We start from the raw sequence: 72,089 nt of genomic DNA, 5'->3' as shown, positions 1-72,089 counted from the left end.
CTGGCCACGGGCCGGTCCGGGTGGTCTCGCTCGGACACATATCTCATCCAAAGTATTTTTTAAGATGCTAAAAATTTACTCCACTGCAACCGCTGAAACGATGCAATCTAGAATTACTTTTGTCATTCATTAGAGAAAATTGAATATATTTGTACTTTTTTTCGACCATCGTCGCAATATGTCGAAAACTTCCTCATCGGCAATTCTAAAAATAGTGGTAATATAATTCTCGAGTTCCTGACGAGAACTTTAAGATTTTTGTGGATGTTTTGTCTATTCTCCTAATAAAAATTGTGTTTTAGTAAGTTTAGAAGTGATAATACTAATGGTAGTGAATTGTGCTTCATGTGGAACAATTTATCAACCATTTTTGGTATTATATTAATTATAAATATCATATAAATGAGTTCTAATATTAAATAAAATCAATGAGATAGATGAAATCGTTTTCGTAGTATGGTATAAAGAATCGTACTATAATATTAACATTTTTGTAAACAATCTAATTTAACTTATAGGATCTAAAACAATATTACATAAAAAAAAAATCAATGATTTCTAAAAATTATTTTTCTCATTTTGCTTTCATGACATAAATACATTGAACTATGCATCATGACTAGATTTAATATGTTTAGTAAAAGTACATGCAATGTTACAACAATGTGTTGCAACTAAATAAGAAGTAGGATAATAAACACCAAATATTTGGTCACTATAATCTTTACACATTTAAAATTTCACAAATATCAGTGCATATGTTCTATTAATTTGAAAACAAATAAACATCACGAACTTGAACATGTTGAAGAAAAAATATACATAATAAATATTTATATTCGAAAGACGACAGTAATAATTTATATGTTGAATTTCAACAAATAGGCCTCATATCATTGATTTTGCAATATTTTTCCCATTGTTTCATAGCCTGGGGATGTGTCCATAGATAATAATTATGGTCCTAGTTGGATTAATATGTGTTTTTAAATTTTTTAGCCTATCTTGAACACACAAATTTAAAATATGACATATGCATCTAATATGAAAAGATTTATCATCTAGTGATGATTTACATATTTTAAAGGGGACTCTAATCTAGAAGCCACCCACAATTGGCTCAAGAGAAAAAACACAACCCTATTTACTGCCCTATTTCAGTTTTAAAAATAAATAAAAACGGTTGAAAGACCTGAATTAATGGTCAAACTACTCATGAACTGACACATGTCCGAAATTTGAAAAGTCACGAAATATATTTTGAATAACCGACTCACTCAGTTCTACAATGAATCAAAATTTTGCACTCTCAAATCTCCACAGAATATCACGTTTTTGTTTCAGAAAAATCAAGATTCTAATGACAGCCCAAACCCCTGCTATCTTGCTGAATGTCGTGGCCATCGATTTCGAATTGTTTATGTCAATCTTAGATGAATCGGTTCAAACTTTTTTGAAGTGGCTACTACCGATATTGAAGAGATGCAAATCCTTCTCTCTGCAAGTGGGCAACCGATTAAAGTTTCAAATGCTAAAAGAGAACTGAAGCCAGAATATCAGTTGCTGTCAGATATTGCTGCTAAGGACATCTTGGCCAAAGCTGATCCCTTTGTCGCCTTGACGTTGGAAAATATCAGGTGATGACCACCATAATGAAAGGAATCAAGGTCAACTAGTCATCAATCATGTTTAACATTTTGAAGAATATGATTAGGACAACCAACCAGTCGAAGGGGTTTATGCTTCAACCGAGCAATCTAATTGAGGATTTCGGGGTTCCTTTGGAATCAACTTCGTCAATTATCAGATTCAAAATCTACAATGCTCAGAACACTCAGTCAAAGAAGAGTGGAGTCGTGGAGGCAGCTGCCAAGATCAAGAAAACTGCTAAGTCCAAAGTAGTTGCTCCTCCAAAGCCAAAACGTAAACTGCTTTTGACAACCAGTGATTTTGAGAAGACTCCCTCTCCCCAACTGATAAAGGAGCCAAGGACTCAGAAGACCAAACCAACTGCTGCTCCAGGGGTTCTACCTAAGCTCAAACTAATTCCATCTGGAGCTGAGGCACCACTCTCTGCGATCCCAATACAATCAGTCCATCCAGCTGCTGAGTTCTGGTCCAAGAGCAAAGCAGACTATCCTCAAAAGATAAGAATTGAATCAGGAGAAACTCTCTGACTGACTGGAATCCCAACACCTTTCACTACAGTTGTCCACCAACCATACTTCCACGGGCACAAGCCGAAAGGAGTGCTTATAAGAGAAATGATGGACATAACTGGATCTGGACTTGATATTCTGCATGCCCTAATTGATCCCAAGGGCAAGACTAAGATAATCGAAGAGCCAAGGCCACAGAATTCCATTCATACTCAGATTGATCTTATCATGGAAGCAATCAATGACTATGCTGAGCTGAAAGTGGAACACTTTGATTAATGGGGGTACATTTTAGGACTAACCCTGGCCAAGAAACTGAAGAAAAAAATCAGTTCTTCGAAAATTCATTTCATTAGAATCTACAGTCACGGAGGCAGTCAAAGCCACTACAGTAGACAAAACATGGGAAAAAGAGCAAATTTCTTCGATTTGATGGGAATCAAGCGGCTAACTAAAGTGACATCAGAAATGAAAGAAAACTATAATCCAGTTGTACCAACATCATATGCCGACATGGTTGTTTTTCAGTAATTGGACTCTGATCTCATCACCATCCAAGTGAAAGTCAAACATTGGGAGATGGAACAAAAGCTCCACATTCCAATTGATGCATACAGTCCAACTGAGGATGTAATAGAGAAGAGACCGCACCCTCAACTGATCCTAAGGAGGTACAATCAGTTTTGGCACACCCTGTTGCAGAAACAGTTCAACAATTATGTTCTGAAGCAGCACAACGTTCCTCTTCCACAGATTCAATTATCATTGTACCAGCTTCTGAACCAGCAGCTCAAACCATCACATATATAGAAGAAGAGCTATCTCTAGCTAATATGGATGAGTTGTTGCTGTCAGTTGCTAAAGACATTTAGCAGGAATATAAGGAAGATCAAGCAGCAGAAGAAAATGTTGCTACACAACTAGCTGATGTAGTAATTGAACCAGCTACTGAAGCTGAGGTCCAATCAGAACAAGTTCAGTTGGGAACTGAACAACTTTTTACTGTTGAATATAGAACATCAGTCCAGGAACCATCAATTGTTTCAGAACTTATCTCCATTCATTTGGTAGTTCCTAAGATATTTTTTCTATCCGAAGCATCCCAAAAACTCATTACGACTACACCAAAGGCGACTGAGGCACAAGAACTTCGACTGATCATCAGGATTAGCCTCAGTTTTTCCTTGTCCAAGAAGAATACGTAACTGAAGTAGCTGAGGAGGTGGAACAAGAGACTGCTCATGGAAAATTAACCGTTGTAAATATCAGTGGGAAAGGAAAAGAAAAAGTTCCGGCTATTTCTGAAGAATTTTATCCCGAATTTCCAATGGCAACTAATATCATGCTTGATAGTGTTCTGTCCAGTCTGCAAGATCTTGGCTCCACAATTTCTTAAGTTAAATCTACACAACTGCTCCATTCTTTGAGTCTAAACACATTAAAAGATTATACGATGAAAGACTTGAAGAAATTGACCAATGACGTATCTGCTTTGTTGTCAAACAGTAGAAAAGATGAAAAGAGAAGTAGTTACGACTCCCAAACTGGTCACCTCCCAGGAACTGCTAAGCAACCGAATTGATTTTGTGCACACAAGCCTATCCAAGTAGATTGATTTCGTGCAAAATCAGTTGGCTGAAGTTTCCACTCAAATAAGTACAACATTCCTAGTATTTTCTAAAGTGGTGGTGTTGACAAAAAAGAAGAAGAGCAGAATGTTGAGGATCGAAGTTGAGTTTAGAGGGGGGGTGAATAAACTCTACTCGTTTTTCGTTCTGATGAGGTACTAAAATCCTGTTAAGGATAGTAGTTGATCTTGTGCGAATACTTTCACCTGATTACAATAAAACGTGCGGAAACAATCTGATGAAGTAGTTGAAAAACAATAAAACAGTAGGCAGCAGTTGTTTATGGAAGTTCGAAGATAAACTCTTCTACGTCTCCCCTTCTTCTGTTTCCAGAAGGTATAACTAAAAGACTTTGGATATTACAGTACAACTCTTGTACACACCTACTTCAGAAGGACTTACACCTCAGCCTACTGAAACTCTTAGTTTCTCAACTCACAAAAATGAGAAACACAAAGTTCTGAAAAGACTCTTTTCAGATTACAGACTCTTCTGACAAATTATAAATGATGTAAAGATCGTGAAGATGTAAGAATCAGTAGCACAAGATGATCTTCAAAAGATCAGATATAAGCTATGAAGCGTGTGCTACTTTTCTTTGTGTTGAACTTTTAAATTCTCAAGGAATTTTGATATTCGTCTGATAAGAGAGAAGCTTTGTTCCTTGAAGAATGATAATAAGCGAAGTGTCGTGTCGAACAAGAATTTGATCCAAGTATATATAATCGACTGAGTTCAACGTTCACAATCAGAGTATGTCTTCAGATAACTGATACAATCAGCTTTATTACCGAAAGAAGTTCCTGCAGAAAAGCTATAAAACAATCAGTCTTGTTTTATACTTAATTGGGTAAAGTACATTAAATGACTCTGTATAGTATTTAATGCTGTAATTAATACTAGTACTAGGAACTCTTTAACGGTAACAATTAATATAGCAACGTTAGAAAACGTTCTCTACTGGTTTTGTATTGTTATCCCTTTCTACTGGTTTAGTTATAGTAGATCAGCCGCTACTGATAAGTTATTCTACTGTTCTGGTATGCTGGTCTACTGGTCTTAGTTAACATCGCCACAATAAAATTCTTGTCTAACAATTTCCCCCTTTGTGGTGATGCCAAAACCTAAACAGTATAAAGTTGTTAAATAAAACAGATAATCATTTAAACAAACGGATAATGTCAATAAAGTAATAAGAAAGAAAAAAATCAATCGGTTCCAATATCCTGTAAATGATTTCTTCATTCTGAGGTTCTTGATCACTTCTGTTAGAAGGTTCAGCCTCATCTTCTGTTTGCCTAGCTCCTGCTTGATCTCCTCTATCTCCTCTATCTTCCCCCATTTTGGCATCAGCGCCAACCACATGGGCAAAGAGGTCATTCAGTCTGCCGGAAATATTTTGAATGCCATCGGTTAGCATCTCCAGATACGGGGTCTGAGAAGAGATGCGATTATCCAATGCATTGATAGATTGATTTTGAGAGTCAATCTTGGCATCCAAAAGTTCCACAGAAGTAGACAATTATCGAAAGAGATCATCATGATCAGTGACTCGAGTGAGTATATCATTTTGAGCAAGCATGATGGTGCCGTGAGTTCTCGAGATAGCTTGTCTGAAAACGACGGTTTCAGCATACATCTTGTCCATGGTCTCCTTAGTGTTATAGATATGTTTGCCCATTCGTTCTCTGAAAGATTGAGCACCACTGAATTCCGAAATGTTTTCACAAGATATAAGTTTCACTAAAGCAGAGATGTTGTTGAGTTCGGTTTGTAGAGACTCAATCTGATGTTCCAGGTTAAATGCATCTGATTCCGGGGAGGGAGTTCGTGCAAGAATGCGTTGTTTAATCTCAGAAAGACGAGAGTTCGTCTCAGTCAAAACAGGAAGAGAGACAGTCAACGCAGTAGAAACAAGATTAGCATCCATCAAGGCAGTAGAAGGAGCAGGGTCTGCTGTGCTTTCTGCTGGAATTGTAGAAACAGTAGGTTCATCAGCAACCAGGGGAAAAGCGATTTCTTCAGTAGGAACGGCCAAGTCAGAGGCCAAAGCTTCTTCCGTTGGTGCAATAACATCCTGTGAATCTGATGGTGCTTCAGTAGAAGGTGCAGAAGGCTGTTCCAGAAGAATGTTCATTTCTGCTTGATGAGCAGCAGAAAACATCTCTAAATTTGGCAGTAAAGAAGTAGCATCTGGTTCTGCTATTTGTTGCCCTGGGTTAGGAGAAACAGAAGGGGCAATGAAATAGCCAGTGCTGCTTCCAGAGTAGTGGAGACTGAAGGGACAATCGATTCAATGACTTCCTCAACCGAAGCCAGTTCATGCACGGACAATAGTGATGATGATGGAATGGGCCTAGTCGGAGATGCAGGAGTACTAAGAGCAGAAGCCTTTGGGGAGGCTGTAGTCCTTTCCTCAACTGTCTGATTCTGTTGAAATATTGGGACAAGGCCAACATGATAGACAATAGGCTCTCCAAAGCCTTGTTCTTGAGCAAGAAGTTGCTCACTCATTTGCTTTAATCTGTCAGAAAGAATCATAATAACATTTTGATCCTGAACAGCAGTAGGAACAGCAGGATCAAAATTTGATTGAAGAACTTTCAGAACCGATTCTAATTTCTGACATTTCAGCTGATCGAGGATAAAATTCCTTCTTCGCAAGGCCTCGATGACATTTTCTGTTTTTGCCAGCTGAAAAATCTTCTTTTCTGCATTCATCATCTTGCCATAATTCCCTTTTGTTTTGAAGTAAGCAAAAGAGTGGAATAGTCGGACAGTATGCCATTCATCAAAGAAACGCATGTCATCGTTTGCAGAGGTCTCAATCTCGGCTAGATGAAGATCAACGCCGGTGGTGACAGTGGTCTTGTGACCAAAAATAGGTGGTTCTTCAACCATTTTCCCTTTGCCTTTGACAGAAGATGAAATAGGCACGATGGTTCGAAAAGCAGAAGACCCGCTTGCTGGTTCTCGAATAACTATTCCAGATGTTGGCTTAAAAACAGTAGCAGTAGAAGGTGCTGAAATAGACGCAGTAGTGTGTGCAGTCGAAGAAGCAGTTGATCGATCAGAAGGAACCGCTTCTGGAAAGACCTGTCGAATAGGTACTTTCTCAATTTCAGACAGTGTTGCTGTCTTCTTAATCTTAAGAATTGTGCGCGGTTTCTTCTTGGATGGGGTTGGCACTGCTGGTTGAACAGTAGCAGCAGACTCTTCTGATGCTGTTTTGTCTGAATCCGTCGAAATAACCGCTCGTTTCTTTGAAATTTTCTTTTGAGGTTTTGAAGCCTCGGAAGCAGTTTCCCCAATTTCCTTTTTCAACGCAACAAACTCCGTCACGGTTGGCTTAGGCCTTAAAGCCAGTACATTTGCAGCATCAATCATGGTGACTGAAGTAGCATCTAGATCACTGGTAAAACCAGCATCCTTGAGCAAAGCGCTGATCTGAACAGCAAAACCAGAACTCCTCCTGACAACCACATCCTTCATAATTCTGAAAATAAAATGACTCCAGTCCACCTTAATCCCCTTAGTGATGGCAGTCATTACTTGAACCTTCTCCTTCGTCAACTTGTCGAAGGTGCCAGCTTTGATCAAAATAGCTTTAGCCACAATATCGGCCAGAATCTGGTATTCTATTTTGAGCAATTTCTTGTGACAAGAAGGAGACACTTCTTCTCCAGATGCTGAGAAAGAGCTGAGTGCAATAGACATATCTGTCTTGGAAATATCAAAGAGTTCAGATGTACCTGAAAGTGGAAGGAGGAAGGTTGCTCCTAAGTGTGCGGCATCAATAGAGATAGATGCATCTCCTTGAGTATGAACAATCCTTCCTTCATGCAATGTTGCTTTAGCGTAAAATTCCAGAAGAGCATTTTTGTAAATAACTGCTGGTGCTTCCAGGAATTTCCTAAGTCCCGATTTTTCAATATCCTGAAACATTTTCATGAGATTCGCATCCTTGATGTTGAGAACCGAAGCAAAGTTAACTTGATAAACGTTAAGAGTGTATGCTCCAGTCATATCTGTATGTAGATAAAATTGGATAAACTTTGCAGTAGTTAGAGATGATATGAGAGAAATCAGTAGCTGAATAGCGATAGATATGAAACAGTAAAGGTGAAAAGATGAAATTTGAAATAGATATACAGCCGTCAAATAAACATAAGGACACGTGTCAGTATGTTCTTGGTTGAGTGTTTGAAAAGTTTTGCAGAAACTGTCAGAAATACGAATGATTTGAAAATTTTGAAAAAGGGCGGGCTGTCCAGACGGTTACTAAAAAAATCAGAAGAGGATTTGTCATTTTATGATAACGTCTGCTGGAAGTTTCAGGGTGCTGAAATATTTAAGCACTTTGACAAAAACCAGCAGACTTGAAGTTTTATCGAAAAGACAAACATTCTCTCTGTTTTCTGAAAAGGTGTCAAACTCTTAGTCTGACTAAAATACTGTTCCTCCTCGGTAAATGCAATTAATAAGTGGTCATAATTGCGACAAGTGACTCTTGGCCATCTCTCAATCTGAGCCGTTGAAAATGAACAGTCGCAATCTTGCGATTCGCAAGAGTCTTTGTTCCCTCTATAAATACCTGCATATCTTGAGCGAAGTTAAACAGATGAACTTCAAAAAAAAAATGAAAACTCAAGTAAAAAGAGAGTTAGAGTTTGATTCAGGAGTCGAAGCAAAATTGTCCAGAGAGAAGTTTGAGGGTATCATTATTTTCGTAATGATCCTTGAAATACACTCCTGGAGTTGTAGTTTCCACAGTCAAGCAGATCTGTTGCTTCGATTGAGTTTGAAATGTAGCATCGATTTCTTCCAGAAGCATGCTAATGCAATAAGAGAGTGCTGGTGGATTGATGATGCTGAAATCCTCTATGATGCCCTGTAAGGCATCTAAAAAATACATTAGTGCTGACAAGACCCAAGCTTGCTAGATTCTTTCTAGGCCTTGAGCTTGCTGGATTCTCTTGTTCCTGTTGAAGTACTTTGCAAGCAAATAATAGAGAACTTCTATTACTGAAGACAAAAGCTAAATGTAACGCTACTGGCTAAATAGCATTGAAGATCTACTGTTTTTTTTTACTTTTGCATCGTGTAATGTACTGAAATGGTTTCTAATAAAGTTCCAGTTTACGTATCTGACTTTCCTTCTGCTTTTCTGCAAATATCTTACTGTTAGTTCAATACGATAAATAAGCGAGTAAGAATAAAAGTTAACTAAGTTAACAGAAAATAATCAAGTTAAATCTATCAAACCAAGAGAATTACGAAAGTAAGAAAACTTATTCTCTGGTAAGGGTTTCGTGAAGATATCTGCTGTTTGTTGATCAGTAGAAACATATTCCAGACGAATGTTCTTCTTCTGCACATGATCTCTAATGAAATGATGTCTGATGTCTATGTGCTTCGTTCTGGAATGAAGTACTGGATTTTGTGTGATTGCAATTGCACTGGTATTGTCACAGAATATAGGTGATTCGGAGGCTTGAATCCCATAGTCTCTTAACTGTTGTTGAATCCACATTATCTGAGAGCAGCAGCTTCCAGCAGCCAGATATTCTGCTTCTGCAGTAGATGTGGCTATGGAAGTCTGTTTCTAGCTAAACCAGGATATCAGCCTATCACCAAGAAATTGACAAAACCCACTTGTGCTTTTTCGGTCTAGTTTTCAACCTGCATAATCAGCATCTGAATATCCAATAAGATTTAACGATGAATCATTGGGATACCATTAGCCGACATTTTGAGTTTTTCAAGTACTTCAAAATACGTTTAGCAGCAATATAATGAGATTGTTTGGGGTTAGATTGAAATCTAGCACAAATGCAAACAACAAACATGATATCTGGTCTACTGGCAGTTAAATATAATAATGAACCAATAAGACCTCGATACTGAGTTACCTCTACTGGAATACCACTTTCATCTTTATCAAGCTTAATAGATGAGCTCATTGGAGTAGAAGCAGCAGAGCATGCTTCCATTCCAAACTTTTTCAGAAGCTCCTTGGTGTACTTGGCTTGATTTATAAAGATTCCAGTCTCTGATTGCTTAATCTGTAATCCTAGTACTCATACTCATTCAAATTTATCCTGCATCAATTTTCCAAACTTTGCACATAATTTGGGGTTAGTTGACCCAAAAATAATATCATCAACATAGATCTGTACTAAAAGAATGTGCTTATTCTTGACTAAAGTAAAAAAAGTTTTATCTACTGCTCCAATGGTAAAATCATGATCAATAAAAAATTGTGATAGAGTGTCATACCAAGCTCTAGGTGCCTGTTTTAGACCATATAATGCTTTGTGTAATTTAAATACATGATGCGGAGAGAAATGATCGAGAAAACCTGGAGGTTGTTCGACGTATACTTCTTCTTGTAAAAGACCATTTAGAAAAGCACTTTTCACATCCATTTGATATACTTTGAAATTCTTGAAAGCAGCAAAGGCTAAGAATATTCTGATTGCTTCGAGCCTTGCTACTGGTGCATAACTCTCATCAAAGTCTATACCTTCTTCTTGTCTGAAGCCTTGAGCTACCAATCTAGCTTTATTTCTCACCACTGTGCCTTCTTCATTGAGTTTGTTTCTGAATACCCACCGAGTTCCAATGACAGCTTGGTGAGATGGTCTAGGTACTAGAAACCAAACTTCATTACGTTTGAATTGATTCAGCTCTTCTTGCATGGCTTCAATCCAACTAGGATCCAGAAGAGCTTCTTCAATTTTCTTTGGTTCATCCTGAGATATAAAAGCAGCATGCATGTATTCATTAAGCATTTGCCTTCTGGTTCTCAAAGGTGCTGCTGGATTACCAATAACCAATGATGGAGGATGAGATTTTCTCCAGATAAACGGATTTGAATGGACATCTTCCTGATTTGAGATGTTAAGATTGTCTTCTACAGAACCAGTAGTAGGTTCTTGAACATCTTCTGCTGGTATTGGTAGATCTAGGTTCTGTACTTCTGGTTCCACTATTGGTGTGTCTGGTTCTGGATTTTGAAGATCATTGGTATTTGCTTCTACATCATCTTCACTGTCAATTTCCAAGTGAATCATGTCTAACATGTTACTTAAATCAGATATGTTAGAAATTTCAGCACTGCTGTCTTCATCGAAGACAACATGAATCGATTCTTCAACATTAAGAGTTCTATTGTTGAAGATTCTAAAAGCTCTGCTTACAGCAGAGTAACCAAGAAATATTCCAGCATCTGATTTAGAATCAAATGCAGTCAAATGATTTTTGTCATTATTTAGTACAAAACATTTGCAACCAAACACATGAAAATAAGATACATTGGGCTTCTTCCCTTTCCATATTTCATAAGGAGTCTGGTTGTGTCTTTTGTTGACCATAGATCTGTTTTGCGTGTAACAAGCAGTATTGATTGCTTCAGCCCAGAAGCGCTGATAAATGTCTGCATCTGCTAGCATTGTTCTAGCTGCTTATTTTAGAGTTCTATTTCTCCTCTCAGCTACTCCGTTTTGTTGAGGTTTTCTGGCAGCTGAATATTCATGATGAATCCCCTGCTCATTCAAATATAATTCAAGATACTTGTTAGTGAACTCAGTGCCCCGATCACTTCTAATTTTAATGATGGTAGTAGATTTTTCATTTTGAATCCTTTTCAGAAGCTTGATCAAGAAGCTACTGTTTTGATCTTTTCCTGCGAGAAATATTACCCAAGTGAATCTAGAGAAATCATCAATAAAAACAAGAGTATATTTCATTCCCCCTAAGCTCATGATGGGGATAGGACCAAATAGATCCATATGCAGTAGTTCCAGACATCTTGAAGTTGATTTGCTATCTTTAGTCTTGAAACTGGATCTTATCTGTTTCCCAAGCTGACAAGCAGAACAAACATGATTTTTAACAAAACTAATATCTGGTAATCCATCAACTATATTCTGCTTCTTGAGATAATTGATTGACTTGAAATTCAGATGATTCAATTTCTTGTGCCATAGCCAGTGTTTATTTCTAAGAGAAGCAACTAAGCATGTAGGAGTATTGACATGATTTTAGTTCCAAGAGACTCTGTAAGTATTGCCTTCTCTCTTTCCGGTTAACACAGTAGTTTCAGCAGAATCTCTAACTATACAAGAATGCTTCTGAAAAGCTACAGAATAACCATTATCACAAAGTTGACTAATGCTGATTAAATTGTAACAAAGTTTGTCAACTAGTAACACGTCATTAATAGTGATGCTACCATGGATAATCTTACCCTTACCCATGGTTCTACCTTTTGAGTTGTCTCCAAAAGTTATCTTTGGTCCAGTACAACTCACTATCTCCGAAAGTAGGTTTTTCTGTCCAGTCATATGTCTGGAACATCCACTGTCCAGATACCATGTAGAGTTACTGATTTCTTCTTCCTTCTGTTGTTCCTGCCAACACAAATTTTAGTATCTGGTACCCAAATCTATTTGGGTCCAAGCCTTATCAGTCCTTTGGGAACCTACATTTGTACAATTCTTGGTGACTTTGTACTTCGGGTATCCAAAGATGTGTGTGCAACAGAAGGTCTGTTATTTCTAACAGTATGCATACCAAAATGTTGTTCTTCCCTTCTGTTTCTGTTTTCCAGTCTGTATCTCTTCTGAACAGGTTTAGAGTTGTAGTACTGGTAGTTTTTAACCTTCATAGGATGTTGTCTTCCAGAGTTGAATTCTTTTATGAATCTAGAACTCTGGTCAACTTTTTCCTTAGGTTTAACCTAACCCAGACCATAGTGCATTCTTCTGTTCGTCAAATTTACATTCCTTTCAACTGAAGCAGTAGGTACTTCTGGTTCCTGTATCACGCTGGATTTCACAAAGTGAATGTATTTCCCTTTGCATGTTTCCAGTGTTGGCTTAATATTCGTTTCAGAAGTGCCTTCATTATTACAAAAACCGAGACCACTCCTATCTCCTGACTGTTTTTGTAATTCTTGCATCTTTTCCAATGAAACAGAAGACTTGTTCCAAGCATTCACCAGTAGCGACAACTTCTGGTTTTCAGAAAGCACCTTCTGGTAATCTGCTTTGGCTCTTTCATTCTCAGTTATTAATTTACTCATCTTAACTTGTAAATCATTGCAGCTGTCTACTTGCAAGCAAGTTAACTTACTGTTTAGATTCTTTAAGTTCTGATTTTCAATCTTAACTTTTTCAAATGATTGAGAAAGTCTGGAATATTCTTTTACCATTTCATGTAGTGCATCAATCAAATCAGTTCGTGTAAATTCATTAGAGTCAAAATCAAATACCTCTCCAGATGTCGAGGTTGAGTCATTGTCCGCCATTAGACATTTGACTTCTTCTGCATCACTATCACTGGAATGGCTTTCTGAGTCAGATGACTCAGAACTAGAGTCCGCCCACTTAGATTTGCTTTCTTCGGCAATCTTCGCTTTTCGATCTCTTCTGGACTTTTTGTCATTCCTCTTGTGATCCTTTCTCTTTTGGTCATCCTTCTTTGGTTTAGGACAATCAGCAATGAAGTGACCTATCTTTCCACAGTTAAAGCATCCCATATCACCGGATGGTGAATCTTTCTTGAAGTTGTGATTGGGACCCTGATAGGTTCGATGGTTCTTCTTCATGAACATGGAGAATTTCTTTACAAATAAGGACATTAGCATCACTACTGATTTGTTCAGCAGTCTTCTCCATTGTATTGTCAATGATCACAGCAGGTAATGCCTGAGGTACAACTGCAGCAGTAGTAGAAGAGGTAGAGGCAGAAGCAGTAGCAGCAAGAGCCTTGGTGGGTAGGCTTGAAGGCTCTTCTCCGCTTCTCACTTCCAATTCGAACTCGTAGGCTTTCAGATATGCAAATAAGTCGTGCAGTTCCAATTTGTTCAAGTCTTTGGATACTCTCATAGCCATTGTTTTAACATCCCATTCTCTGGGTAAAGCTCTCATCACCTTGAGGGCTATTTCTCTGTTGCTATGCTCTTTACCCAGAGCAGCTAGCTCATTGACCAGGCTACTGAATCTTTCATCAAACTCATTTAGAGTTTCACCAGCTCTCATTTTCAGGTTTTCAAACTTCTGCATTGCTACAAACAGTTTGTTTTCTTTCGTTTTCTCATTTCCTTCACATATCTGGATGAGTTTTTCTCAAATATCCTTTGCAGTAGAACACATTTTAATCTTGCTGAAAGTGTTCTTGTCGAGAGTTTTATACAATATATCCTTCGCCACATTGTCAAGATTGGTCTTTTTCTTATCTTCACTGGTCCATTCACTTCTTGATTTTTCGACCATCTGTGGTGCACCGTCAGTAACAGCAACAGCTGTGTTAGGCTTTAAGATTTTCAGTGGACCATCTATGATGACATACCACATGTCATCATCTTGTGCTGCAAGATGAGCTTGCATCCTTATCTTTCAGTCGTCAAAATCTTCTTTAGAGAACATAGGGATCTTGCTGAAGTGTGCCATTTGTTGTAGTTTTTCACAAACAAGAATAACCCGCTCTGATACCAATTGTTGAGGATCGAAGTTGATTTTAGAGGGGGGTGAATAAACTCTACTCGTTTTTCGTTCTGATGAGGTACTAAAATCCTGTTAAGGACAGTAGGTGATCTTGTGCGAATACTTTCACCTGATTACAATAAAACGTGCGGAAACAATCTGATGAAGTAGTTGAAAAACAATAAAACAGTAGGCAGCAGTTGTTTATGGAAGTTCGAAGATAAACTCTTCTACGTCTCCCCTTCTTCTGTTTCCAGAAGGTATAACTAAAAGACTTTGGATATTACAGTACAACTCTTGTACACACCCACTTCAGAAGGACTTATACCTCAGCCTACTGAAACTCTTAATTTCTCAACTTACAAAAATGCGAAACACAAAGTTCTGAAAAGACTCTTTTCAGATTACAGACTCTTCTGACAAAGTATAAATGATGTAAAGATCGTGAAGAGTGTAAGAATCAGTAGCACAAGATGATCTTCAAAAGATCAGATATAAGCTATGAAGCGTGTGCTACTTTTCTTTGTGTTGAACTTTTAAATGCTCAAGGAATTTTGATATTCGTCTGATAAGAGAAAAGCTTTGTTCCTTGAAGAATGATAATAAACGAAGTGTCGTGTCGAACAAGGATTTGATCCAAGTATATATAATCGTCTGAGTTCAACGTTCACAATCAGAGTATGTCTTCAGATAACTGATACAATCAGCTTTATTACCGAAAGAAGTTCCTGCAGAAAAGATATAAAACAATCAGTCTTGTTTTATACTTAATTGGGTAAAGTGCATTAAATGACTCCGTATAGTATTTAATGCTGCAATTAATACTAGTACTAGGAACTCTTTAACGGTAACAATTAATATAGCAACGTTAGAAAACGTTCTCTACTGGTTTTGAATTGTTATCCCTTTCTACTGGTTTAGTTATAGTAGATCAGCAGCTACTGATAAGTTATTCTATTGTTCTGGTCTGCTGGTCTACTGGTCTTAGTTAACATCGCCACAATAAAATTCTTCTCTAACACAGAAGAAATCAGAAAAGACAAAAAGTAGTGTGAAGCGCAGTGAACCAGAAAGTTCAACTGATAAAGGACCGGCTGACAAGAAAGCCAAAAGATAACATAGTCCAGCATTAGTTACAGTCTGAAGAGCGTAATACCTTGTAACTTTTTACTCTGAAATGTTTATACGAATCTGTGCTTATCTCTTTCAAAGTTAATAAAAAGTTCATTCTTAGTTATATACGAATCTGTACATTTCTTATTTTATCTAAATATATTCAGATAATCAATTTTTAGAAAATATAATCAGTTAAACAGTTCAGTATTCTAAGTTTTGTCAAACACCGAAAACGGTGAAATTTTTGGAAACTATGAGTTTCAGAGTTTGACAAACAAATCGGTAAAAGAACTAGAGAACCAATCTGAACTGACGCAAATAAGAGTTCGTAACTGTAATCGAAACTAAAGAAAACTTATCGGACTAAAATGGATTAAGAACTGCAGTAAATAGACTAAAGTTTTTATAAGTATAAATAAAATGAAAAACTGATGATTGGAATATCGTTAAATAGATTGAAGATCAGAACTGAAGACTTTGCAAAACAGAACTAAAATGACATAACTGAACTAGGAATGTTCCACTTAAAAGACGTCAGTTAGAACTGATGTAGTCCAACTCAACTGATCAGTCGACCAGTCTTACTTCTAATTAGTTAGTCACGTCATCAGCTGCAATTTGAATATCAATAGAAAAACTGACTGTCCATACCGAAACAGAACAAATGAAGCAGAACAGTCTGATACATCGTACATCTGTCAGAAAAAGTCTACATGGACTAGAAAACGATTCAATGAACATTAATCATTTAATGCATTCAATGTGACCGTTGGAATCGAAAATTATATATAACTGATAAGTTCAATTGAAGAACTAGAGATCAATCCATGAGCAACTACATCAAGAAGAAATCAGTCAGTTGCGATTCATTCTCATAGTTTATTCAGTTTACAAATCGCAAAATTTTTAGTTCTCAATTCATTGATTTATTCATAGCATTCTGGATACTTATTAGAGTTATTCAGTTATCAACTGATAAGTACAAATAAAAACTAAAAGTTTCAGATTAGCATTGTGTAAGTCCAACTGAAGTGGGATATTACAGTTCTTTTTAATCAATCAAAGTCTTTTAGTGAATTATTATCCTTGAGATAGTAGGGGTGACGTGGGAGCAGTTGAAGTATCTGAACATCCATAAAACTCTTTGTGTCCATCATTTTATTCATTATGTTATCGGTATTTTAGCCAAAAATATTCAATCTATCATTAATTTTGTTTACGCACTACCACTATTAGTTAACTTATTGACATTGACACACAAGATCTCAGAACCAATTCCTTAAAGAACTAATTCGTAGTTGAAAAAATTTCAAAAATCGAAGTGTTTATTCAACACCATTTTCTAAACACATCATCTTCATTAACCGATCCTGACAGTCGAGAATCTGAAATGTCTTTCACGTATCACATATGAGGAAATACATACCAGATCATGTTCTCGATGCAGGACCACTCATGATCGAGGGAAACCTAAGTGAGGAACTGAAGCATGAATAAGTTTCTATCTAGATTGTGGATACCAAGAACCAAGTATTAAAGCGACGCAACATTATCTATGTTAAGATATAGTGGTCTAAAACATTGAAAGATAAGCCACTTGAGAACTGGAGTATAAAATGCGAGAGCAATACCCTTACCTATTCGAAGACCAAGTTAACTCAAGTTTTGAATACTAAACTTCTCATAAAGATGGAGGGATGTAAAACCCTTGAATTCCAAACTCTGTATTTTCCTAATTAACAAGATTTGTGCTGGACAATTATCAAGATTTGTAGGAAATTATGTTCAAGAAATATGTTATGCATGATATGTTATGTAAAACCCTTGAATTTCAAACTCTGTATTTTCCTAATTCCAAACTCTCAATGTTATGCTTACACATTATATATATATTTGAGCCACCGGTCAAAATCATGGTCCTTTCATTCATATATACTCCTTTTCCTTTTAAAAAGCTCATAGAGCCTGGCTCCATCACTCGTGGTGTTGCTCCTTGTCAATTCCCCATTTTCTTTCTATTTTTTCGGAGAAAAGAAAAACCAATTCAAGCTATGATTATTTTATTGATGAATATTCAAATGGCTTTTTACTTCTTTTTTAAAAAAATTCTAATTTCAATTAGATCACTTTTTTTCCCCTAAAAAAAATATTCCAATGATACAACTTTTTATATATCATACAAAAGATTTACAATGGTTGTTTGGAGAATATGGTTGGACCATAATCAATTTATCTTCGAAGGAAGATCATCCAATCCTAAATCTTTAGTTTCTCGGGTGGGAATCCATTGATATCAGTATACTTCCTGTCAATCTTTCCTACCCAAGCCGAATTTCCTACTATTCCATTCCAAGTTTTGGAGCATTCCACCTATTGGAACAATCAAGATTTTATGGTGCCATGATATTGGTATTATTGGATCTGTAGCACATGGCGATCTGGGAATTGTAATACTTGCTCGAATTTTATGTATCCATGGTTTATTCTCATCATATTTAGCGGAACTCTTGGTGGTCCGTGAAGACAGTATGATGGCTTTGCCAAATCGGTGGCAATATGTCATTTTTCATCTTAATCATTCCATGGAATTTAGGGACTGTTGCCCTATCTTTTAAAGCTCTTTCGTAAACTATGACTTGGGTAGCGTTATCATATGAGGCAAAAACTTGTGTGAGACGGTCTCACGGGTCGTATTTTGTGAGATGGATCTCTTATTTGGGTCATCCATGAAAAAATATTACTTTTTATTCTAAGAGTATTACTTTTTATTGTGAATATCGGTAAGGTCGACTCCTCTCACAAATAAAAATTCGTAATACCGTCTCACAAGATACTCATCGTATGAAGGAATGATGTTTTATCCTAAAAAATCTTTCCCAAAATTTTACTATTTAATATAAAAATATATTAAAATGAATAATATATTTGATAATTTATAAAAATGTATGTCTATATTTTTTCATATAAAATGACTGTTCATTCTGTTTTTTTTTTATATATATAAAAAATTCCTTTCTTGTCGACTTTATTTGAAATTATTAAAGATAACGTAGAGGATATATACATTATATATTGTGCCAAAAGGTATAAATTAAAGTTGAAGGATTGATTGGGTTAGATATTATTAATTAATAGTATTCTTGTTTTCAAGCTAATTAGCTCATTGTTTTTTTTTTATTGAAGTTATGCAAGTCTAATATTTTAATAAAAAAAACTTAATCTTTATTCACAAATCAGAGAAACACTGCTGTTTGTTCATCTAAAGTATCTAAAGACTTTAATTAAACATAAAAAATAATTACGTGCCTATACGATACATCATACATGCATGTCTATATGCAGAGCCGTACCTATGATTCACAGGGCATGAAACGATAGGTTAAAAAAAATCCTTGTTATGATAAATAACCGTAAAGCTCAGTTTGTAAATTAAAAATAACAAAACAATAGATATAATGAAAATATAATTTACGAGTTATATATTTATCTCTTTGTGATTTTTTTTTTCGTGCGCTACAACATCAACATGACTATAACGTAATGCAGTGTCATATGAACAATTATATTGGAAAAAGATTGAAATTGACAAAAATTGTAAGATATATTGCTAAAATTGAAATTTATCAATATAAACTATCAAATAACAAAATGATAAATATAATGAATCAATATTGTAAAAATATATGATTTGTTTTAAATAATAAATATAATATTTTATTCAAGAAAATATAAAATAAAGACATGTAAAATAGATAATTATCACAATTTTTTGTATTTTATTTTTTGAGCTGGGTTCAACTACATAAAATCAAGAAAAGAGGCCAAATAATCGACAAGTTTAATATAAAAGTTTAACATATGAATTGACACAAGATAAAATAATAAATATATTAGACAAACATTACTATTTTATGCATACAAAATTTTTAAAAAATTAATTAATGAGTCATGTAGCTTTATTGTTTGGGCTCTACATAATTTGATTAAATCCCAATGAACACAATCATCATTTTTAATCATATTTTCAATAGGTTAATGTCTAATTTTTTTTTTAAATGTCTAATGTAAATATTATTTAAGTGCATGCCTCAATAACATGAGACCGATATTTTTTTGGGCCCCTGTGAGGGCTGGGCGCTGAGGTGATGGCCTCTCTCGCCTCACAGGAGGTACGGCTCTGTATATATGTATAATGGTACAAAAGAACTACTCTATGAAACTACCCACTAGACAAAATATATTTGCTAGTAGACCTGGCCAAGGGTCTGTTCAGACTTGGACTCGAACTCGAACTCGAAATGACCCATAATAAACAGACCGGTTAATCAAGTCAATGGATTCGACTCAAAACTGTGACCAAAACTGATTTAAGGCGGCTCGATTAGGGTTTACATGTAGAAAACCCATCGACCCACATGGTTGGACGGTTTCGACCAAGTGTGTTGGACATTTTTTCTTTTTTCTCTTTAATTTTAAATCAACTATCAATTTTTATTTTAATAATATTAGTGACCAATTATTCAGTGTTTATTATCCTACTTCTTATTTAGTTTTGACACATTGCAACAATGTATGTATTTTAGTGATTATATTAAATCTAGTAATGATGTTTTAGTTCAATATATTTATGTAATAAATACAAAATGAGAAAAATATTTTTTAGAAATTCCTGAAATATTTTTATGTGATTTTGTTTTAGATTTAAGACTTAAATTAGATGATTTTTTAAAAATATAACATTATATTATGATTTTTTAGATACTACTATGGAAACGATTTCGGGTTTTTTTAAAAATATTATAATTTTAAAACTTATTTATTAAAATATAGTAGTTTTCAAAACTTTACGAAAATATAGTAATCTGGAGAATGAACCCGCGGATTCAGAATCCGGAACAGAGTGACACGGATTCTCAGTCGGCGACAGTTTATCCAAAACCGTCGCTAATGCTATTAGCGACGGTATTTCAAAACCGTCGCTACTTGCGACGGTTTGAACAAAAACCGTCGCTATGGCAAGGATTCCTTTACACAATCCCATGCCTATAAATCTCACCGAGTATTTGACGAATTCATCTCATCCTTCGGCTCAACTTTTCAGTTTCGACACTCTTCTTGAGCAGTTTTTTTTCTTCGGTCCGTGTCTTTTTTTTTTTAGTAAAAATTCAGTGATTCTCTTTCTGTCGCATATCAATTTATCCAGCTCAAAATATATTATGTGAAATAAATTATAACTTTTTGATTGTGATTGAATAAAATTTTTTGATTCATCAATTTTATTTTTATTGAATTAATATTGTTTTATAATTTTTGTTTTTGTAATAAAGCTTAACTTTGACAGGTTATTTCATACAAGTAAATCCTAAGAGGTAACATTATTTTTTTTAAATTTAATATATTATTGTTATGGAATTAAATTTATATGTGAAATAACGTTATTTTATTTTTTGAGAAATTAAAATATATTTTGAGCTGGATAAATTGATATGCGACAGAAAGAGAATCACTGAATTTTTATTTAAAAAAAAAGACATGGACCGAAGAAAAAAACTGCTCAAGTATTTGAAATTCTATTTGGTGTTTGGTTTAAAATTTAAAAATGGTATTTACAAATCCATTTCTTATTTGGAGAAAAAAGGATTCGAATTTGGAATTTTAAAATTTTACTAAACTTCCTTTAGAAATTATATAAACATAAATAACTAAAAAAAGTTTAGAAATTAATAATTCTTCTCTATTATTTGTATTTGTAAATTCAAAAATTAATTATTATTTATTAATCATAGTGCACATAAAATAATAATTAAAAATCATAAAACAACTTCAAACTTTAACATGAAATTAATTATTAAACGTAAAAAGAGGTTTTGGTAATTACTATAATTTTTATTATATTAATCAGTAAATAACACAAGAAACTTATAAAATTTAAACGAAATCTTTCAACTTCTAAAAAAAAGTTAAAAAGAAAAAAAAAGTCTAACCATTTAGAAACTTTTGGTGGAAAATGATGTGTTGGATAAAAAAGTAATTTTATGTTTTTAAAATCCAAATCCCACCAAATCTTATCAAATTTGATGGGATTTGGATATACTTGTGGAAATCCCATGAAATCCTAAGCAAGTCCGAATCTTTTTTTTAACATCTTGCCAAACAGTAAAAATAGGATTTTGAAATCCAAATCTCATGAAATCCTCCCAAATCCCGGTCGCCAAACACACCGTTATAGGCATGGAATTGTGTAAAGGAAGGGAATCCTTGCCATAGCGACGGTTGTTTTTCAAACCGTCGCAATTAGCAACGGTTTTTGGAATACCGTCGCTATTTGGAATTGTGTAAAGGAAGGGAATCCTTGTCATAGCGACGGTTGTTGTTCAAATCGTCGCAATTAGCAACGGTTTTTGGAATACCGTCGCTAATAGCGACGGTTTTGGATAAACCGTCGCCGACTGAGAATCCGTGTCAATCTGTCCCGGATTCTGAATCCGCGGGTTCATTCTCCAGATTACCATATTTTCGTAAAGTTTTGAAAACTGCTATATTTTAATAAATAAGTTTTAAAATTATAATATTTTTAAAAAAAACCCAAACGATTTCATCTATCTCATTGATTTTTTAAATATAATAACTAATCTATATGATATTTATAATGAATATAACACCAAATATGGTGCACAAATTATTCCACGTAAAGTACATTTCACTATCACTAGGATATTACTTCTAAACTTACTAAAACATAACTTTTATTAAGGGAACAAATGAAATATTTATGAGGATCCACAAGTTCTAGTCAGGAACTTGATAATTATTGTATCACTACTTTTGATTTTAGTGATGCAGATGAGGGAAATTTCAACAAATTGTGATGGTGGTCGCAAAAAAAAAAAATCCAATATTGTCTATGATGACAAAATAAATTCTAGTTTTACGTAGCTTCAACCATTGTAGTGGAAATACACTTATTATATAAGTGCAAGTTTTTTTTTTAATTTAAATAATATTTTTCTTTTTAAAAAATATTTGACCCGAACCAATACAGCCGATCCCATAATATGGGTCCTATCCAGAACCGGACCCGGACCGACCAGTAGTCATGTCTATTTGCTAGACCATTTAAAACAAACATAATTTTAAATAATATTGTATTTTTATTTCGGAAAAAAAATGTATTTTTATCATGTACATAAATATATTATATTTTGATATTTTATTTTGTCAAATTTTTAGTCTTATCTTGCTATCTTTGTTATTTTGACAATTTTATTTATTTTTTCGACGTGATAATCACGCGACACTAATGTGAATGATATACTTAAGTGGTGGCTCGATACACCTAATAATTATTTTTCATTTATATATTTTAACATTTTATAGGTCATGAGCATTTACATCTTTAAGAAAACAAAATTTTTATTAGACGATTTCATAAGTTAATTTTGTAACATGTCTCCAACTCAACCTGATTCTTGAAAAATTATTGATTTTTAAGTATGAATCTGATTCTATTATTGATAAAACTCGATTCATGAGACTGTATCATAATGATATATATATATATATATTAGATTAGATTAGAAATTTAAAAATTTATTGTTTAGAAGATAATTAAATTTAATAAAGAAGAAACGTGCTATTGGTCTCTTCCTTTCTTTTTTTCTACCACTCCACTCCGTCTCCCTCACATGCACATCTTCACACATGTGCTGTTATAATCATCAATCAGAATCCATTGAGAATCATAACGTCCACCTGCGCCGTTCGAGCTATCGCAGCAGCCCATTTTGCCAGTCTTCCACTTCGTTTTCGATGGCTACTTCGTTGAATAGGTAGTTGATTTTCCTTTCGAGCTGTACGGTTGCATTCGGTGTAATTCCGATCCTACATGTGGAATTGGAAGTAAAAGGAGAGGATAAACGGAGCAAGTCCTGGGCAAGTGTGAATGATTGGATGGATTGGGGTGGTTTGTGTTTTAGGTTTTGTTTGGGAAATTTGGAGCTGGGTTTCTGAATTCTGATATCTGAGAACAACGATAGGATGAGCAACTCTGATGTCAGCAGAGTCGGTGGGCCAGTGGAGAGAGACATCGAGCAGGTGAGATTTCTTTAATTTAATGAGTGTGGAGTTGGTACGTTTGAGCTACTGTCAGTTGAATCGTGTAATCTTTTGTTCAGCAGATCTACTGTGCCTTTTGTTCTGTTTTTTTTTGCTGATTTGACTTGTTGGTGATCAATCGTATTTATGACTTCCTTTTTTGTTGAAATTTTTAATTGCGCCGGTGTTGCATTTGTGATGTTTGCCGCAAGGAGTCTGAAATTTTTTATCTTATGATGTGGATTTGTGAATGTATTTGGAGAAGTTCCACGGTGACATGCCTGGTATTTGGAAGTTTTGCAAATGTGTTTGCCCATTGAACATTTTTTTGCTTCAGAAGTTAATTTCATGCATATAAGATCTTTGTGAATGAATCACGAGATAAGATATGGGAAAGAGATTTGAGACGTGTATTGCAGAAATGGGAATTTAAGAAACATTACAACAGTTTGACTATGTCTCTAAATTCATTCTTCTGCATTCCTGTGTACATACAATGAGTAGTCTGCGGCTTCAACATTCCATCTCTCATTCTATTTTCGATTATTATTCTGGCATTGTTATCAGTTGTATCAAACCAAACTGTGATTTAAGATGTTGCTTCAACTTAAAAAACAATCTATCTTGTAACAAGTGTAACAGCTTAATTCTTTTAAATCTAGCATTTTAAGTTGTAATGATTTATTTCTGTGAATATTTCTGTTTATTTGTGAACATTTATGCAAAATTCTCATTTTCTTTACCAATTTTAGGCAGATTTTCTTTTAGATTGTTAACATCAGTAATTCAGTATTGGTACTTCGCTATCTTTCTTTTTGTAGGTTGTGGCAATACTTGATCATTATGTTCTTATGCAAAGTATGCTGACCGTGCTTAACATTTATTTTTAGATCTAGACAAGTATCTATAAAATAAGAAGGCTATTGGCTGATCCTTTTACAGGCCATTACCGCACTTAAGAAAGGTGCATACTTACTCAAGTATGGAAGAAGAGGAAAGCCCAAGTTTTGTCCATTCCGGCTGGCTAATGTAAGGTTCAGTGAAGTTTCTTGATGTGGTGCATTTGTGGTTCCATATGTTACAATTTTGTTTATAAATTGAGCCTGGGATGAAGTCTCATCCACTCCTAAGTCTCCGACGCATAAATTTTATGTAAAACTTCTTGTTTGTAATTACCATGCTTGTTGTGATCTGAGTTCCAAAACTGGTTTTCACTATAATTAATGCATGCAATAGGCTTGTATAACATGAATACTCACTCTCCTAATCAAATGATAGTTTAATATTAATTTACCAACGTTTCATGATTGTCTGGAATTCAAAGTTTATTTCCATGATGTCATAATTATGAAGGTTGTTTTCTGTTTCCAAATTATTGCCCACTTTGTATATATTCTGAGTCCTCAAATAAATTTATGAGAATCATTTTGTCTATGTAGTTACGGGCTAATCTAGATAGCATGGAATGAGGCTTGATTATGTCTAGTTGAATGATAGTCTGGGCAGCAGTCTGTCTCCTTGGCTCCAATTATCTTTTGTGAAGTGTTCTTTTGGTTTCGCTGCTAGAAGATGCTACGCTAATATACGTTTTACCTATCTCTGGGAAAGCTTATTGTTGCATTTTGATGCAATTCATGAACCTGAAGGAATTTTTTTTAAAATACAAAGGTTTTTCCATTCACTGGTTGATTCCCATTTTTCAAGTCATAATATATCAGTTTGTGTTTCTTCACTCGATGCAAATGCCTGACAAGAAGCTGAAAGATCTCTTGACTGACTTGATTTCAGGATGAATCTGTTCTGATATGGTTCTCAGGTAAAGAGGAGAAACACCTTAAACTTGGCCATGTGTCCAGAATTATATCTGGTCAGAGAACTGTGAGTTTCCATATCTTCGTTGACGTTTATCATTGTTATGCTATACAGTGATAAATCTCCAAATTTTGGTTTAAGTGTGGATTGGATGAAAGGTCGAGAGCTAGGTCATGATTGGTGGATATTACCAATTACAGCTTGTATACAAGCTTTAAACATGTCATTGCATGATTTATAATGTCAAGAAAGATATCAGAAGTTACTATCTTTCCAAAAAAAATAAAAGATTTTTTAGAATAGTTGCACCAGAATTTTTTAGAGGTTATAACTTTTCATTGAATTGCTCGAGTTATTAAGCTAGAACAATCATTGCTTTTATCCTCTCTGTGATGGGCTGTTGTTAATAACGTGTCCTGGTTAAAAGGTCTCAAACATGATTTGATGGATTTGATGTTTAACTGAGGTGCCATATTACTGAATGGAGGTTTTTTTTTTTTTTTTTTTGTAAATAGGAACTTATCTCACAAGACTATTATATGTTTGCTTCAATTTCTGACATTTTTCTGGTGAGTTTTGAATTCTCATTTTGGTACCCTGATTATTTATTGCTTTAACTTTATATTCCAGCCAATTTTTCAAAGGCACCCACGACCTGAAAAGGAGTATCAGTCCTTTTCTCTTATATACAACGACAGATCGCTAGATTTGGTAAGAGTCCCATTTCTTTCCTCAAAGTTCTTTTTGAGTCAATTGTCTGCTGTCTTTTGATTCTTGTCAAATGGCATTCCATTATAAATTATGGTGTTTTATGCTCTTAATTTGGTAGATATGCAAGGACAAGGAAGAAGCAGAGGCATGGTTTAGTGGACTCAAGGCATTGATTTCACGTGGTCATCAGCGTAAGTGGAAATCTGAATCAAGGAATGATGGAGTTTCATCAGGAGCTAATAGCCCCAGAACATACACACGAAGAAGTTCTCCGCTACATTCTCCATTTGGAAGTGGCGATAGCTTGCAGAAGGTGGAGTGAATTTTTATTTAATCTGCTTCACAATAATGGCATATCTTTCTTCTTTTAGATGTTGAAAAGACATCTACTCAAGATAGCTTTTTTCCATTGGAAATGTTGAAATAATTCACTAGTCAATTCAGCAGGATGGACCTGATCAACTTCGCCTGCATAGTCCATGTGAAAGCCCTCCTAAATATGGTGGTCCGGATAAGACATTTTCAGATGTGATTTTATATGCTGGGCCTCCCAAGGGTTTCTTCCCCCCAGAATCTGCCAGTGCTTCTCTCCATTCACAGTCAACTGGTAACTCAGAAGGTTTACATGGTCACGTGAAAGGAATCGGGGTTGATGCCTTCAGAGTAAGTCTTTCTAGTGCTGTAAGTTCATCAAGTCAGGGTTCTGGTCATGATGATGGTGATACCTTGGGGGATGTTTTCTTTTGGGGGGAAGGCGCTGGTGATGGTGTTATCGGTGGTGGACCACACAGAGTGGGAAGTTGTCTTAGTGCTAAAATGGACTCTATGTTGCCCAAGGCATTGGAATCTGCTGTCGTATTGGATGTTCAGAATGTTGCTTGTGGTGGACGACATGCTGTCCTAGTGACTAAACAAGGAGAAATATTCTCTTGGGGGGAGGAATTGGGTGGTAGACTTGGTCATGGTGTAGATTCAGATGTCTTGCATCCAAAGCTAATTGATACCCTGAGCAACACAAACATTGAACTTGTTGCATGTGGGGAAAATCATTCTTGTGCTGTCACACTTTCTGGTGATTTGTACACTTGGGGTGATGGTCGTTTTGGAATTCTGGGGCATGGGAATGAAGTGAGTCATTGGTTACCTAAAAGGGTTAATGGACCACTGGAGGGAATACATGTTTCTTTTGTCTCATGTGGGCCATGGCATACTGCCGTTGTGACCTCTGCTGGGCAGTTGTTTACTTTTGGCGATGGAACTTTTGGGGTTCTTGGTCACGGAAATCGTCTAAGTGTTTCAAAGCCTAGAGAAGTGGAATCCTTAAAAGGTCTCCGTACTGTACGAGCAGCTTGCGGTGTTTGGCATACTTCTGCAGTTGTTGAAGTTATGGTTGAGAACTCAAACTCAAGTAGTTGTTCTTCAGGCAAACTTTTTACATGGGGAGATGGGGACAAAGGTCGACTTGGACATGGAATCAAGGAAGCAAGACTTGTTCCAACCTGTGTTACTGCTCTAGTTGAACCGAACTTTTGCCAGGTTGCTTGTGGACACAGCTTGACAGTTGCTCTTACAACCTCTGGCCATGTATACACCATGGGAAGTCCTGTTTATGGGCAGCTTGGCCGCCCTCAAGCTGATGGGAAGCTCCCAGCACGTGTTGAAGGAAAACTTTTGAAGAGTCATGTGGAGGAGATAGCTTGTGGTGCCTATCATGTGGCCGTGTTGACTTCGAGAACTGAAGTTTATTCATGGGGGAAGGGAGCAAATGGGAGATTGGGCCATGGGGATACTGATGACAAAAATTCTCCAACCTTGGTGGACTCTCTGAAAGACAAACAGGTAAAAAGTATTTCTTGTGGAACTAATTTCACCACAGCCATCTGCCTACACAAATGGGTCTCAGGGATTGATCAGTCCATGTGCTCTGGATGCCGTTTACCATTTAATTTCAAAAGAAAACGCCATAATTGTTACAATTGTGGACTCGTGTTTTGTCATTCATGCAGCAGCAAAAAGTCGCAGAGGGCTTCTATGGCACCAAATCCTAACAAAGCATGCCGAGTTTGTGATAATTGTTTCAACAAATTGAAAAAAGCTCTTGAAACTGACTCATCGACTCACTCATCAGTTAGTAGGAGAGCGAATATGAATCAGGGGATGAATGATATTGCAGAAAAAAATGAGAAGTTGGACACAATATCCCGTCCCTATCTATCTAGATTCTCTTCAATAGAATCCTTGAAACAAGAGGAGAGCCGCTCTTCCAAAAGAAACAAAAAACCAGAATTCAGTAGCAGCCGTGTATCACCTATCCCAAATGGAAGCTCCCAGTGGGGGGCACTTAATATCTCCAAGTCTTTCAACCCAGTATTTGGCTCATCAAAGAAGTTTTTCTCAGTTTCTGTTCCTGGATCAAGAATTGTTTCTCGAGCAACATCGCCAATTTCAAGAAGGCTAAGCCCCCCTCGTTCTACCACACCAACTCCCACTTTAGGAGGACTTGCGTCTCCTAAGATTGTGTTGAATGACACAAAAAGGATGAATGATAGCCTTGGTGAAGAAGTTCTTAAATTAAGATCGCAGGTACTACAAGTTTCTTCTTATAATTCACTTGGGCGGTTTTATACATTTTTTTGTGCTCTTATGCTATTTTGATGCTTGCCGATGCATTGGAAGAGTGGAAATGCTTTTGAAATTATAAGAAATGGTCTTACAAGGCCTGCCATACTGGATGTGATGATGCTGAAGGGAGAACTAATCCGCATAGATGGGTATTTACACAATATATGACATTTCTTTTTCTTGGGGTAGTGAATATGGGAGATGGGGAGCAATAATATTTATATATTGTAAGTAGTTTAGTAAGTTGAACTTAATTTCTTTCAATTATCCACTCCGCATGTGTGGAAATAAGAGGAATGGTTACAGTTTGTGTTGTTGCATTCCATCCGTAATGGAGACTGATGAAAAAAGCTTCATCCACATTTTAGTGAGGATGTGATCTGACGTGGCATTACAACTATTTAAGTTTTATGTTCATGGAGATAATGATCTATATAATTCATGGTGCATACGAGAATCCAACCTAACTCCTTTTGGTGCTGCAAATAAAATAGTGAAGCATAAGATGTGGTTATTGTGTTCCAGGAAAATAGACTAGGGGTATACCGTATGCCATACATTTTCTGGTCACCCTGATTTTTCATTGATTTTCTCCTTCCATGTTTGAACGGTGGAAGGTTGTTTCAGGAATTCTCATGTCAAAATAGACTACCGAAGTTGGTATCTTTGTTTTGTACAGGATAAGTCTTTACAATGATTTGCATGACAATCCATCTGTGATTATTGGATGCATTCCTGACACGCTATGTATTACCAGATTAGATGATACTGAAGTTTTAAATATTGACCCCCTTTCTCTTCAGGTGGCAAGTCTTTCCAGCAAGGCTCAATTTCAGGAGGTAGAGCTTGAAAGAACAACTAAACAGCTGAAGGAGGCAATAGCAATTGCAGGAGAAGAGGCTGTCAAATGCAAAGCCGCAAAAGAAGTGATAAAATCACTAACTGCGCAAGTAAGATGCACACTTTCTGGTCATCAATTGATGGTTTGTAAGTTGTGGATTCGTTTGAATGTATTGATGAACTAAAGACATTCACCATCGTAAATATCTTTAGTAATGCAGACGCTATACCATTACAGTGAAGTTATGTTCAAACCAGATTGCTCTCTTTTGATTTTAGGTTCCAAATCATGCCATCAATATATGGAGTGTCTGCTTCATGGTTATCTGCAATAGTAGACACCCATAGATGATGTTGCTAATACTTGTAATATTATCGAGGAGTTAGAGATTCTTGTCGAACTGCTTCTCGTTGATTGCAACTACATTTATTCTTGCTGTGGGCAGTGTCCCTTTGAAAAATGTCCTTGCAAAAACTGTCGGGTGCCTCATATGTTGTTCCATTTGGTGTATAAAGTTAAGCAAACTGATAAGTCCGCTTTCTAAAAGCGATTTTGAGTAATGATCAACATTAGAGCAATATTGACACCTGACGGAGCTTTCCCATAGTCATTCACCCAGACTGACTCTTTAAACTTAACTTTGTCTATAACTATTGGGTTAGAACTTGTAGAATGAGGGCCATACAAATTATATTCAGCATCAAAATACCTGTGTCTAGAAAATTACCCGTCAAGGAATTCATTGCTAATCTAGAACTTAGATAATAAATGCAAAATTGCTGGAAGATGGCGGACATAAGAATTTCTAAATTTTCTATGCAGTTCTTGATCATATTGGAAGAATGGTGCAAGACACCTATCTGTGTTGAATACTTTTTTGGTTGCTTTACTTGCTAACGATCTATTTTATCATCTGTAGCTGAAAGAAATGGCTGAAAGGCTTCCTCTTGGCTCTGCTAGAAACACCAAATCTCCGACTTTCGCTTCTCTTAGCTCTCCTTTAACAGTTGATGTTTCAAATGTGTACGTTGATCAGTTCAATTGTCAAATAAACGGCCAGGCACAGGAGTCTAATGAGTCAAACAACCTGCTTTCTAATTGGTCCAGCACTGCCAGTAATTGCAGTTTGGGTACCATCAGACAAAATCATACAGAAGCAATGACAAGAAATGGAAACAAAGCAAAAGAAAGTGATACTCATAATGAGAATGAATGGGTTGAGCAAGACGAGCCAGGTGTATATATAACTCTTACCTCTCTACCTGGAGGGCGTAAAGATCTGAAGCGAGTCCGTTTCAGGTATGTCGCGTAGTGCTTTGCCCTCTTTCTTTTTTTCCCTTTCTTGAATATGGTTAGATGTAAACAAAGATGGAACATCTGTATTTGCATATTCTCTCAACTTAGCATGCATTTCTCCGGAGGACCCTAGCTTTAGGCCCAAAGCTTACAGCAAATACTGGTTGGTTTATATGAATTCCTAAATAAAATCAATAATCATATATTAGTTTACGTATATTAGTAACTAATGACACTATTATATAAATTTCTATTTAGTTTACATTAGTTCCTATCTGAAATACTGAGAAATCCCATATCTAGTTGCTAATCTACATCCATTACCACCAGCAAAAATCAAGTTTTGGCTGCAGAAATTATTATACTGCTACAATTAGTAAGTAAGTGAAAGTGAACATGTTTAGATGTGGTTGAATGCAGTCGGAAGCGATTTAGCGAGAAGCAAGCAGAACAATGGTGGGCTGAGAACCGGGCTAGAGTATATGGACTGTATAATGTACGGGTGGTTGACAAATCAAGCATCGGCGTTGGAAGTGAAGACTTGGCACATTGACTGACATGCAGACCTCTAGTATGTACATCTAAATTTTTTCTTTCATTTTCACCAAATACACGTCTTCTTCAGTCACAGGAACTGTCCCATCTGATCAAATATATGTTCAGCATTCGTCTTCCAGGGTAGGAAGCCAGGATTGCTATAAGAATACTAAGTAGAGGTTTTATCGTGGGATTTTCTGATCTTTCATTCACTCCCCCGCCCACAACCACCATTTTTTAACCCCTGTTGCCGTCGTTAGTAGGATTAACGTTGTATTTTTTCTGTAAATGCCCCTTGTGTGTTGGGGGCATGAGTTGAGGATAAGAAATGTAAATTCTTGCTAATATACTGGCGCTCTGATAAAGTGAGCAGCTTCCATGTAAATTTCATAACCAAATGCGTATTGAGTTTTCTGCTTTTCATTTTTAATTTTCCCACTGCTTGATCAGTAGTTTATTTGGTTAATTTTGTGTGCAGAATTACCTTTTTATGGGTGCCCATGTGAAAACCATAAACAACACAAAGACCCGTGAAAAGTAAAATGATTATATTCAACCCCGTGTTCTTAAAATTTAAGCAAAAAACTTCTCTTTTTTGTTTGCATATACATATGCTTGGTGAACAAATATTTCGTTCTTTTTACGGGTTTTATCAAAAAAAAAAATAATGTAAAACGTCTGGGAGCTTATGAATGGAAAAAAAAACATAATTTCTCAATGACATGCTACTTAAAAAAAATAATGTATTTGTTTCATGAGATATTATCATTAGGGTAGTAGGAACATTCATTGATTTAATATATATTATATAATAACGAAGATACTGATGATAATAATAAAATAATAATAATTTGTATTAATAATCATAATAATATTGATATAATATTACAATAAATAATTAATTTTTTAAGAAAGTAACTACAACTAATAATAATAATAATATCAATAAACAATAAAAATAAAATAAAGGGTCATTGAATAGGTTGACTCTGTGGAATCCCAAAATTGCTAAAACCTCTCATTAAAAAAAATGACCTATTAGCTCTATATGTTTTCGAATTTTTGAGTGCACACACATACGTGTTTTTAGAAATATATGTGCTCAAAATTTGAAAAAACCTAAAGTTAATATATCATTTTTTTATGAGGGGTTTCAATAATCTCAAGATTTTACAGGAGTAGTATATACAATTTACTCAAAAATAAATATAATTAGTAATAGAAATTATCAAATAAATCAATTATATAATTAGAAATATACTAAAATACAACTAAAAAATAAGTTAACATCTCTGTGTGTTATTTCCTAATTTTTTGGATTTATTAAGTTTCTCGAGCATCACACTTAAAATTTATTAGGAATAACCATAATGATACTTGTTTTTTTTTTTCCGTTATTTAACGATCCAATATTTTTAACAAATTTTACTTTTAGTTAATAATCACTTGAATCCAATTATAAAATCAACGAAGATAACTATTATTGTAATTTTTTATGAACGATTAATTGGAAACACATTTCTTCAATCTCCAATATTAAGTCTATGATTGAAGTCTTTGTTTCTCTTCTAAATTGCAATTAAAAAAACTAGAAGATCTTTGCGTGAGAAGAAAAGATAATCGGCAGCGGCGACATGGCCGAGGCATGATGGACACGGCGATGACATGACAACTGTAACGTCCAGAAAGTTAAAGGTCCACGTGAACCACATACATGCAATTATTAAACTCTTTTGTATTTTAATTAAATTTTTTGATTGATTAATTATGTGGTGCATATTGATATGTTTAAATTATATTTTTCTACATGGTTGCATTAAAATGTAATTTCTAAAGTGTCACGCCCCGGGACGGGGGTTGGTTGACACCGGCGTTGCTCTCAAATTTACATTCGAAAACAACAAGCCTCAGAAGTACAGAATTTCAGAAAAACCAGTCTTTTATTCATAATACTAAATATTCATTGTCTGATACAACTCAATAATAATGTTTTACAGCGGAAATGTAAAACCAATTACAACATCGTCTTAACAAATGCAGCGAAATAAACGTAAATAAGAACTGATAACAACGATCTTCATCACCAGCCCCAAAACTGACGTTGTTCCTCTTCTTCTATCAACTCTTCCTCGTTTTTATCTGAGATAGGTTTGGTGGGTGAGTGATATGATTGTCACTCAGTAAGCGGGGGCGGGAATAACTCCCAGTTTCGAAATCATTTTCAACAGAAACAGTAATACGATAATATACAGAGAACTCTTGTTTTCAGACAGTAATCAGAATTCAGAAATTACAGAACAAAATTCAGAATTAGTAAGCACAGAGCACGTTAGTGAATTTCATGGCTAAAATGATATCAGTCCCCTATATGTTCTCTCCTCTAAGGGGTGAGGCCAGAATCAGAATCAGAATCAGAATTCAGAAATGTTCAGAATAAATATTCCTACCATTAGTTCACTAGGGAGTTTCAGTGCTACAAAATCAGAAATCAAACATACAGAAACTGAACTTTAAAACAGAATTATCAAACGGATTTCAAGATTTTACATATAAGCCCACTTACAGTAAATTACTAGAGTTTCGGTTGAAGTATACTGAAATCTGCTTGCCTCGCTACTAGATTTTACAGCTTTGAAAATGCACTCTCTTAGCTCTAATTTCAGGTGATAACTCAAGGTTTTTGGTAAACCAATTCAGGTGTTTGAGAGTGATATTTATAGATGAAATTCTGACTGTTAGCCTCCCCATTAAAGACCATAATCTGACATTAACAATTTTTATTTCGTGTTAAATGCTTCAGTTACAAGTTCAAGCTGAATCAGTAACTGTCTGCTGGAATTTCATGCTGCTGCTGCTGGATTTTATATGTTGTCTGCTGCTGGATTCCAATTTGTTGGAAAAATACCAGCTTCTGAAATATTAGCTTCTGATGGAATTTTTAGCTTATGCTGAAATTTGCTAGCTGCTGGAATTTCAGGTTCTCACATCCCTCCCTCCTTATGAGAAGTTTCGTCCTCGAAACTTGGCTAAGCATGATCTTCAAAGAGATGAGGGTATTGTTTTCGCATCTTTTCTTCCAACTCCCAAGTAGCTTCTCTTTCGGTGTGATTGGACCATTGTACTTTGACATATGAAATAGTTCGTCGCCTCAGTACTTGGTCTTTGTTATCCACAATTCGAATCGGAACTTCTTCATATTTCAGCTCTTTATTTAGATTGCCTTCAACCAACAGTGGTCCAGCTTCCAGAATATGACTAGGATCGGCAATATATCTCCTCAGCTGCGAGACGTGGAATACATTGTGAATTCTTGACATGTCGGGTGGGAGTGCTAATCTATAAGCAAGCGTTCCCACTTTCTCAAGAATTTCAAATGGTCCGACGTATCTGGGATTCAGTTTCCCAACCTTATTGAATCGGATTACACTCTTCATGGGTGACACTTTTACATATGCCTTCTCTCCAACTTCGAATTCAACGGGTCTTCTTTTCAAGTCAGCCCAACTTTTCTGTCGATCTTGTGCAGCTTTTAGTCGCTCTTTGATCACAGCAACTTTATCCACTGTTTCTTGGATCAGTTCAGGTCCAACGATGGCTTTTTCTCCTACTTCATCCCAATACAGTGGTGATCGACATTTTCGTCCATACAGAGCTTCGTATGGTGCCATTTCAATGCTGCTGTGGTAACTATTATTGTATGCGAACTCGACTAAGGGCAGATGTTCGCTCCAATTACCACTGAAGTCCAAGGCACATGCTTTCAGCATATCTTCTAGAGTTTGTATTGTCCTCTCAGTTTGGCCATCAGTCTGCGGATGGTAGGCCGTGCTAAGAGTAACCTTAGTCCCCATAGCTTGTTGAAAGATCTTCCAAAATCGAGATGTAAATCTAGGATCTCGGTCTGACAGTATGCTAGCTGGAACTCCAAGCAATCGTACGATCTCATTCATGTACAATGTGGCTAGCTTATCCAAATTATAGTTCATGCGGACAGGTAAGAAATGCGCAGATTTTGTGAGTCTATCAACGATTACCCATACTCCGTCATGACTTTGTCTCGTCTTTGGTAAACCCACAACGAAATCCATAGAAATATGCTCCCATTTCCATTCTGGAATTTCTAGAGGTTGCAGAAGTCCTCCAGGTCTTTGGTGCTCTGCCTTGACTTGCTGGCATACGTGACACTTGGAAACAAATATCGCCACGTCTTTCTTCATTCCACTCCACCAAAAATTTTTCTTCAAATCTCTGTACATCTTGGTACTGCCAGGATGAACTGAAAATTTTGACTTATGTGCTTCAGACATTACTTCTTGTCGAAGGTCATCAATGTCTGGTACGCACAATCATCCGTTCATCCACAAGATTCTTTTGTTATCTGTCTCGAATTCTGGTGATTTCCCTTCTTTATCTTGCTCTTTCAGCTTCACTAGGGTGGAATCTCTATCTTGACTCATCTTGATTGTCTCTCGAAGACATGGTTGTGCTGAGAGTGATGTCAGGATCACCTTACTCATATTCTTTCGACTTAAAGCATCTGCTACTTTGTTGGCTTTGCCTGGATGGTAGCTTATTGTCAAGTCGTAATCCTTCATGAGTTCGATCCATCGTCTTTGTCTCATATTTAGTTCCTTTTGTGTGAACAAATATTTGAGACTTTGGTGATCAGTGAAAATCTCACACTTGACTCCATAAAGATAATGTCTCCAAATCTTTAGTGCGAATACCACTGCAGCTAGCTCGATGTCATGCATTGGGTAATTTTGTTCATATGGCTTCAACTGCCTTGATGCGTAGGCAATCACCCTTCTCTCCTGCATGAGTACACATCCTAAACCTTCTTTGGATGAATCACTGTAGACGGTGTAGTCCTTACCCTCCATAGGTAATACTAGCACTGGTGTGGACGTAAGCTTCTTCTTCAAAGTCTCGAAGCTTTGCTCACATTTTTCACTCCATTGAAATTTAGAGTTCTTCTGTGTGAGCTTGGTGAGGGGTATGGCTATTGAAGAAAATCCTTCAACAGATTTTCGATAATAGCCTGCTAATCCCAAGAAACTTCTAGTTTCTGTCACAGTCTTTGGTCTAGGCCAATCTGAGATTGCCTCTACTTTCTTAGGGTCCACAGATATTCCTGCTGCTGATATTATGTGTCCCAAGAATGCGATGTTCTCTTGCCAGAATTCGCATTTCTTGAACTTGGCGTATAGTTCCTTTTCTCTCAGCTTCTGTAGGGTGAGACGAAGATGTTCTTTGTGGTCTTCTTCAACTTCCTCTTCTTCTTCTTCGGGATCCTCCTCGGGTTCATCTTCATGGTTGGCTATTACTGCTTCGAGATGTTCAATATGACCGTGCATAACTGCATTCTGGTCGTTAAGAACTTCAACAGTATCTTGCAACTCTTGAATCTGAGCATCAGTCTGTGCATTATACTGATTGTGCTGGTGCACAAGTTGGTGATTCTGATCCTTGAGTATTTGGATTTTTTCGAGTAGTGTATCACGTAACTCGATGTATTCTACCACAGTCTCTTGGGATATTTCAAACTCCTCTTGAGTCTTCCTGTTCCTCTCTTCTGCTTCATGCAGATAGTGAGCATATCTGTGAACATCACCCTCCAAGTGTTCTGCTCGACGCTCTAACTCGTCCTTGTCCAGCTTTAGGCAGTAGTCATGCCCTTTAGTTTCTCTAGCTTCCTCTCTAAGTTCTTAACGTAGCTACTTTGGTCAGCCATATCCTACATCCAAAAAATGAGGGTACATGTTCAGAATTGATATAAGAATATGGATTAAGTTATATACAAGTACTGGAATGAATAGAATCAGTAAGCCTATAACATTCAATATCAGAGAATAGCTCAAAAATTTTCGGTCTCAGAATGGCGTGAAAAATTTACTAAAAATCCTTGACATCAAGAACATGAATGGTACCAAGTTTGGTGTAAAAATACTAAGCCATTTGGAAATGAAAATTCCTCAAAGTTTCGAAAAGTTGGAAAATTTTACGGAAATGATGATATCTCTATCTAAATGGAGGATTTTGGGCTTCGTCAGTGGTGCTAGAAAGATGAATCGTAGGTTAGGTTCTCCTCGTCGAGAGCTTTCCAACGCCTACTTTTAATAGTAAAAATTCCTCCTGGATCAAAAGTTATGGCCGTTTGAAGTTTGCGCGAAAAACACCTCAACTTCCATGCCATTTTGCGAAGTCTACTGCATGCGCCTACTGGAATTCACTTGCTACTGCAATTCTGATGCTACTGCATTCAGTCTGCTACTTTTTCAGCATTGTCTGCTGCATTCCGAGTCTACTGACCCAGTCTTCTGCATTCAGATCTACTGGTTTCCTTCTACTGGTTTTGGCCTACTGAATTTTTTTATTTTTTTATATATATATATGCTACTGTATTCTGATTTACTTCTCTACTGATTTTCCTAACTGTACGTCGTTAGTCTATCCTTTCAGTAGTCTATTACAGTAGCTTATTATTTTCAGTAGTCTATTCTCGAGATTTATTTTCAGTAACTTTCAGAACCTATTTTCAGAAGTCTACAAGAACTTATTATTTCTAGTTCCTCCTCCCCAGATTATGAAACCCGGTTCTGCTCTGATACCACTTCAATGTCACGCCCCGGGACGGGGATTGGTTGACACCAGCGTTGCTCTCAAATTTACATTCGAAAACAACAAGCCTCAGAAGTACAGAATTTCGGAAAAACCAGTCTTTTATTCATAATACTGAATATTCATTGTGTGATACAACTCAATAATAATGTTTTACAGCGGAAATGTAAAGCCAATTACAACATCGTCTTAACAAATGCAGCGAAATAAACGTAAATAAGAACTGATAACAACGATCTTCATCACCAGCCCCAAAACTGACGTTGCTCCTCTTCTTCTATCAACTCTTCCTCGTTTTTATCTGAGATGGGTTTGGTGGGTGAGTGATATGATTGTCACTCAGTAAGCGGGGGCGGGAATAACTCCCAGTTTCGAAATCATTTTCAACAGAAACAGTAATACGATAATATACAGAGAACTCTTGTTTTCAGAACAGTAATCAGAATTCTGAATTACAGAACAGAATTCAGAATTAGTAAGCACTGAGCACGTTCGTGAATTTCATGGCTAAACTGATATCAGTCCCCTATATGTTCTCTCCTCTAAGGGGTGAGGCCAGAATCAGAATCAGAATCAGAATCAGAATTCAGAAATGTTCAGAATATATATTCCTACCATTAGTTCACTAGGGAGTTTCAGTGCTTCAAAATCAGAAATCAAACATACAGAAACTGAACTTTAAAACAGAATTATCAAACGGATTTCAAGATTTTACATATAAGCCCACTTACAGTAAATTGCTAGAGTTTCGGTTGAAGTCTATTGAAATCTGCTTGCCTCGCTACTGGATTTTACAGCTTTGAAAATGCACTCTCTTAGCTCTAATTTCAGGTGATAACTCAAGTTTTTTGGTAAACTAATTCAAGTGTTTGAGAGTGATATTTATAGATGAATTTCTGACTGTTAGCCTCCCCATTAAAGGCCATAATCTGACATTAACAATCTTTATTTCGTGTTAAATGCTTCAGTTACAAGTTCAAGCTGAATCAGTAACTGTCTGCTGGAATTTCGTGCTGCTGCTGCTGGATTTTATCTGTTGTCTGCTGCTGGATTCCAATCTATTGGAAAAATACCAGCTTCTGAAATATTAGCTTCTGCTGGAATTTTTAGCTTATGCTGAAATTTGCTAGCTGCTGGAATTTCAGGTTCTCACATAAAGGTTATTCGAGTTGCGATCAAGGAACGGAGATCGATGGCTGAAAAAACGTAAAATGTTTTTATGAAATAATTGTTTTTAATTGTTTAAAACAAGGTTGATGGTTTTTCATATTTTTGAAAATAAAGGGTTTTGAGGTGATTTATACGCTGAGACGTAGAATTTTATCGGTGTTTGTTTTCAATAAAAATGCGAGAAATTTATTTAAACAAAAACCTTGTTGATATTTTATTAAAACCTAATTAAAACTAATGTGCTTAATTTAGTAGCTTAATAAGCTTAAAGCCTTGTTAGTAACTTAATTAGTATAAAATATAAATTAAACACCCCAAAACCTACTTGAAGGCACACCTCTTTTTTAGAAAACTCTCCCCAAAAACATTCAACCACACGACACTCACACCACACGTAGAAAGCAAGAGGAAACCAAGAATTTTGCAAGGAAAAGTCTAGCCAAGGTCTTGCTTTGTTCTTCGCAAATCGTCGACGAATAATCGTGCGTTAAATACACAAAAGCACGCCATACTTCTTTATTTTCTCATCTTTCACACCGTAGTATTATATTTAATTGAATTTTGCATGAAAAATAAGTGACTTTTTATTTATTTTCGTTTTTACATGAACATGGATTTTTAAAACTTGGGTATTGTTTCAAAATCATGTTTGTATGATGGAAAAGGGACTGCCATGAGATAGGGATTGAACAAGCATGTTTTTACATGAGTTAGAGTCCTAGAAACACAACCCAAGAACTGCACAACATGATAGAATAGAGCTCGAACCATAGGAATTATACAGAACAAAAACCGTAAGTTTGTTTGTGTCCTTGTTGAGGTTCATGGCTCTTTTCTTTGCATGGGGGCTTGGGGTTGGGCCAGGTCTCGAGGGGGGCTCGTGCTGGACGTGGTTCAGGGTCAGGAAGGGGCCTAGCATGTCTAGGACCCCTGGTGCACAGCTTTGGAGGAGTCCCATGCAGCAGGGACTCCTCGCGCGAGCAGGATTCTGAGTTGCTGATATAAGTGGCTCAGCCAAGGGCTTGGGGGCTGGGCTAGGTTAGGTTCTTAGGGTCATAAGAGGGTGCACGATGGTCTGGGCAGGGGCTGGGGCGGCTCGGGTTGCTGCTGGCTCGAGAGGAACGTGAGAAGCAAGGTAGCACCATAAACACATGTAAGTTGCTGTCATGTAGTCCAGTGGTTCGCTACTGGGTTCAAGGGCTGGGCTAGGTCTGGGTATGGTCTGGGCGTGGTCCAGTTAAGGCTAGGGTCGTGTGGGCTCGGTGGTGGCTCGGATGGGAGAGTCCTAGTTGGGTTAGGAGTCCTAGACATATAAGGTAGCACACACACAACACATACAGGTTTTTGGGCCAAGTTTCAGAAGTGTTTTGGGCGGGCCAAAGCTGGTTTTTCGGGCTGGGCTTGCACAGTAGGGAACCTAGATGGGTTGGCTAAGTTTTGTCTCAAGGTGTCTCGGGCGTGGCTTGGGTAAATTAGGAGATGGCTCGGTGTGTTCAATAAGGTGTCAAAAACGAAAATAATAAAGCTAAAACTGAATCCATGGGTCCACGGGTGTGGCTCATGACTTTGAAGGGTAAAATAAATCATAAAAGGTTATGTATGTTAAAAATTTGGGATCAAAATAACGAGTTTTTATTTATTCGGGATTTAATCGCCGCACGAAACGCTAATTAACGAATTAATTGAAAAGCCTAGTTTAAGCTTTATAAAATCATTGAAAAATTGTATTTAAGATCAAATAATTATTAAAAGCCTAAATTTTTAATTTGGAAATTTTATATTAAGGTTTAGTTGAATTCGGGATTAAAACGCATTAATACGTCATGTTTAAAGATTAATTTAAAAGCCCTCGATTTAAACTAAATAAAAATATGAGAAAATTCATGTAAGTTTAAATAATTATTGAAACATGTTAGAGCCAATGGAATTAAAAAAATGTCAAAAACGTGAAATTTTACGTCCAGAGGTAAAACGTTCTTTTTACACCAAAAATTAGTAAACGTCATGGCAGTGCTCTAAATGCTATTTTTATGATATTATGGTGATTTTTAAATGTTTATGTAATTTTCATGATTAAATTATGATTTTTAAATGTCTATGGTATTTTTATGAATTAAGGAAGACATTTAAATGACATGTTGCATGCTTGGTTTCAAAAACAAGAAAATGTTATCTGATGCATGATTTTTTTTTAAAGTGATGAGAATGTAAACGTTGAAGGAAGTGAAGTAATTGTGACTAATTCGATAATGTTGGAGATGTCGTGAGTGTGACGGTCCCAGTGGGAGCCCGACGATCGTATTTTCATCATTTTGAATATGTGGTAACTGTATGTGGTAATGGTATGAGGTAACGGTAAGAATGAGAATATCGTGAGGGGAAAAGGCCCCAGAAGGAACCCATTTATGGAAAAAGATCCCAGAGCGAACCCCGACGATCGTATTTCTGTTCGAAAGAGGACCGGTGAGAGTGTCGCTGATGTCCCCGCCGCCCAGTACTGTGGTTTCATGTAGATGGATCCATCGATTTTTTAGGTTTATGTCTTGTTGAGGAAAGTCACAATTAACGATCTGAATTCAACAAAGGAAAAGGAAAAGAAAAAGAAAAATGTTTATGATCATGTTAAAGGTTTTATGTCATGTTGAGGAAAAAAGAAAAAAAGGTTAAAGTTTATGTTTGCATGTCATGAAAAATTATTTTTACGTAAAAGTATTTTCACTGTTGCATGTGTTTTTATACGTATTATTTGTTATCAAGATTATGGTGTGTTGAGTCTTTAGACTCACTAGGTGTGATGGATGCATGTGAGGTTGAGGGAGGTCTTGACGGATGATTTGACTGGACTGAAGACGCACACAACCCGAGGACCAGCGCTTCTACTTTTTCCGCATTTACGACTTATGACTCAAGATTTATGTTAAAGATTTTAAGACTATTTATTTATGCTTTTTGAGAGGTTTAGTGTGGGCTATACTTTTCAAACTTATTGCTTTTTAGGTTGGATAAAACAGTTGACGATTTCATTTTTATGACTATTTCACTTGATTTTTTAAATGCTAGTTGGATGATGTTTTATTTTAAAGGGTAAAATATTTTATATTTTCATGAGGTTTATGTATATGGCCGAAAATTGGGTGTTTGAAAAAAATTTATAGTACTTTTTAAGCAATAAAAAGGGCAGACGTTTCAACAATAACGCGACGGAGACGTGTTGGCTTTCTTGTGGTCGACTGAGATTCTTTGTGAGAGAGAGTGAGAGTGAGAGTGAGAGAGAGAAAGAGAGAGAGTTTTCTTTGTTGTCAAGCAACTTGTATTTTTAAGTCTAGACTCTAAACTTAATAATAAAGCTACATGGATCTTAGAATCTAGATATGATTCTTATCCAGTGATTTGCCTAACTAAGACTACTACCACTTAATGTTTGATTAAGATAATCTTAGTCAATAAAAAAACTCATACTAGGGGATTTGCCTCATTATGACTCTTAATATTTAGTATTTTATTAAAATATTTCAGGCCTAATAATAAAAAAAATCCATGAATGTGGTTTAATCACAATCTCAATCGACGATCAGATGTCATCAATGTGACGAGTGTAAACAACTCGTTATAATGATGCAAAGTCAAACTTTTTGAAAATCTCTTAATCGAAACCAATTGATCAAAGTCAACTATTAAAAGTCATTTTAGTGAAAGTTAGATAGTCAAGGTCAACTTGTTCAAATTCAACATTGTAAAAGTCAATTATTCACTCACTCAAAATACGACAACTGCCGATTTTGGAACACATTTACTACATTCAAGTAGTTGCACTCTTTTTACTATTTTAGCAGCAATGTTAACTCTTAAAACTTCCGAATATGGAATCCGCTTATGAACTCTTTTACAAATCAAACATTTGTCTGCATAAAATTTCAATCAACAAATTCAACTTGTTAAATTTGACTATCTCAATGAGAATACAAAAAATCAATACTTGTGTTACTCTTAATTGTTCAGAGATATAGCTAGTTGTGAGTTTACAACTATTGTGATTCGAGACATGTATAAGAGTATCTAGTAGCATCACACTATGATTCTCTATGTATAATTGATAGTGCTTCTAAGAACAAACATATTATAGTTAGTGTACAATATATTCCTTTCATCTCATATATCCCTGTTAATCTGTAACTTATTTTATATCGAGAGTTGCATATGAATTTAATAATGATAATATGTATCTTTGAATGATCATAGTGGCATCACATGTGAAACTAGGAAACTACTTTAACCTAAAACACATATCATACTTTCGAAAGAGATTCTTTGTACTATTAATACATAAGACCATAAAGGATATCGACATCAGTAGTCGAGCAATGGATCCTTGAATACAATGCATTGGCTCTTACTTGTGTCACCATTACACCCAATATCGCCAGCCGATGACCCTCACGGTGTCCGTAAACGAGTCAAAGTGCAATACTAGAGCCTCAGTGTTGTCTCAAGTCGTAAGGATAAATGGTGTAAAATCATAACCACAAACTTATCCACTTGATAAATGATATTAGCTTACAAATTCTGAGAGATGATTGTTCAGTGAACCCATCATACGAGCACTCATATGCGTGATCGAAAAAATATATGTTCCATGATACACAATATCACAGATGATATTCTCGAGCATGAATGACCTTTATCTTTATTTAAGCCTGCTGAATTGACTAGGAATATATTTAGAATATAAAGTAACTAATATATGTGTTTCATGATCTCCATCATATGTACGACCTCATTGTACTATAGTATCGTCAAAGTCTTTATCTATGAAATTTCATTGGTATACATATAAATTAAATCCCAGAACAAATAAACCGTAAAATATTATTGAAATAAATATTGTTAGCTATATAAGAGTCAATAAAGACTAAGTCTACAGTTGTCCTTGCTGGGCACCTATTGCAACAATCTCTCACTTGTTCTATATCCATATACCCATCGATTCAATCACATTACTTTGCAATGTTTCTCAGAGAATGGTTCCATCAGGGCCTTTGTCAGTAGATCAACAACGTTATGTAAGATGCGATCTCTCAACTTATATATCTCATCTTCCCACAATCTCCTGGATGATGTAGAACTTCCTCGATATATGTATGGATTATTGATGAGATATAACAACACAATTGAGTATGAATACAAATCCAGAGATCAATTTCGAATCATCCACATATGATTGGAAACTAGAATCAATGTAACTTTTCAATTTTAATTCTCTATTCCGGTAAACCATGAATACATTTTTAGTTCTTCATAAGTACTTTATAATATATTTCAAGGTTTTCCAATGAAATAGACTGGAGTTTGAGTGATATCTAACTGCAAAACTTAGTGCAAAAGCTATATCAGTTCGTGTAGATATCAGACCATACATAATACTACCAATAGCTGATGTATAGGGAACGTGTGTCATGATCTTTATCTCCCCATCAGTCTTAGGACGCATAGAACACATTTGGTAGATATATTCCCTTGGATTCCTCCATAGAGAATCTCTTCAGTATTATATCGATATAAGTGGAGCTCTGGCATCCTCCCAGATCTATCTTTATAGAGTTATAATCTCAATATATAATAAGCGTCACCTATGTCCTTTATAGAGAATTTACTTGCTTGCCATATATTATTTGATTATAATAACTCTACATCATTTCCAATGATCATTAGCATAAAGTATCAGGAATGTCACATCACTCCCAATAATTTTTTGTACACACATGGTTCATCGGAATACTTAAAAAAATCAAATTCTATGAAAGTGTTATCGAGTCTAAGGTTCCAACTCTTTGACATCTGTTTGAGACCATAAATTGACATATGAAGTTTACATACATTATGCTCACTTCTCACCAATGTGAATCCTTTAGGTTCAGACATGTAAATCTTTTCTTTGATATCACCATAAAGGAACATTGTATTAACGTCTATTTTTCATATTTTACAGTCATTCATGCTGCTATGGCTAGCAAAATCCTAATGAACTTGAACATTGCAATTGCAGAAAATTTTCTCATATTCAATTCTTTGTCTTTGAGTATATCTTTTAGTTACAGTCTAGTTTTTAAGGTCAATACTTTCCATCCACCCAAATTTCTTTTTTATAAATCTATTTGCATCTTATAGGAATAATTCTTAGGTGTATCCACTAAAGTCCAGAATTGGCTCGAATACATGGAGTCTATCTCAGACTACATGACTTGAAGCCATTTGGATGAATCAACATTATATATCTTTTCCTTGAAGTTACTTGGATCACATCTAGGGTCATGCTTATCCTTGCCTTCTTCAAGAATCAGACCACACCACACAGGTAGTCTTGAGATCCTTTTAGATCTCCTAGGAGCGTATATTTCTTCAACTGATTCTTGGGGTGTGACTTCTAAAATCTCACGAGTGCGTACTCGAATCTTCTTGAGTTCTATCATCTCGCATTTTCTATGTAATAGAAATCCATTGTCTAAGAAGCTAACGTTCCTTGATTCACTGGGATAATTGATCGAACTTTTCTCACACAGTAAATCCCTAATAAAAATAAAATAAAAGTTTATGCTTGAGTGCATGAGTCAAGTTATAATATATTGTACAAAGTACGAGTATCATTCTCACAGAGATTAATCAGACATATTTAACTTAAACACAATTCTTTAGTTAACTAAAACAAAAAAAAATTGATTAGTAAATTAAATCGAAGATCAACTAAAAATAATTAAACAAACACGATATGAATAATATAAATAAAATTAATAAACAAACAATTATTATAATCTTAGTTCACGTACCCCTGAATCTTTTTCTAATGATTGATTTCAATTATTAAGTTATGCTTTCACGGAATCCCCTAGTTTATCAATATAGCTCAACTATCAATATACTATGTTGAGCTATATTGATCTAATTAACAAAATTCAGTAACCAAGTTTCCTCGTGTTATTTAACAATGGCAATCGAATTAACAAAACGTTGAATCCTCTAGGTTTCGACCTATAGGACTATGGCTATAACATGTATCTAAACTCGCATTTCTATGAAAGTTGTAGATCCATGAATTATGTTATTATATCACGTTATAAAATCTCTTATCAATTTCAATCATAATACATAAAATCCCTTCAAAGTTGATCATACACCAAATTCGCAAGAAAGATCAATAATAATAAATTATACTTAAACCAAATTCAATCTTCAAAAAGAATTCACAACATATATGTTTGGGTATAGGATCCCCTTAATCCCAACTAAAAAAAAGAGAAAAGAAGAAAAACTTATCGGTTGAGTTCTCTTGCTCTCCTTTTCTCCTTCTTCCGACTTTCCTCCGCCTCTTTTATGATGAATCAAATCAAAATCCCCCTCCTCTCACATGTATTAGGCTGCTATTGTTTATTTCCTTCCAAAAATCCACCACAGAAGGAAATAGATAGTCCATATGTTGTTTCTATATTGTGTAATGCTGGGGCGGGCAAAAACACTCGCCCTAGCATGAAGTCCTTGAATAATTTTCCAAGTATGCGGGTTGAGGAGGCACAAATCACCCGCCCTAGCGCCAAAGAGGCACGCTGGGGTGGGTGATTTCGCCCGCCCTAGCGCGCGGTCCTTGCAGCTCGCTCTCTTGCATGCATGAACGGGTAAAACACCCGTCCTAGCGCGCAGTGCTCGTACTTTTGCCAAATAGTCCCTTCTTTTTAGCAAGTCCACCTACAAATCAACCAAAACATGTGAAATGCAATTAATATGCATAAATTGTGACTCAAATAGAAAAATACAGACTCGATACCCTAAACTTATGTGATAATGGATTCAAATAACATAATAAAATATGAAAAAAACAACACCTATCAACCTCTCCATATTAACATTTTGCTCGTTTTGAGCAAAATAGGTTACGAGACATAACAACACAATAAGTAGCTGAACGGTGCGTTCATGGTTCTGATTTGCCTCAACGAATATCCAACATAAACTTCATTAATCAATCCACAACAATAGTTTTCGCACATCACCTAGACATGTACACACGACAATATTATATGGATTTTAAGCGCGTGTGTGTTCAATGTAGATTCGAGACTCATGCATTTCAACAGTTAAATTTCTAAAGGTACAAGAGACTTTAATCAACATGTTGATGTAAATGTCCCTCTCTCACGTCCCTCTTCAATAATTATCGACCCACAACACCGATGGTTAGGACTTGCCAGGCACATATTAAAACTTGAGTCAGGGTTATCTTAGACAAGATGAAATAGGTAAAAAGAGAATAACACAATGATATATCAATTCGTGCACATTCAAATTTTGCATATGATTTTCTTCAACTCCATAAATCCCTATCTTTTGAGCCTAAGAATAGAATTTCATTCCTGTATTTGGCTCCTCCACACCTGGTATCTTTTTTTTTTTTTTTTTTTTAAAGGTTCTCTTTGCAAGAATTTTGCTCTTTTCACAAGTGCAACAAAATTCGTATATATATTTCTTTTGTGTACTCCCTTATATATGAACAAGATGTATGAAAACAAAGCTATGATTTCAATTTAGTCTCATGGGTGCAATTATAAGGCTCGATTTATAGGTGACAAGCAACGAACATATATCTCAGTAAGCTCAGTACAAAGCATTGGCTCAAATGGAAGTTACCTGAATCATCCTCGTGCTGTTGGTAAGTGTTCATGTCAAGGAATGTGCTCAAGTTCAATCCAGACCAAATGAATATCAAATTCTCCGCAAAAAATATCAACTTTCACTATGTGGTGCAATCCTCTACGACCAACACCCGTGCAAAATATATTTATCCTCCAATCAAAATTTTCATGCATCAATACTTGGTATGTGCTAAATTAACGAGGTGATACCAACAAAAATGAGTGTGTATTATCAATTCAATATTCTCCTTGGCTATCAATTCTCAATCTAGCACCACAAGCTCTTCTCATTGATACACATAGATGACATTGTAAATATGAAACTAAACACATTAAATAATTTTCACAAATAAAATTTAACAAACAACTACCCACACCCAAAACTAAAGGCATGCAATGTCCCCATTGCATTAGATAACACATTATATGCATAACCTATAAATACAAGTAATTAGATGGAAGAATACGGAATGTAGAGCAAAACGACAAGAAAAGAACTCCCCTAGTTGATTGTAAATCAGTGGCCTTAAGTTCTGCAGATGTAAATCAATCTTCTTATGCTGCATAAATTTCTTAAGCCACCCATCTTGCACTTCCTCCAAAGTGCACACCTTGCATGAAAATTTAAGGGATTAAGCACTATCAACTCACAAAAAAAAAAAACAAGAACTCAATGAAAAAAAAGAAACAAACAAACTAAAATTACTTTAAGTAAATAACACAAAAATAAAAATCTTGGGTTGCCTCCCAAGTAGCGCCCGATTTTTAGTTGTCGGCTTGATCCTTAAAACTACTTATCAAAGAGTGGTTGATGCCCAAAGTAAGTGTCAATTTGACATCACATCTCGGTATGTGTTCCATGTGCCCCTCAAGTATGGCTTGATATAAACTCTGTAAGCTCATCACCTCAATGAAACATGGCTTTGAATAAAAGGCATGGTGTAAGAGAATCAGTGTTATCACAACTTTCTCAAATAATTCTTTAAATGTCTCTTCTGGTTGAGGCTCAACATCTATCACATGTTCAAAGATCCCTAGATTTTCGGGCTGCTCCAAATTACTCTGACAACTTTGATTGTTTGAGTTATCATCATCAAACCAAATTGGATTGATCACCTTTTGAGTATCTCGCACTTCACTTTCTTAAAGACTCTTGAAAACTGATGTTGTGAGCTCTTCTTCAAACGATACTTCTTCAACCACTTTTCTCTACTGAATCTGACCCTCTGTCGATTCCTCAGTCAATGCTACGTATTTGTCTACCATAACCTCGAGTAGATCCATAATTAAATATAATGTATCTTCATCCCCATTTGATAATCCAACGGTTGGTTCATAAATTCTGGATAACTAATTTCGGGAAGGTATTGGTGGCTACAACTCTGCAGTGAAGGATACCAACGCTGATGGATGTCAAAATCTGCCATATCATTTAATAAATTTATCATCTCATCATCATTATCGTCTAAGCTAAATAAGGGATTACCAGTTGCTAGAGCTCTGTTGATCATCCATCTTTGTGTTTATGCATCCAAACTATTAAAGAAAATTCGCTTCAAAAAATATTCATGATACTTAGAGATGTTTGCTAAACTATTAAATATGTGTCATGCTGAGTAGAATGGCTCTTCGTGTTGTTGGAAAAAAGTTGTGAATACTTTTTGATGGAACATCTCGAAGTATTGCATAATGCATGGTGAAGAAGGAAACTCAATCATTCTATTTGCTGGAGCATATGGAGATTAAGCTGGTCAATATGGTCCATCTTTACAAGGCCAAGTTGATGAACTAGACAAATGTTGAGAGTCACAAAAAGAAGCATATTCTAACAACAATCAAGTTGTTGGAGGTTAAGAAAGAGAGAGTGGAAAAAAAAGTTTAGAATTAAGAGAAAAAGAAGTTGATCGGTAAAGCAAAGACACCAGCCAAGGAGACTAAGTGAAAACAGGTTCTCTCTTCAGACTCTGAAGATGTTCTAAATAAGGTTTCTCTCACACAAGTCTTCTCTGACAAGAAGAAGCAGAATTTGATTGTTGGGTAGACTTCCGGACTAGCGTTCACTTTGAAATGATCTAGAGGGAAAAGAGAGTGAAGTAAGTCGTTGCCCTAGAACAAAAAATGCTGAAATGGGAAGAAACAAATATCATCTCATACGCTCTCCAATGGCGATACATCATCAAGCTGGAGTTGAAAGAAAGTATCATGTGATACATGATTCAACAGAACATAGACAATTTTGTTGCCCACTGCCCAACCACCAAAGATGATGCAGCGATATTCAACCAGTTGGAAATGGATGCTCTCTCCCTATCAATGAGAATTAAAGCAATGCAACAAGATATAGAGCTTCCAGCCACTGAGGTAATAACAGTTTAAGCCATATTTTACTTACGAGAGATTGAGACTGTGAAAAAGCAAACTTTCAAGATGAAGCTATTAAAGATCAAGATTTTACTAAAATTGCTATGATTGATAAGGAGGTTGAGCTACCCACCCCTGTGGAAGAACTCTCTCAAATGCCAACTACTGTTAAAAGGTCGGGTCTAAAACACTGAATGAAGAATCCTCATCCTCAATTCCACATAAAGCACAAGCTAAAGATCTCCCAACAATTCCTGTTAGGTTTATTTTGTCCGACAGATATCGAAAATAATGAAAATATCAGAATATGATGTAAAAAAAGAGAATTTGTGTTTTATCAGAGTTAAATGTTGTGCCAGATGTTACAACATCTCGGACAACATCTACATGCAGCGGAAAATTAATAACACAAATTGAGTTGAAACAAATAGATGGACAAGATTAAATATGCACACGTATAAATACTTGTGCGGTGCCTTATGGCAAAAGTTTATCACTAGAAAACCAAATCGTTTACACAAAAACCTATCACTAGTGATTATTACAAAAATCAATTTCCTCAACAAGTTGAGAAAATAAAGCTTTCTAAAACAACCAACAATATTAAAACGTGAACAAGAAAGCAAAACTTGATCCCGAAAAACACGATCTATTAGATGTAATCTTCAGTCAACATCGTTACGATGTTGTCTGTAGATGTTGGCAACATTCAGAGCAACACGAGATCAACACTCTTCAAAACACATCAACGTCTTTATAGAATTATTTGTCTCTGAAATCTCGACGTGCAAAAGTGCATCAGTAATGCATTCATGAAAACCTCCAAGCAAAGAGTGAAAAACAAAACGGACGACTCCTCTTCAAAACAGCAACGCCTTTGTAGGATGTTTTTCTATGAGAACCATGACGTGCACAATGTGTGTATATTGATTGAGAAGAGAGAGCAGCCGCATCAATGTCCTTGATCTCTTATATATAGACATAAAATTTATCTTCACAAAGAGACCTATTTTACAAGGAAAGTGAGAGTTTAATAAGAAATAAACTCCTTTTAAACATTGATACTATATCTGCAAGATCTTTCATAAATATAATATCTAGAAAATCTTTATCATAAAAATAATATCTAGAAAGGTAAAACTCAATATTCCACATGATATTATATCACAATAAAATCTTAGCATAATTATCTAGAAAGGCAAAACCATAATTAAATATTATAATCAATCAAATCAACAAGAAAAAGATAATATTAGGGAAATAAATTTAATATGGAAATTATATTTCCCTTCAATCTCCCCTTTTTTGCCTTTCTGGACAAAATCAAATCAAACTCATCATTGTTATTCGTTTCGTCCTCAGCTTCAGTGACTTCAGTGTCAAGTGTTGTGCTAGGTGTTGCAACATCTGGAGCAACATCTGGAGCAACATCTGCATTTTCCAGTATGATTGGAATTTCCAGTAGGTCTTCCACATTATCTTCAGCTGTTTTCTTTTTCAAATCTGCACAGTCGTCAAAAACAACATTAATGGATTCCATAATAGTCCTAGTTCATAAATTATACATGCAGTAAGCTCGACTATTAGTTGCATATCCCAAAAACAAACACTTATCACTCTTTGAATCAAATTTTGCAAGTTTCTCCCTGCCATTCAAAACATAGCACACACAACCAAAAACATGAAAATATTTAAGGTTATGCTTCTTCTCCATAATTATCTCATACGATGTCATAGTCGAACCATTTCTCAAATACACCCTATTTGAAATGTGGTGTTTTTGGTGCTGAAAATTCATTAAAAATACATTTCCTGTCACAGAAGGATGAGAATGAATGATTTTCAAATTCCTTACCGTGATCAGTTCTGATCCTTTTTACCTTCAGGCTATGGAAGTTAGTGATTCTTGTGATCAAGCTTTTGAATACATCGAAAGTATCTGACTTCTCTTTAATAAAATTAACCCACGAAAAGCGTGAGAAATCATCAACACACACAAAAGAGTATTTCTTACCTTCGAGGCTCTCAACTTCCATAGGACCCATAAGGTCCATGTGTAGTAATTCTAGACAGCGTGTTGTCCCAGATGTTGGCAAAACTGGATGCGACACGCGGGTTTGTTTACCCTTTTGACAATCTCCGCAAACATATGGTATACCAGACGAGAGATTAGGCATACCTCTTACTGCATTGTACTTACTCAGGTTCTTCAAGGTTTTAAAATTTGCATGTCCGAGTTTTCTGTGCCAAAGGTCAATGATCAGTGATTTGCACATGCTTGCACGAAAGTTCCTCACCTATTTGATAGCAATTATCTGAGGACCTGGTATCTGTCATAATACACACATTAGATTCATCAAAGACTTCACAGTTATGTTTATCAAATTTAACAAACAAATTATCATCACATAATTGACTTATGCTTATCAAATTTGAATTCAATCCTTCAACATGGAGCACATTGTGGAGTCTTGGTAGTCCTTCAACATTTAGTGTACCCTTTCCTACAATTTTTCCTTTTGCTCCCCCTCCATAGGTCACTTTACCACACTTTTGTTCAACATAATCGATCAGATGATCTCTTGAGCCCGTCATGTGACGTGAGCTACCACTATCAAAGTACCAGTGACCTATAGTGTTAGTTTTCAACGAAATGTAGACAACTTTACAATGAGTTTTTACCTTTGGTACTCAAATTTGTCTTACTGTAGGTTGATAGTAAGAGGTGTTGCGGAAGGTGTTGTGCAACATTTGAGGCAACATTCGCTTTGACTTTTGGTTTAAACTGATCGTCCCTGAGTCTAAAACAGTAGGGCCTGATATGACCAGGCTTAAAACAGTAATGACATACATATCTTCATTTTCTCTTCTTAGGAACAGATGCAGTGTGTTGTCTTTTTGATGGTATGCTTTTGATCGGAGACGTAGATTGTGGCGGTGTGAATGTTTCAGTTTTTCCTTTTACAAAGACAGTGGATTTTGAAGTTTCACCAGTTTCGTACACACTGTCTTTAAATCTCAGACCCTTTTTGTCATCTCTTCCCATTGAAAGAATGGTTTCAAGCTTTGATGTTCTCGAATTAAACTTGGACAATGTTTCAGTTGCCTTTTGAAGTTCTTCTTTGATATTACCAAGTTCTAAATCCTTTTTGCTCAAAATTACCTCAAGTTTAGCAACCCCTGCTTTTAGATCAGCATTTTCTTTCACCACCAATTTCAGTTCGGCATTTTCTTTCATGAGATTTGCATTAAGCTTGTTTCTTTTGGTCCAATCTTCAAACAGTTCTTCATAAAGCTTCTGGACACTTTCAAGAGTAAGTTCTTCACCATCAACCTCCAGATCATCTTCACTCAAGTTTCCAGAAACTGTAGAGTTGAAGCAGACTGATTTTTCACAAATGTTGCGGCCAGGTGTAGCAACACCTAGGGCAACACCTAAAGGATTCACTTGTAGCCAGCGGGTTTCTGTCAGTAGTGCAGTCAGGGAGGTTTGATTGTCTTCATTAGTGGACTTCTCCTCAAGATCAGATTCTTCATCGCTTAGAGATGCATTGTAGCCTTTGTTCTTGCGTAATCTCTTTGCACACTCATTGGCATAGTGGCCGAATCCTTGGCATTCTCTACACTGCACCGAATCATACTTCCTTGGTTTAAATTGTCCCTTGCCTTCTTCCTTATTTGAATTTGTAACTTCGCAGGAAACCTTTGTGGCTTTTCAGGTGCAAGGAGGTTAGAAGATTTAGATGGATGTGCATCCTTCTTCTTATCTCGGATTCTCTTCAAATAATCACCAAATTTCTTTGTGATAAGGGAGATAGAGTCCTCGCAGAGATCAGAATCATTGACTTCTTGGGATATTTGAAGGAGTTCATTATAGGAGTCATTTGAAGCTTGAAGTGCAATTGTCTTCATTTTATCCTTTTTCTGCATGTCCAGGTTCATCTCGAAATTACGTAATGAACTGATAAGATCTTCCAATGACATTTTAGAAGTATCCTTAGCCTCATCTATTGCACAAATCTTTATGTTGAATCTTTCATGTAGAGATCGGAGAACCTTGCTAACTAGACGCTCATTGGAGATGGACTCTCCAACACTGAAAGCCTCATTAGCAATTTCTCGTAGGCGCCAATCGTACTCAAGTATGCTCTCCGATTCTTCCATCCTCGTCATCTCGAATTTTGAAGTAAGCATCCTTAATCTGGTTTGTCGCACACTATCAGACCCTTCACAGTGACATTGGAGGATATCCCATGCACTTTTAGCCGAAGTACAGTTTGTGTGGGGACCCGGACGCTGATCATCTTCTTAATCATCTTTGGGATTTAATTATCAATTAAGATAAAACAGGGTCTAAAAATTTTTCTTTTAAAATACAAGTGCGGAAGGTAATGAGATCTAAATAATATACATATCTGTATAAAAGTACAATAATGTACAACAGTCTTTCAATTAATCTAAGGTTCAACTACTAAAGTTCCAGTAATAAAACCTATCTATATCCAAGTCCGGAATCACCACGCTAAACTCGTCTGCTCTCATCATCTTCTGACCCCGATCTTGTCCCACCTGTTGTCATGCACACATACAAAACAAGACAACAGCCGGATACTCCGGTGAGAATAAATCCCAGTATAAAACACGGTAAACATGCATATACATAAAGTAAATCATGAAATATTCTATCATGAATAACTTAAAAACAATAGATTTCATGATCTGTGAAATCAACTCAAAATAAGCATGCAACTCAAATCAGATAAACATGCTACTCAAATCAAATCATAAAAACATGCTATCATGACTGAAAGCAATAAAAATGGGTTTCATAGTCTATGAAACCACATCCATAAACTCATGCAGTTCTAGTCAAATCATGTCTAGACTCGACTCAACTATAATTCTAGGGATCCCGGTGTGAATAAGACGTCACTGATATGCCACCTACCCTCCCAATCGGGGTGTCGTACGTCTTATTCCTAGACTTCGGTCTGATCTGTATCGACATCTGCAATAGGAGAGGTGATCTTCCCCTAAGCTGCGATATCACCGAACGTCTAGAAGTTTGACTGTTCTGTCAAGACTTCCTATCTTAAATGCAATAAATAACAATCTGTAAACAAAGCATAGTCATCTCAAAGGATATGAATATATCATCTATAAACACATCATAATCATATCATAAAATAAACAACAATAATTCTAGTATGTGATTTTGTTGGGAAACTCAAATAGGATCTTATTTGAGTTGTATCTTCCCGAATATCACATGAATTATACCTTTGTCTTCCTGGTCTGACGAAGAGGAAGTCTCGAAGTCTAATCTGTCCATATCAAATCTGAAATGACAATATCGAATACACTGTAACAGTGAATAACTCCAATCACAACCTGTTCTTGATCAATACTCAAATCAGTGCATAATCTGATTAATGTCTGAACAAGATACAATATGATTCATATCAATAATACCAGGATACAATCGAAATCGTTACTGACTCTGATCAATCTAAATCAATACTGAATCTGATCCATATCAATCTGAATTGGCAATATAGAGCAATATCATATCAACATACTACTCAAGGCAAATCTTATACACTTCAATAATCATTCTCGGTACAAGTTCAACAGCATAACGACATGATTTCTAAATACCGATCAATCTAAATCTCATCATATATCCATAATCAATGACTTCAACTCATAATCAATATCATAATCTCTTTTAAATTCTGAACTCTGCATAATTTCATAACCACCTAATCTGAAATTGCGTAACAATCGCATATCATATCCCTTCTTCGATCCGGTAACGAATATACGTTCACAATAATCATAAGAACAAATATTCATAATTATATCAGAATTTCTCCAATATCGAATCTCCAACCCGTGCTGAAATGTAAAGAAACTTACACCCTTTTGAAGCTCTTGAGGAGAGGAGCTCAAAACCGAAATCGGATTTAAATTTGGATGGCTAAATCTTACACAATCTAGCTTCAAAAGTGAAAAAGCTTTCCTTCCTTCTCTTGTTTCTTTCTTCTCTCTCGGTAGTCTCAGCTGCTGAAAATGGTGAGTGAAGGAATCGACAACACATCATATTGCATGGCTAAGGACAAGTGTCTTATTTTTCAAGTTACACGCACGACCGCGGGTGCGGTAACTCCAGGAGCGCGGGTGCGCTAATGCTTCGGCACCAATTCCATTTTCTGAAATTCACGACCGCGGGTGCGGTACATATCAGACCATGGGTGCGGTAACACCACCGCGGGTGCGGTCTTGTTCTTACCGCGGGTGCAGTGTGGCTTCGGCCTTTCTTACAAAAATTCATAATTTATGACCGTGGGTGCGGTCATGTTTTGCACCGCGGGTGCGGTCTTGCAACCCTATTTTCTCATGTCTTTTCTTCCCTCATTGCATGTCATGCATTCTCATATCTTCTGAATCTTACGTTAATGAAGATTAATAATCTTGGTTTATCAATTCTATAATTCTCAGGCATTACAGTTTGTGATTAGGCTGAACATATTCGTGTCAACTGATGTGAATATTGCATTCAAGGCCTTTGAGTTGTGGTTCGAATTTTGCACTTCATCAGCAGTCCAGTCAGTTTCAGGCTTTGGTCGATTGTCCCCCTCTTGATCTGTTGCGACTGGTGGAGTCTATCCATTGATGACACGCTGCCATGCCCGTTCATCTAGAGATTTTATGTAGTATCTTATTTTAACCTTACATAAGCTGTAATTAGTACCATCAAGAACTGGTGGTCGAAGTGCCGCGCTTGCAAACGAGATGTCCATTAGTTATTTCTGTCAAACAAAACAAAAACCAGAATCAGCACTTAGTATATCAAGAGTTGGCTCTGATACCACTTGTTAGGTTTATTTTGTCCGACAGATATCGAAAATAATGAAAATATCAGAATATGATGTAAAAAAAGAGAATTTGTGTTTTATCAGAGTTAAATGTTGTGCCAGATGTTACAACATCTCGGACAACATCTACATGCAGCGGAAAATTAATAACACAAATTGAGTTGAAACAAATAGATAGACAAGATTAAATATGCACAAGTATAAATACTTGTGCGGTGCCTTATGGCAAAAGTTTATCACTAGAAAAACCAAATCGTTTACACAAAAACCTATCACTAGTGATTATTACAAAAATCAATTTCCTCAACAAGTTGAGAAAATAAAGCTTTCTAAAACAACCAACAATATTAAAACGTGAACAAGAAAGCAAAACTTGATCCCGAAAAACACGATCTATTAGATGTAATCTTCAGTCAACATCGTTACGATGTTGTCTGTAGATGTTGACAACATTCAGAGCAACACGAGATCAACACTCTTCAAAACACATCAACGTCTTTATAGAATTATTTGTCTCTGAAATCTCGACGTGCAAAAGTGCATCAGTAATGCATTAATGAAAACCTCCAAGCAAAGAGTGAAAAACAAAACGGACGACTCCTCTTCAAAACAACAACGCCTTTGTAGGATGTTTTTCTATGAGAACCATGACGTGCACAGTGCGTGTATATTGATTGAGAAGAGAGAGCAGCCGCATCAATGTCCTTGATCTCTTATATATAGACATAAACTTTATCTTCACAAAAAACCTATTTTACAAGGAAAGTGAGAGTTTAATAAGAAATAAACTCCTTTTAAACATTGATACTATATCTGCAAGATCTTTATCATAAATATAATATCTAGAAATTCTTTATCATAAAAATAATATCTAGAAAGGTAAAACTCAATATTCCACATGATATTATATTACAATAAAATCTTAGCATAATTATCTGGAAAGGCAAAACCATAATTAAATATTATAATCAATCAAATCAACAAGAAAAAGATAATATTAGAAAATAAATTTAATATGGAAATTATATTTCCCTTCAATTCCTATTATATCTGTGGATGAAGTTGTATGGACCTTCTTGTCCTATGTTAGAAGATTTACTATTGAGAAGAAGGAAAATTACGATGATGAAGATCTGAAATTAGAATCACTACAAACCACCCCAGCAGGTGAACATAAAATAAAAGATTTCAGTGCTTCACCTTCACCGAAAATTATGTTTGGCAAACAGTAAGTATGTAACGCCCCGAAAATTTAAAAGTTCACGCGAACCACATTCACGCAAGTTATTAAATTCTTTTGTTTTTTAATTAAATGTTTTAATTGCATGGATTAATTATGTTATGCATATTAACATGTTTAAAATATACTTTACTATATAGTTGCATTAAAATGTATTTTTAAGGGTTATTCGAGTTGCGATTGAGGAACGGACATCGATGACTGAAAAATGAAAAAAAATATTATTAAATAATTAATTTTAATTATTTAAAATATGATTGATACTTTTTCTTATTTGTGAAAATAAGGAGTTTTGAGGTGATTTTATATGTCGGGACATAACTGTATCGGTGTTGGTTTTTCAACAAAAATACAAACGTTTTGGCAACCCGGCTAATAAATTCATAAACTTTATTAAACAAAATTATTTTTAATATTTTAATTAAGCACTAATGGGTTTAATGAGCCTAATTAACTTTGTTAATGGGCCAATGCTTTGATTAGTGATTTAATTAGCTATATAATATACTAACCTACTCCCATAACCCACCCCTCCACCCTAGCAACAGAATTCAGAATTTGTTTTCACTCCAAAAACCCACGGCACCCACAAGCACATCAAGGAGAGTTTGGTTTTGTCATGTAAATTCAAGCCATGATCGTTCGTTGTCGTTGTTTGATTTTTCAACGTAAAATCGTGCGTTTTAAGCACACCATATTCTCCCTTTACTCATCATCACACCATATTATGTAATTGTTTATGAATTTGCATGAAAAACAAGTCACACGACCTTTTATTTTCGTAACCTTGCATATATGTGTTATAAACTCTTGCTTTTTGGTTCCAAAACATGTTTCCATGTGTTAGAAGGGGCTGCCATGATTAGGACATGATCAGGGATGGTTTTACACGAAATATAGAGTCCTAAAACACAACCAAAACGTTGCAAAACAGGAAGAACAAAGCTGGTATCACCTTGCTGTCATGGTGTTGTAGGGGCTCGGTTTATGGGGAGTAAAGGCAGGGCTTGGGTTCGATTGAGACCAGGGCTTGGCTAGGGTCCGTGAGGGTCAAGGGAAGAATCTTAGCCACTCTAGGACTCGAGTCAAGAGGGCTGGGTAGGAGTCCTAGCAAGCTAGGACTCCCACCCGAGAGCAGCAAGGGATTATCATAGATGAGCAGCAGCTTGTGCAGGGTTTTGTGGCTCGGCCAGGGGCTTTGGGCTGGGCTAGGTTAGGTCCTTATGGTCCTAAGAAGGTGCAAAAGGGGCTGGTTCAGGGTCTAGGACGGTTGGCTAGGTCCTAGCAACAGAAACGTAGAGACCATGTCAAGTAGGATTCTCGGCCATTTCATGCACTTGGGTTGTGACTTCGGTTTCAGGGGCTGGGGTCGAGTCCTTAGGTTATAAGGGTCCATTAGGGCTCATAGGGGGTCTGGGTCGAGGTTGGCTCAAGAGGGTTCGAGCTTGGCTCATGGAAAAACGAAAATGGCTCAAGGGTAGTCTAGGTGGGTTTTTGGACTCTTTCTGCAGCTTGTGTTGCTTTGGTTTTGGAGTCTAGGGGCAGGTCCACTGGGTTCTAATTGTCCAATAGGGTTCCTAGATATGTTTGCTTGGGTTTGGCTTGAGGTGGCTCGACCATGGCTTGAGTATTTTGGGAGATTACTCAGTGTGTTCGATTAGGTGTCAAAAACGAAAAATAAAGAACTAAAATTAGAACCATGGGTCCACAGGTGTGGTTCATTGCTCACAAGGGTAGAATAATTAATAAAAATGTTATGTTTAAAAATTGGGCAGAAAATAATGAGTTTGGATTTATCCGAGATTTAATCGCCGCACGAAACGTTAATTAAAGAATTAATTGAAACGCCTAGTTTTATGCGGAATAAAATTATGAAAAATTATATTTAAGATCAAATAATTATTAAAAGTCTAATTTTATAATTTGTGAATTTTATACTAATGTTTGGTTTAATTCGAGATTAAAACGCATTAATATGTTATATTTAAAGATTAATTTAAAAGTTCTCGATTCAAGCTAAATAAAAATAAGATAAAATCCATGTAAGCTTAAATAATTATTTGAGACATGTTAGAGTCATTGAAATCAAGAAAATGTGAAAAACGTGAAATTTTACATCTAGGGGTAAAACGGTAATTTTACACCTAAAAATAAGTAAATTTCATGGTAGTGTATTGAATGATGTTTTATATGCTAATTTGATTATTTTAAATGTTTATGAATTTTATATGTTAAAATGTCAATTTTAAATGTTTATAGGTTTTTATGATGTTAAAAGGTTTATTTTAAGTATTTATGGATCTTATGATTTTATGATTTAAAAATGTTTATTTTAAATATTTATGATTAAATATGTTCAAATGTTGCATTTTAAAACGTTTATGGCTTTTTATGATTTTTATATATTAAAACGTTTATTTTAAATGTTTACAGATTTTTTTATGTTAAATTATGAGTTTTAAATGTTTATGAATTTTTATGATTTAATATTGACATTTAAAAGATATGTTGCATGCTTGGTTTAAAAGAAAAAAGAAATTATATGCATGTTTTTATTAAGTGATGGAAATATGAAATGTTGAAGGACGTGAAGGGATTGTGACTAATACGATGATATGTTGGAGATATCGTGAGGGTTATGGTCTTAGTAGGAGCCCGACGAGCGTGTTTCCATGGATATGAATACGAATACGTTAATATGTTAATACGTTGGCCCATTTGACCGATGGGAGTGTTGCTGATGTCCCTGCCGTCCAGTACTGTGGTTTTTCTCTAGATGGATCCATCGCCCAATACAAATACGAATACGAGTCACAATCACGATCTGAATTCAACAAACACAAATATGAATCTGAATATGATGATATGAATATGTTGATGTGAATATGGATACGAATATGAATATGTTTATATTTTATGAAAATGTTATGAAATGTTTATGTTTAAAGTTGATGCAACATTATGAAAATGTTTTTATTTTAAGTTTATGCATCATGAAAATGTTTACGAAAATGTTTATGTTTAAATTTATGCATCTTCATGAAAACGATATTTTAAGTACAAGTATTTTCACTTTTGTATGTGATTTGTATATGTTTTACTTGTTATCAAGATTATGGAGTGTTGAGTCTTTAGACTCATTAGGTGTGATTGATGCAGATGATTATGATAATGATGTTAATGGAGGTCTTGATGGTTGATCTGACTGGCCTGAAGGTGCATATAACCCGAGGACCGACGCTAGTTTTCCGTACTAGTTTATGATTATGATTTATGTTAAGAATCTTTTTATGACTTTTTATTAGTAGTTTTTGAGAAGTTATAGTATGTATTATATTTTTCAAATGGTGTCTTTAGGTTGGTAAAACATTTAACGATTTTATGATTCAAGCTATTCTCCTTTGAATTTTAAATGTTAGTTGGTTGTTTTATTTTAAAATTGGTGTCAAGGTATTTGAAAGTATTTTTATATATGTATATTTTGAGTTATGGAGATTAAGGAGAAAAAAAAATTATAGCACGTTTTAAGAAAACGAGTAGCAGACGTTTCAAAGTCATTTTTGAAGAAGATGCTAAGAGGAGGATACAAGTTGAAGATCAGCAATGCTCATCGAGTGATGTTTTATAGCTTCAAGGCTTAAGTAATCAAGAATTTGTCTGCCATTACATTAAATCTCAGTTTCACCTGACCAAGGGTTATTATACTCAATAATTTCTTGCAACTGGCCACCATAGTGTTGTATCACTCGTCCATATGTTGTCCAACTTAATCAAATTGATCTTTCATTTCAGTGTCAAATGATGTTGAATTCCAGAGATTTGAGTTGAAAGTTCAGTGTTCATGGCAATGCCTTGACTTTTGATATTGCCATGAACACTGAACTTTCAACTAAAATCTCTTGAATTCAACATCATTTGGAGACTGAAATGAAAGATCAATTGATTAAGTTGGACAACATATGGACGAGTGATACAACACTATGGGTGGCCAGTTGCAAGAAATTATTGAGTATATACAATGTGGTGATGCCAGAAAAGGGAAAATTGTGATGGACTACAAGAAAATATAAGAGCAGAAACATCAAGCTGAGAGAACAAGAGTCCAAGAGATTAGATGAGAAGAGAATGAATGAAGAGGATGACAGAAGAAGAGGAGATGGCAGCAGTGCTAGTGGAAGTCAAAGGAGATAGATTAGTTTTTCTATTTTTGTGTAGCTGTATTAGGAGTTTTTTCTTGCACCTGTACAAATGACAATTCATTTGCTCAATGAAAGTCGTTATATTCTATACATCACTTATATTGCTTATTGTAACTTTTTGTATATACTTACAACTTGGTTTTATAATCATAATAAAAATGAAGAAATTGTTAGAATATTTCTATTAACCTAAGTTTTGATGTTGACAAAATAACATCATCAAGTTGTTTGAGGTCCAGGCACTCTTTTATTGTATTTTCAAGTTTTCGGACTTTGGGATCAATTCAAGTCGTTCAGACAAGAGCATTAAAAAATCAAGATGTTTTGGAAAAAATGTTTGAACTCCAACTACAAGATATCTTCTGTCAAAATGACAGGAGGTACATGTGTTCAAATTATTAAAGATCTAACCGCACTCTCATCGTTTAGAAAAGAGTTATTTCTTATAAGATACTAAAGTCAAGCCATTCAAACATCTGTCCTATATAGAATGATTTCATAGTATTTTACCAACTCTCGAATGACAAAAAATTACTTATTTCGGATGTGGTATGTCAGCTTTATGAAAAAACAAGAACTTAAAATCGCAAAAACACAAGGAATATTAAATGAACATTTAATTATACGTATAACGAATAAAAGCAATATGACCATTCTATCGGGTGATAATACAAATAATCGTGAAAAGTTAAATATGATCGTTGAAACTTTCAATCATAAATATGCGTCTTTGAAGAAAAAGAAGAATACGGTCTTAAACGTGGTCTCAGACACGCTCATCTAGAGTTGCAACTGTACGTGATAATTTGAACAAATAAATTATCCTTTGAAAAAAGTTTGACACCACTCAAAAAGAAGTTATTTCCAACGTGTAACACCTGCTAGCCGCCATCAATCTCCCCACGGCTTCACCAACCACCTTCCCGTCCCCACCGAACGCCGCCGCCACCAACTCCTCCATCCCGCCGTCACCTTCGCTGGCAACTGGCCTTATCGCCACCACGGTCGCGCCCTCCATCACCTTTCCCAAACTGGGCACCTTCAATTTCTCCACATACCACATTTTCATCTTCAAAGATTGAACTTGATCATCTCCTTTCTTATTGGAATTCATCATCTCTTCAATCTGGTCTCTGTTCATGTACACCTTCCCTTGATCACTCTCATCTGTGATCACCACATTTTTTATTTTTTTCCTATTTTTTACCATTTCTCGAATCAACTCATGCCTCGCCGATGCCGCGATCAAGCATGAGATGGTCCAAACAATCCTCAGTTTCAGCTCTTTATCAGAAATGAGGTCCGATTCACACGATTTCTCTTCGTCGCTGCTTTCCGAACAAGAATTGGCTCCAAGAATCACGCAGCTCTGCATTTGGCTCCCGAATTCTGCTTTCCATTTCAGCAAATTCGTACAAACATCTTGATTCTTCCCCGTTTTTGAACCGATATTTTCGCCCCCATAACTGGGAATCTTCACATGAAGCGATCGGATCTCTTCAAAAGGCTTTAGAATCTCGTTCGGTGCGTGATATGAGCAGCAGTTACAATCACACTCCTCTTTGTCGGCCTTCAATTTGATCAATTCAGAAATGAAACGAAGGGGTTTGACAATCAGGGTTTTAACCAACAGATTCTTGGAGAAAATCCTACTCCAATGCCGATTTTCATAAGCTTGGATGACTGGTTTTTTGCGAGGGACTCGAAGAAAGATCTCATCAATTTGAGGCACTATGTGACAGAAACGTCCTGCACACTGCCATGGATACACACAGAGATTTAGCATCGTGTAATCTGCTGAAAACCGAATGCAAAATCTCGTCCGGCAAACGATCAAAGAAATTTTCTGAACCAAGGCTCATTTCTTGGCCGCAACTCATTTTTCTGTCTGGGTTCTTTTTTCTGAGAACTTTTGAATGTGAAAACCTATTGGGATTCTTGCAATGATTTGGTGGATGGGTCATGCATTTATATAGAGATGGCGAGGATAAGGAGGAATCTAGAACGAGAAATGCATGGAAAAATAAAGTAGATGCTGACGCGGTTGGGTATACAAAATTCACACGTTTTTGTTTTGTTGAAGGTGACGATGTTGACTAGGAATTTTTTTAGCAGACTTCTGAGTTTCTTGTCGCGTAATGTCAACGGTTGGTTTTCTGAGTTTTTTGGGTAAAATGGAACCATCCTACAGATAACTTTTTTTTTATATTTCCATTTCTTTTCACCATCTGTTGTACATTTCGTTCAAATAAAATCAGAGATTATCGAGCAACTTATAAGGGTGTATTCAACGTGGGAAATTTATTGATTTTTAATGACTTTTGTAGATTTTAAAAATCTAGAGGTATTCAATCAAGACTTTTGCATACTCTATAGAAGTCTTGTGGTATTCAAAATAGATTTTCTTGGAGTTTTAAAAAGTCAAGTGGTATTCAACATTGACTTTTATAAACTCTATAAAAGTCTACAGGTATTCAAATTTTCCATGGAATTTTAATAACTCCATGGAATTCATTGACATACAAATATTAAAGCCTAAGGTACAACTACAAATTGTAAAAAATTGTATTTGGTTCACCCTAAAGATTTGAATGGATTTTTAAAACTTCTAACTCTCTCTCTCTGTCGCTTCACATCACATATCTTCATATCTTCTCTCCTCTCATCTATTTCTATTACTCTCTCAAATTTTCGAAGTATATCTCTATATATATTTTCATCTTTTTTTTTCAAATTTTTCATTTTTTGGCTGATTGTTCATTTAATAATTTTTATTTTAATAACACGGGGAAATTTTGAATTATATAATTGATTTTGTGATTTTTAATTTATGATTAGTTAAGTACAAAATTTATAAAATTCTATAAGAAAAAAATCTACAAAAGTCTATAAAAATCTTGCAAAAAAGTCTACATAAATCTGTTTATAAATCTGTGAGATTCCATAAAAGTCAATAAAAATTTATCAAATCCATAAAAGTCTATCATTTAAAAAAGTCATTAAAAGTCATCAAAACTCTGAATTGAATACACCCCACTTATTGACTTTCAATCCTAAGAATGTGTAAATATGTTCATCTTCATATTTTTACGCGAATTGAAAAGCTTCCACTGTGTAAATCATATTTTTATTTTGAAATCATGGAATCCGCTTAGCGACGCTTAGTTCTCGTCTAAACACATGAAACGCTAGACGTTGGTATGACGGCCGAGCCTAACAAATTTGTGAACCTTGCACCAAGGCATAGTACACAGTAGAATCTGTAAAATAATACGGACCGGTGATTCTCGGAGCAAGTTCGGCCTTCTCGATGGGCTTAGGGTGGCTCACTGACCGACGATTTCGGTTGGGAATTAATCTAGCAAGCCGACTAGGTCAAGTAATAATATTTGGAGATGAGTCCACGTATCGTACCCACAGAGATCGATGTTTAAATACTAGAATATTAATTATTTTTCCTAATTTAGGCTAATAAAATTCAAATGAGGGGAGATAAATTAATTAAAACTAAATAAAACAATTTAAATAAATTAACTAAAACAAAAATAATCCAAACTATTAATTTAGACGAAAATTCAAATTATTTAGAAACGACTAAGGCGCACAACGGTACGGAAACAACTTATAATCTACGTTTCAAATTCATATTCAATAAAATAATTATTTAATTCACGACGGAATTCACAAAACTATTTATTAAACGATTCTTCGAATTAATAAACCTAATTAAATCTAAAGTCCAATTATTCCTAACTGAATTCAATTAGATTCAACCGCATTATATCGCTGTGAAATTCCAGTTTTTCAACCTAAAGTCGCACACTGAAATCGAATACTATTTCTAGTCAGTTTAATCATGTGTTGAATACTGATGTATGAAGCATATATTAATCTATCGCCTTCCGGTTTTAGATTAACCAAAAAATATTCTATTTAATTACCCAGATTAAAAGAACACGTGATAAATGACATCAATCAATGAATAAAATAAATAATTGACTTGAATCAAACTTAAAACATCAAAAATAATATGTTTCGACCATATCGTGACCTTAGTCTATAAAAATCTACTCCAAAAATTTAAAAATAAAAGTGCAAATCCCTGTTTAAATTCAATGGAGAAAAGATAATTAAGAAAGAATGAAAATAATTCTCAATGATTTGTAGCGTGTGTGAGGAATTCCTCCTGCTTCTGCCGTCAATCTTCCTCCTTTATGTTCTTCTTCCGCGCTGGTACTACTTCACAGTAGCCTTTTGTTCTGCACTTCCGTCTCTCTTCTTCCGTTCTCTCTCTTCTCCTGTGCTCCTTTCTCTCCGTATTCTCTCTGCTTCACGCCTCTTTTTATTCTCTTAAATGGGCCTCCTCCTTCCTTTCCTTTTTAAGCCCGTGTCCAGTAAAGAAAGTATAGATAATATATTTATCTAGATTTACATAAATTTTTCCAAGATTTCAATATCATCAAGGAATAGAATATAAGAATATTTTATTTCCTTTTTTTGATATTTTGTTCTCTTTGAAATCTAATAATTTATATCATCTCTCAATTTAAACATTTTTCACTTTTGAGTGAGTCTCATGTGAGACCGTCTCACGGATCATAATCTTGAGACGGGTCAACCCTACCCATATTCACAATAAAAAGTAATACTCTTAGCATAAAAGTGATACTTTTCATGGGTGACCCAAATAAGAGATCCGTCTCACAAATAATACCCGTGAGACCGTCTCACACAAATTTTTGCCTTCACTTTTATTCAAATCTAAAATTATTAATTCAAATAATCACATAATTAAGGATAAAAATTCTAGATAATGACAAATATTATAAAATTAAATCCCTAAAATCTTTGCAAGATTTGCCTTATCACTCACAAAGCCCAATGTGATATGGAAACTCTGTAAGTCTCCATTAGTAGATCGGAGAGCGCCTGGTGATAGGTGTCAGAAGGGAAAAGTGTGAAGTGTAGGGAAGATATAAGCTCTTTTGTAAGTTCTTAATTCCATCATGTCTCCTCCTGGATTCTCGCTGGATATAGCAATATATAAACCTAGGATTGAGGGTGGATATGTCAAGAAAGCCCAAAATGGAAGATATAATTAGAGAGGTCAAAATCAGACATAACCTATCAAACTAACATAATTCAATCCGAAAAAAATCATGTTTGGTTTTGTGGTTTTCGAGTTCGGGTCAGATCGGGTTGGACCCGATAGCTGACCCGAAAAAATAGTTGGGTTAGGTTGAGTTCGGGTCAACTCGAAAATTTTAATTTTGTTTAAAAAATATAATTAATAAATATTACCTACATTTTTATATATTGTATATCTGAAAAATGTTTACAATATATTTATATCATAAATTTTCATAATTTAATTTTTATTTTGAACATTTTATTATTTTCTAGACAATTGTTTATTTTATTTAGTAAATTTATTTTATTTTTCTAGAATTATAATTTCAATTTATATCATATATATGAGGTAGATTTTGTTATTATATGTTTAAATTAAAATATTATTTTTTTTTAATTTTATTTAATTTTCTTAAAAAATTGGGTTAATCGGGTTGATACGGGTTCAGGTTCGGGTTGAGAATTTTCGGGTTCTCTCGGATTCGGGTTGAACAATTTTTGAATAGTACTATTTTTAAACCCGACCCAGCCCACCCAACCACCCGAATTTACACCCTTAGATATAATAATCCTTTAAGATTTGTACTGTTTGAACACAAGCGAGAGCGATCAAAGGAATGTCCCTATCTGGCATAGAGGAGGGTCAGTTTTTGGTGAGAAATGGGTGAAGCGTGAGAACCCAAATTTCAGCAACGCTAAGGATCCCCCATTTTAGCAAAATATTTTCGCATGAAATTTTTCAATGGACTATTTAAGCAACCAAGTTTCATCATATCATTCCAATAATCAGCAGTCATTTCAAATTTTGTGACCGACATATTAATTCGAAGTTATGGTAGATAATGAGAGTAAATGGGACGCCAACAATAAGATTCTACCCTATAAATAGCACATTGTATTCTGAATCATTGTTACACAAAAATTTGAACAAATCATTCTAAAATTCGGGCAAGGAGCAACCTTTTTTCGAGCTGGTAGTGTCCATTTTCGAACATCATTCCATTAGCAAAAACTTTCAAACATGAAACAAAACTTTATTAAAGTATAACAGTAAGTAGACTTTCGGTTTTAACTTATAAAGTGTGATTTAAAACAATCCAAAATGTGTTTTAAATGTTTAAATTATGATTCTTTAAATCTGCATATCCCTTATTCTGTCTTCAACCCTAGAGAATAAAAATATAGAGAACTGATATCAGTTAGTTATGAAAGTCATAATCTATTAAGTGCATAAATCGGATACATGTTTAGCCCAAGAAATTCTGAATATTTTGCAATACATGTTACTAATGTTATATTGACTATTTTTTTGGAAATTATTTTAAAGGCTGAATGAATTATTTCTCTTACTTACTGAATAACGACCGTATCTCACTCACTCACCTCTTGTCACATAAGAATTAAAGAGAGATCGAAGAAGATGAGAAACATCAGTTCTGGGCCGGTGAAGGAGATTCGATTAGTTCAGGTACTTAGTTTATATTATGTTAGTTAGAAGTTTCATTGTTTTTTTATTGATTTGAACATTGTAAAGACGATGTATTTTAATATTATGAGTGAATAGATGGTTGTTGAAATTTGTACTTTTGATACTTATTGTTTTCAAATATATAATTTGAGAACAAGGCAGTGTCGCTCGGCTCATCTATGGGGCATAACATTGTAGTGGTATCAAAGCATTAGGTTTCAAAATTCTGGTGGGAAGAATTTCGAATTCTTAGGAATATCATAAGAATATGATAGACTAACGGAATAAATAAACCAATTGCGTGAAGTTGGGAAAACCATATGTACATTCAACAAAGCCCTAATAGTTTAGCGAAGTTGGATGTAGCATGGCTGGCTTCAGCAAGTCTGGAATCAACAAAGGTAAATTAAGCTGGCCAAAATTCGTAAACTGAATTCAGAAAACCTTGATTAACCATAGCTGGATTGAATAGACCTTGTCCTAGCAGATCTAGACATCAACAGAGTTGTCACATTGTTGTACACGATGTGAGAACATAGCATAACCTTATAATTGAGGTGTTTTTCCAAGAAACTTCAAAAACCATAGCCCACAAAGTAGCTAACGCTCTTAATCACAAGAAAATTGGAAAAAATTTTCTAAATCTGTTGAACCATGTCTGCGTGAAAGAGAGTAGGACCAAGATCCTAACTTAACAAAAATCGAAGCTGAAATCAATGAAGGAAAGAGTTTTGGATATCAAATCGACCACAACAGCGTACTTGTAATGTCCGAAAAGTAATCACTGTTCATTAATGATTATTGACTTATAATTTAACGTGATTACGAAAGGGCCAACTGAGACACGATTTAAGAGAATGTGCGGCTATTTATTTTGAATTTCAGAATGTGTTGCCGAAGCAACACCGCACCTGCGCTCAGGAAGACACCGTACCCGCGGTGCATGTCCAGTAGGGTAGCAATTTTTGAAAAACTGAGACCGCACCCGCGGTGAGAAACACGACCGCACCCGCGGTGCAAACAAGACCGCACCCGCGGTCATCGAATTTCAGAAAATGGAAGTGCTGCCGAAGCATGAGCGCCCCCGCGGTCTTGAAGCTACCGCACCCGCGGTGATACGTGTTTTGCGAAAATTGTGACACCTCGTCGAATTCATGCGTGGCTATATATATATCATGAGTCTTTCGAAACTTATCAACCAAAAATCGAGAAAAGGTCTGAGGGAATTTGCTGAAAATCCTTACGCCTTCTACGAGAAATCCGTCCGTCTGATTTTGAATCCGACTTCGGTATTGAGTTCCTATTGACGTAGGCTACAACTAGACGTAAGTTTTTGCTACGTTTTGACATGCTTTGAAATTATCCTATTGTCAGAATTGAATGGAACTCATATATGTTGTTCTTGATATGTTAGACATCGTAGAATCGAAGTCAGACTGAGAAACAGACTGATTATGGAATTGTTATGAATTTTTAGGGTATATTGATTTATACCAGACATATTTGAATTGTGATTGGATTACGGATTGTATTGGATATGGGTTATGGATTGTAACAGTGATTTGAGGATTTTGTATTGACGGGAATATTGAAATTGTACCGTTATGCCGTTGATTTTGATTTAAATCAAGATTGATCAGATTGTTATTGATTTGAAAGGTATATTGACATGAGATTATTGATATTGTCATTGCCAGACAGACTGTGAATTCAGGACTTCGACTGAGCCAGAAACGACGAAAGAAAGGTATAAGTCAATGTGGTATTGGGAGATCGACTTGAGTCGGTTTAGACTTGAGTTTCCCTAAATCACATACTTTACTTTATTGCATTGATATTTGCATTGATTTGATTGATGTACTTGTTCTCTTGAATTATAGACAACAGGTAGTAGATGAGTAATCTTGTGACAGAAGTTCCTGATAGTGGTGGGATCGCCACGGGAACATTGCACGATGTCACAAGATAGTGTAGAAATCTTGGGACGGAAGTGCCTGATAGTGGCGGGATCGCCACGGGTGCATTGCACGATGTCTCAAGATAAGGATATTAGCGATAGAGCTACAGTCCATGACGGTTAGGTTAGGACACCGGATGTTGGTTATATCGAGTAAATAGATTTGGAATTCTTCTATTACGGAATTCGATATAGGAACACCATATTTGGTTATATCGAGCAATAGGATCAGAGTTCCTTCTATTACGGAATTCGATATAGGAACACCACATTTGGAAACCGGGATCCCTAGACTAGGATTGAGTCTAGTCTGAGACGTGGAGTCACGTATATGTTAGACAGTTTTATGATTGATTATGTTTCAGATTTTGATACATATTACTGTTACCTGATTTCATGCTTTATATTCGTTTATATGATTGCATGTTTCGTTGATTTATACTGGGAGTTATTCTCACCGAAGTTATCCTGCTGTTGTCTTGTCTGTATGTGTACATGACAACAGGTGGGACAGGATCAAGGTCCAGGAGATGAGGAAAGATCGTGATTAGAGTGGAGGCTCCGGACTTGGATTAAAAATAGGGTTTGAACACTTGACATTAGTTGTTAAACCTTAGGTTAATTTGAATGCATGCAGTACAGGACTTGTATTGTATTTTATACTAATATGTATATGAGTTTGATTTCACTACGTTCCGCATTTTAAAAAAAAAATTAGACCCTGTTTTTAATTGATTAATTAGTCCCAATTATGATTATGATTACGATTAGCGTCCGGTCCCCACAGTACTCTTGATAAAGATAGACTGTGCATCGCTAACATTGAAAACTTAAGAAAAGAAGTCATTTCAGAAGCATACAAGTCAAAATTTTCATCCATCTTGGAAGCACCAAAATGTACAAGGATCTAAAGAAGAAATTTTTGTGGAGTGGGATGAAGAAAGATGTTGCAAACTTCATCTCTAAGTTCTTCATATGTTAGTAAATTAAATCCGAAAACCAAAGCCGTGTAAATTAATTCAACCGTTAGAAATCCCGTAATGGAAATAGAAGCTATTTCTATGGATTTCGTAGTGGGATT

The 72,089-nt window shown here is 35.5% G+C and overlaps 2 protein-coding genes across 4 annotated transcripts; one reads left to right on the top strand and one right to left on the bottom strand.

The window, feature by feature from the left end:
- The first annotated feature begins 23,038 nt into the window (after positions 1-23,038).
- LOC140831030 (PH, RCC1 and FYVE domains-containing protein 1-like) lies at positions 23,039-31,729 on the top strand. 3 transcript variants are annotated; one of them, XM_073194715.1, is made up of 10 exons: positions 23,039-23,487; positions 24,430-24,516; positions 25,276-25,365; positions 25,930-26,010; positions 26,129-26,323; positions 26,455-28,593; positions 29,436-29,582; positions 30,393-30,772; positions 31,190-31,340; positions 31,433-31,729. In XM_073194715.1, exons 1-9 carry the CDS (start codon positions 23,431-23,433, stop codon positions 31,320-31,322), a joined length of 3,309 nt encoding a protein of 1,102 aa, XP_073050816.1. In that variant the 5' UTR covers positions 23,039-23,430; the 3' UTR covers positions 31,323-31,340; positions 31,433-31,729. The 3 variants fall into 3 exon arrangements, with proteins under 3 accessions (XP_073050816.1, XP_073050817.1, XP_073050815.1); XM_073194716.1 differs by having other exon boundaries at positions 26,458-28,593; positions 31,190-31,729; XM_073194714.1 differs by having other exon boundaries at positions 31,190-31,729.
- Positions 31,730-63,300: 31,571 nt separating this feature from the next.
- Positions 63,301-64,239, bottom strand: LOC140830249 (F-box protein At5g46170-like). The gene has a single exon (XM_073193530.1). The coding sequence runs from the start codon at positions 64,237-64,239 to the stop codon at positions 63,301-63,303; it is 939 nt and encodes a 312-aa protein (XP_073049631.1).
- Positions 64,240-72,089: the final 7,850 nt, after the last annotated feature.

The sequence above is a fragment of the Primulina eburnea genome, chromosome 4, assembly GCF_022965805.1.
Source record: "Primulina eburnea isolate SZY01 chromosome 4, ASM2296580v1, whole genome shotgun sequence".
Lineage (NCBI taxonomy): Eukaryota > Viridiplantae > Streptophyta > Magnoliopsida > Lamiales > Gesneriaceae > Primulina > Primulina eburnea.
Note: the sequence above shows the minus strand (reverse complement) of the source record. Positions and strands in the feature narration are given on the sequence as shown.

Excerpts from the sequence above, each read along its gene's own strand:
- LOC140831030 (XM_073194715.1), top strand. The coding sequence starts at position 23,431 with ATGAGCAACTCTGATGTCAGCAGAGTCGGTGGGCCAGTGGAGAGAGAC. Across the intron at positions 24,517-25,275 it reads GTCCATTCCGGCTGGCTAAT|GATGAATCTGTTCTGATATG; the intron begins GTAAGGTTCAGT and ends ACTTGATTTCAG. Across the intron at positions 29,583-30,392 it reads TAAAATCACTAACTGCGCAA|CTGAAAGAAATGGCTGAAAG; the intron begins GTAAGATGCACA and ends TATCATCTGTAG.
- LOC140830249 (XM_073193530.1), bottom strand. The coding sequence starts at position 64,239 with ATGCTAAATCTCTGTGTGTATCCATGGCAGTGTGCAGGACGTTTCTGT.